Genomic DNA, 58025 nt, shown 5'->3' on the forward strand with positions numbered 1-58025 from the left:
AAAGCACAAACTCCTGGATCTGTTGCAAAATAAGCACAGTTTGACATATGATATTTTCTCTGTCAATAACAAGCAGCGACACCATGGAACCGAACTAAATTGTTGGTGTCACCCACCATTAAATTTTTAGCTTTAGTGCCATGAAGCAAAATGATAGCTAAAGTAGACAGGCAGCTCAAAATGTACATTTTCAGCTCATGAGGCTGTTGGCCTCCACAGGGTTAATTACTCATAAAATAATGCATTACAGTCAGTTAACACTTACTAAAACAGCCTTACAGCATTAAAGTGGCAACATTATTGGAGCCAGGTGCTGCAGTTGCTCTTCATTAACTGTAAAAGTGTGACACCTGATGGGAAAATCCCTGATCTGCTCTGCTTTATGACATACCATCAATCACTTTGCTAGATGTTTATTTTCTGGTAATAACAAGTCAATTACTCAAAGTTTGCACTGTAAGACATTCTTTAAACTGAGTGGCCACTGCACTGTTGATACAAACTGTTATTCCCACAGACATGATGAATGTACCTAATGCTTCTAATTTCTTTAGTTTCAATAGTGCTGAAATGCGGAGATGACAAAATAATAAAAAAGACACAGTAGAGTAATATAAAGTTTGACAGGAATTAGTTGGAAGTTTCCTGGAAATGTTTCTAATACAATTACAAGGTATTCATTACATACGTATTGGAAAACTAACAGTGGATTATTCCAACCAAGTCTAAAGTAAATATTTGTGGTAATTTGGGGGTTATCACTCAAAATCCCACGCTTTCCCACACAAATACAATGAAACTTCAGGAACCTGTAGACTGAAGTGATTCCATAATTAAAAAGTGCTTGAATAAATCTTAAAGCATAAACTCTGCCGTCACTTTGACAATATGTAAAAATGTATAGGACTTATATATAGTCTCCGTGCCTGACAAGGTTTTTTTTTGTGCGAGCCCTGGAGCATTTACTCAAGCATCATTAGAAAAACGGAATTTATACGTTTAAAATGATGGAGGTGAAACTCAACCGTGAAACAACAGATTATAGCGAATGTTAATTTTCACATTTAATTGATTGATCGGTCAGGTAAGATTCAGAATATGGTCTCAGATATTTATTTTCCACACTGTTACAGAAATAATTTCTTATTTACAGTCATTCATCCAAGCGTTTAAGCTACGATTATACATAAAATTTAAGAATTCATCACACAAGAATCAAACAATATTCAACAAGATCTTTCTCAAGTTCAAATAGTTATTCTACTACTTAAATAGGAACATTTACACCATTATCAAACCACTAGAAAGCTGGCAACGCCGCAGAGAATCTGTCCTCCAGGTGAAGAGGCTCTAAACGCATTCGCAGGCTCCATGATCTACGTACGTGACCTTTTAATGACGTGAACTCTGCGACACAAAATAAAACGGACGACAGTACGGTAGGGCAAAAGAAACAATAAAATTAAATAAAACAGGTAATTCATTCATGCTTCCTGCTTTAAACAATGTCGCGCGGCCATCTTTCTCCCAGGGAGTCGCTCAAAAACTGCGCAGCTACTATAGTGCACGCAAAGGATGCTGGGAAATGTAGTGTCACACGACATGGAAATTTCCAAGATATCTGTCTAAAAGAACGAGTGGAAATTTACTCTGCCCCCCCCCCCCACACACACACACACACCCCACTTTGAGATACGCAGAGCTGTGTCTAGCTTTCAGGATGTTTTGTTGGAGTTCAACCAATTCAACAATATTCTCTTCTGATTTATGAGGTCAATGGAGGTTATTATTGTCAATGCAATTCAACAGATTATGGCAGAAATGTTCATTACTGCTTTCGCCTTGATGTGCTTTTGTATGTTATGTTTTATTATTATTATTGACATTAAAACCAATAGTAGTAGTGGTGATAGTAGTAGTAGCATCAGTAGTAGTAATAGCAGAACTGGTAGTAGTTAGGCAATAGTATATAACCCTTATCATTGCCATTGCAAACATTTTGCTGCCTGCATGTTTTAGCCAGCAAACCTTACATGGATTAACCCTGCATACCTGTAATATGGTGCAATACAATGATGGCACAGTGGATACTATAAAATGAAGTGCTGGTGGTGGCAGACTATGCTTGTTGGGCTGTCTACTGCTGCTCTAAAACTGCAGCTATTCCCTCTTGATCATGAGCCAGATGCCTTTCAACGAATCGCTTCAACCGTACCAAAGACATGCTGCAAAAGCTAAGCGTTAAACTTTAAATGGGCATTATCACTGGCATGAGGGATGGAATTCCTTTCTGGGAAAACTTGAGAGAAAATGAAAGTGTATCTCTTTAAAAGTCAAAGTAAGAAAGAGGGACTTCAAAAAGCCTAACCTGGTATTAAAACTAGATTTCTCCATGTTACGTCAGGCCAAATCTGCTTAAGTGTTACACTTCTGTAATCAGTCGGATCAAGAGTTTCTAGTAGTTTCTCTCACTCGCAACAGTCAGAGATACATCTTTTCTTACTGTGTCATTCTAGGATAAGATAAGCTATCCAATTGTGTGGCTGCATAATTTAAAAATATTTTGCAGGCTTTAGTATAGATTCTTTCCAGGTCAAAAAAAAATTTAAACTCCCTCCAGGAACGCAAACGACATTATATGGATCTATCCTTGAATACGTGTCATCCTGATTTCTATCAGTTTAATTTAGGGTGTGGATGGAATGATGTTTTCTCTTTCAGGTGAAAGGGGCCTCAAATAAGATGAATGCTCTCCTCAACCAAAAAACTAAAACAAAAAAACAAAACAAAAACGTGTTAGAGGTGGGCGGGTTTGACTTACCCTTATGCCTGTCAGTTAATTGTACCTATTAAAAAATATGCACCTGTCCTTGTATGGCTCATATAAGCATGCGCCTTTATGCAGGTATTCGGCATAATTAGCTGGAGAAATTTCTAGTAGGCGTTTGTTGCGTCTCAACACGTCACGGGTGGACTACACGTGTGGGGCGTGGAATTGAACTGGTGCCTATAAGAAGAGGAGGAAGAAAACAAGCATCGTCGTTTTGCCAGCATCACTGAACTTGCTGCTCTGGTGAAATCTACCAACGCAAAGGGGCGTGCGGTGGCATCTCGAGGGAGTCTTCCGTGAAGTGTTGGTGTCGAGACGATAGACCGGGTGAGTCTGTGCGTAAAAAAAATATCTTTCATTTAGGTAGGCTATAAAGTGGGATCTTAAATGTTAGAATATCCGCCTTAAACCTGTGAAGCTATATTTTCCGCTCTCTACCATTCATTCTTGTCAAACGTCTCATCGGACTAAATCCTACAACCGACGTAAATCGGGAAGAAAAACCGTATATTTTAGAGCGAAAACGTTTTTAACTTTAAATTTCTGTCTACTCTAACACATCTGATGGATTGTGGGTCTAATAATGAGGACAACAAGCTCCTTAAAGATGCGCAGCTTTTGCTACCGGATGAATGAGTGACTGTGCTGGAAATTTCCTACTTCCTGATTGGTGCATCAGTGCCTACTCGTGGACTGACGTTGCCACCTCTTTGTATTCACAACGACAGTGTCGGAGAGTAATCCACATCTGGCCGTTAATTAAAGCGACAGTGTCCTGTCAGTTGGCCTTACCTGCTCCGATGTCAAACAGCTAAAAAAAATAGAGATTAATCTCGCGCAAAGTAAGCCGGTCAACAAAGATTTTGGTTTGAGTTTATTAGTGCTATATGATCACCAACTCATATCTCATTGACATATCTCTACAGACGTTAAACTGCAGGTGGAAATAAGTCGTAAACCAGGCTCAAAATAATAATCAGTGACAGAAATAATCAATGACACTTGTTGTTTCTACTTCACCCTGTTATATGACTCATCCTGGTGCCACTTTAACGTTAGACAATATTTACATCAATACTCTGGAAATATTTAAAACTAATAACTTATTCCTTACTGCTACCGAAGCTGTAAATGTAATCAAAATGTTTGTGAATTCAATCAGGTTACCTCTAAATGTACTTCTTAAGGCTGAAAGTAGATGTAAAGTAGACTTTATTCTTTTGCTTTGCATTGTTTCCAAAGGGCTTGAAGGGAAGGAAGATGGACTTTTTGAGGTTCTCAAACCAAGAGAAGTCCACCTGCTAAATCCACAAGTCAAGTGTTCCCATGGCCTGGATAACTGATTATCTTCAATAGGAATGCACCGATCCGCTTTTTTCACTTCCGATATCTGAGGTTTAGTATAGGCCGATACCGATCCGATAACAAACGGTAAAACAGCGTGGAATTATGGTAACAAATGATAAGTTTCAATGTGTAGAAAAGGCTGGGATCATTCTTTTGTGCTAGGCAACATTAGACTTGACTTAAACATTTCTTTCCTATTTAAAAACAAAAACAAATATAAATGTACTGAATTACTTATTTATTTAATAATTGTGCACCAGTAAAACAATCCTAACCATAAAAATATAACAAGTGTAAATGGTTCAATCAGTGCAATTAGGGATTCAAAATCCAATGTAAAACAACATATTAAATAATAAAGGAGCTGATATTGAGAAAAAAAAACAATAGCTTCACTTGCTTGGTTGGTAGACTTAAAAAAAAAAAAGGCAATCAGCTCTTTATATAGTTTAGTGAAAATGGTAATTAAACATCCATTACAAAAACAACTGAACAAAACAATAGCTTCTCTAGCTTGGTAAAAAAAAACAAAAAAACAGAGGTAGTCCCAATTTAACAAGTTTTTTCACCACTAGAGGGGGCAGAATGCCCTTGAATGAATGCCAATGCTGGACAGGACAAGGGGGAAAAAAAGAAACAAACAAAAAAAGAAATTGGCCGATATGGATCAGCCCATTGTCACGATACCCGATCTCGACTTTTTTTCGATATTGGTACCGATATCTGATCCAAATATCGGATCGGTGCATCCCTTATCTTCAACATCATTTAGCATCTTTTCGCCCAGCAGAAATGCCATCGTTTGGCTTCATTGCAGACAGTGCACTTGGCAAAGCCAAAAATTTTCGGTATGATGGCTTGTAAGGACTTGTCACAACATCCAAACAGGCTCCATTAATCTGGAAGCTAGTACTCAAATATTGAGGCATTTTTTTGATTGGTTGTCCTGTCCTAATTTGCCTTCCAGTCTGCCATAGTGCTAGAGATTATAATACTTATAATCTGAAATCATAAAAAGGCTCAAACTTTACTGTGAAGTTTAAAAGCTTTTTCACTCTTGTAAAAATGCTGTCAACAAGGACTTGCTCAATGTCAAATCTTAGGCAACATCTGAAGCCTGTAAAGGACTTTTCTGTTCCATTACCCAGTTTAGATGATTTAGTAGAATAGTAATCTAATGAAATAAGCTACATCACATTGAGATAATTAAAACTGTTATGTAATGTATTACATCTTAAACAGAAAAACTGGTATGCTGAAAGCTATTATATTTAAAAAGCAGTCCTCCCGACACTGGTTATTTGCCTGAATAATGGCTATATAAGTAGGTCCTGGCCGACTAAAGTTATTAAGTACTACAGTTATCAAGTCTGAATGCTGTGTTATTTAACTTGGCAGATGAAAACACATTTATCTATTGAATGACACTGCAGTATTTCAGGGCCAGAGTCTCATGGGCAGTTTATGGTGAACACACGGAGAGAAGGCTTGATGATGAGATGGTAACATGAAAACAAAGGCTTCTTTTATCGAGAGGGGTCTTCCTGCATAAAGCATGGTTGTGAAGAAGAAGAAGAAGAAGAAGGCGTGGAGCTATTTTCTAACATGCATGGCAGGCTGAAACCTCAAGACAGAGCAGACATCCAAAAGTGTGTGTGAGATGGAGAAAAAAAATGGACGTGTTCACACATACCCATGCTGCTTCCTGCAGTGCACAGTGGAATTTGATATGATCTCTCTGATTATCTCAAGTATCTTGATTAAGATAAAGTATTACATTTTTAAGGACAGTTTAATGATCTAAAGCACTAAAGTTTATATAAAAGACATAAGTAAAATTTTTGACAACACAGCGTTGTTTTTTTCTTGACTCGTCTAACATAGTATTTCTTTGAAGTTTCTGCACTGCACTGCCATGGCTTGAGTCTTTTTGTATTTAAACAGATGAGGAGGAAAGTCATAGGCAGGCTAAATCCAAATCTGCTTTCCACTGCAGTTGCTAAACCAAATCAATTAAATCGTATTTAACTTAATATGCTATAATTCACAGTTTCTTATGTTTTGTGAGGTGATGTTGATTTCTTTTTTTATGACTTTTATGTACGACTTTGCATTTCTGTCCTGTTTTCAGAGAAATGTAACATGCTCCGTAATCTTTCTCTTTGAAGTCAAAATTCTAATGAGGTGTTTATTTTTTCTGTTTTGCAGGAATATTCACTCTAGACTTTTCTAAACTAGAAGCCCCCAACTTCATCCTCCTTATCTAGAATGACCACAGTCCTGGTGGATTACCTCATCAAGTGTATTTGATCTGGCACTGGATACCCCCCCCCAGCTTCTCTCTTGATGGCAAAATAAAGCTAAAAATTCCCATTGCTCCTTTTTTTAATAAATAACACCAATAACTTTGAATACATTCACACTGTTTTTTTTTTGTTGGAGGCTTTGAGCTCTATAACAAGTAATAAAAATGCCTCAAATCATGGAAGCAGCTGACATAGCTGTGGTAGCACTGTATTTTGTCCTGGTGCTGACAATTGGGTTTTTTGCCATGTGGAAAGCCAATCGCAGCACTGTGAGCGGCTACTTCCTGGCTGGACGCTCCATGACCTGGATAGTGATAGGTGCATCACTCTTTGTCAGTAACATTGGCAGTGAACATTTCATTGGCCTGGCAGGGTCAGGAGCAGCGAGCGGCTTTGCTGTCGGAGCATGGGAATTCAATGCTCTTCTACTTTTGCAACTGCTAGGCTGGGTGTTTATTCCTGTTTATATCCACACGGGAGTCTACACCATGCCTGCGTACTTGTCAAAGCGCTTTGGTGGCGACAGGCTAAAGGTTTACTTTGCTTGCTTGTCTGTGCTGGTTTACATTTTTACCAAACTGTCTGTGGACTTGTATGCTGGTGCTCTCTTTATTCAGGAGTCCCTGGGGTGGAACATTTATTTGTCCATCATTCTGCTCATCAGTATGACTGCCCTGCTCACCGTCACTGGTGGATTGGTAGCTGTGCTGTACACAGATGCCCTTCAGGCAGTGTTGATGATAGGTGGAGCCCTAACCTTAACCATCATTAGCTTAGTCAAAGTTGGTGGACTAGAGGGTGTCAGAATGAAGTACATGCAGGCAGTTCCTAATGTTTCTGCCATAATCGCAACTGAAAACTACACTTATTTCCCTTCCTGCCGCATTGAGCCTAAACCAAACTCACTAAGCATCCTCCGCGGTCCGCTGGATGAAGACATCCCTTGGCCAGGCTTCATTCTAGGACAGACCCCTGCATCTATTTGGTACTGGTGTGCAGATCAGGTTATTGTTCAGAGAGTACTAGCAGCAAAGAACATTGTTCACGCAAAGTGCGCAACACTCATGGCTGGGTTGCTCAAGATCCTGCCCATGTTTGTGATAGTCATTCCAGGAATGATTTCCCGCATCTTGTTTGCAGATGACATTGCCTGCATCGGGCCAGAGCACTGCATGTCTGTGTGTGGTTCTCAGGCTGGCTGCTCAAACATCGCCTACCCCCGTCTGGTCATGGCAGTGATGCCTGTGGGACTCAGAGGTCTTATGATGGCGGTCATGATCGCTGCTCTGATGAGCGATCTCGACTCAATCTTCAACAGTGCAAGCACCATCTTCACCCTGGATATCTACCAAACCTTTCGAAAGAAGGCATCTCAGCGTGAGCTGCTGACTGTGGGGCGCCTGTTTGTTCTGGTCATGGTGGCAATCAGTATTGCCTGGGTCCCTGTCATTATTGAGATGCAAGGTGGACAGACCTATCTGTACATCCAGGAAGTCGCTGGCTACCTCACTCCACCAATCGCTGCCCTTTTCCTGCTCGGTGTGTTCTGGAAACGGTGTAACGAGAAAGGTGCCTTTTGGGGAGGCATGACAGGTTTCACATTCGGTTCCCTGCGACTGATCCTTGCTTTTATCTACCGTAAGCCTCGCTGTGACCTGCCAGATGATAGGCCTGCTTTCATTGTTCATATTCACTACATGTATTTTGCAGCAGGGCTGTTTTGGATTTCAGGGCTGGTGGCGGTGGTGGTCAGTCTCTGCACCTCACCACCAGATGAAGAGCAGGTCAACAATACCACATTCTGGGGGCTCCGCAACATTAAAATGGTTCCCTCAAAGGGCCGAGAGGAAATGTACCGGCTGACTGAGAAGAACCATTATAATGGCACTGGAAGTCTTCATAAAGCGATGCCCCTAGATGTCAAAAAGGAGAGGTGCTTAGATGGAGCTGACGTCAAACTTCTTGTTCCATCCACAGACCATGACCCAGCAACCCCCAGCACAGAAACTTCCCCCGCCACCACCCCCGCTGAACACCTTGGTCATGGAAAGATGGAGATGATCAGAGCAGAGGAACGCTGCCACGTAAAAGGGGAGAGAAGTAGGTGCATGCGTTTTATTGACTGTTTTTGTGGATATAGAGAGGAAGAACAGAGCGCTCAGCAAAAGGTGGTGCAGGAAGATCCGAGAGTCATTGCAGAGATGCTGTACGAGCCGCCAAGAGTTAAATTTCTCCTGAACTTGGGTCTGATGTGCGTGTGCTCTTTGGGCATCTTCATGTTTGTTTATTTCTCACTGTAGTTGAACCCTGCACTGAACCAACTGGAACTGTGGGAGCTGTTACGAAGGTGGAAGGTCTGTGGGGTGTTTTAGGCTGTTCAAAAATTTTCAATAATTTAAGAACTATTGACTGTAATATTTACAGTTGTCTTTTGTAGCTCTCTAACAGGGATCCAAGTGTATTTTAATCATATTTTTAAATGATTAAAGCTTCTCCACATGAAAAAAGAAAAAAAAATCTTTATGACTGAATCACAATGTTGTTAATCTTTCATTCATAACCTACTGGGATTTTTAGAGTTGATGTTCTATGAGTGAATTTAATAGTTGCCTTATTTGACATATGCACTTGTCTTTTGTTTTGTTTAGTAACAATATCCTGTGATTTAAGCTTTGTTTTTCATCTTGTTGACAGTGACTGTAGGTTTAGTTGCTGGTATAGGGATGTTTTAGTTGATTTTTTTTTTTTATGAATGGGTTCGAAGTAAAATCCAGCTCCCTTTTTTTTTTTTGTCTAATAAGAGTTCAAAAATTAAAAAAACAAGAATTGCTTAACTGCCGGTGTTGCATTTACCAATGTGTTTTCAGTGATTATTACTCGCAGTTTCTATTTTCTATTAAGAATTGTGTGAGTGTTCAGCGGCTCAGCAAGCAGAGAGAAAGAAGCCCAATATTAGAAATGATCCTTTCATTAGGCAAGGCAAGTTTATTTTTATAGCACAATTCAACAACGACGTGCTTTATAGATACATTAAAACAGTAGAAATAAAAAGCATGATTTAAATTTTAAACAAAAAAAGAAAGAAATAAGAACAATAGATAAAATCAGTAGTTAAAAAATGATTAAGTTTTGAAACTCAAGCTTCAGATTTGGAGCTTTATTCAAATGCAACTGAAAATAGGTGTGTCTTCAACCTGGACTTAAATACACTGAGTGTTTCAGCTGATTTGAGGCTTTCTGGGAGTTTGTTCCAGACATGTGGAGCATAGAAGCTGAATGCAGCTTCTCCATGTATGGGAACTGATAGAGGACCAGATCCAGATGACCTGAGGGGTCTGGAAGGTTCATACTGGGTCAAGAGGTCACTGATGTATTTTGGTCCTAGACCATTCAGAGCTTTATAGACCAGCATAAGAACTTTAAGATTTTTTTTCATCTTACATGAAAATATAGATGGTACATTTGGACTGGGTGTTCAGCGAGTTGTCACTGACGACCAAATTGTTTATGAGCTGTGTTTTCTAGTGCTACATTTTTGTTTGTGATTCTTATTTTTTTCTTTTTTGTGTTTGTATTTCTGTGCTATTGTTCATAACCAACAAACAACTGTTCATGCACTACGATGTCATAACAAAAAGCTACAAGCACCAATGCTCATGATTCTGTATCAGTTTGTATTTTATCTTATTTTATGTGTCGCATCATTGAAAAAGTCTGTTGCATTACATTAACATTGTGTACAAATATTTTAAGGCTCGTTGCATCAGCCATGGTATACATTTCCTCTAAAGTAGGCTATTTCTTGTATATCTACTGTGTGCCATTGTACATGTTGTACAATGCAGTGCTGAAATGTCATTTATTCTTCGAAGTACATTTTCTATAAACCTCCCACCAAATGTGTCGTAGTGTACCATGCTTAAGCGGAAAAAAGAAAAAAGTCAGACAAATAACACAGAAATGAAGTTGTTTTATCTCTTAAAAGTTTTGTTAAATCAATACCACATTTGTTGAAAGCCATGTCGTAAATTAGCTTTGTCATGGAGTATGTTTTCTTATCGCTGGACATGGTGAATGGTAATTCTAATGTATGAGGCTGCTGGTTTTCTGGATTGTGTAATGGGCCCAAACATGAACACTTCACCACTATAACACAAAAAAACTAAAGTAAAAATGCTGTGCTTGTATTCATTTTGGAATACGACACCATTGTTGACTGACCTCAGTCCAAAATATCAGTGTCAGAATGCGATAAGCCTGTCCTCATCCACGTCAGGCATAAATGATGCACAACATGAAGAATTGACAAGAGACGATTGCTATGGGAAAGAGCTTTAAAACCTTTCTTTCTTTCTGAGAGAGTATACATTGTTATTTTTATGGATCTCATTTTTAGAGACTAAAAATAAAATTTCTGTGGAGACCAAAAGGCAAATGTGTTTGTATAGTTTGTGTCTTGGGACAAGTAAAAAAAAAAAAAAAAAAAAAAGTGTTGACAGAAAGCTAGAGCAAAGTCAGTTTTTTTTCAGTATTTCTATGGTAATTTAGTAATAAATAAAAAAAACAGATCACAAGCTTCCTGTTAAGTAACAGAAGTGGGTTTTTTTCATCTTCCAAGTGCTATTCTAATTTCAGATCAGATCAGTTGTTCCTTTCTTGTGGTCCCAATCAGTACTAGTACTTTCATACAACCTCTGAATAATCACATTGTTAGATGTTATTATTGATTGGCACCAATTTCAAGTGTTGAACGAGTTGTTCTATTCAAAGCTCCATAGAGATTAAAGACAGGAACAAAACTGTCACTCATCGTACCATCTCTCTGTGTTTCCTTTACATGGGGCTGCCTATTATTATTCACCAGGATTATATAAACCCCAGCAAGGCCCTATTAATCTGCTTTGAGCCAGATGTGGATTGGGTAACCCTAGTATTCTTTTTTCAATATTTAACCAATCAAAAAGCCAGCATCAGTAACTTATGAGCCATGCCTTCCTCCAGTATAGCTTCATACATCCTTTTTTCCTCCATCACCCAAACCCAACATGTGTACCCTCTCATAACTAGGTGTTGATTAAAAACTACCATGTGAAAATAGATGTTCAGTGTTTGATTCTGCTTTATATGAATAATAGAATCCAAGATACAAAATGTAAAATTAAGCATAAAATCTGTTGTGGTAAGTTAATCTGTTTACTATTATTACACTGTGTTCTTTAGAGCGACATAATCAACGCTCCTACATTATTCTCTTTGAGTCAGATGTGACATTTAGAGTTAGGGTTATGAACTATTTTCCTATTTAGACAGGGTTAGGGTTAGGGGTGATTGATATCGCTGATGTCCTCTGACTCCCCATAGCAACAATCTTGGAATAAGGCATGTGGATTTCAAATGGACGTGTGTGGGGTAGAAGTCAGGAATAAATTAAGAAAGTCTCTCACTTTCCCTGGCAGGTTTTCAGCAGGTGTCTCTACTAAAGCTGGTGTGATGAGTAACTTTTGAAGCAGTAGAAGAAATTAAAATCTTATTTTTGGGTCACTAGAAAGTCAGCTCTTGTTTTCTAGTTTCAAATTTGAGAATATTTATGTGATATTGTTGATGTGTGTAAGAAGTTGTGTTTAAAACTTGTGCATTATTCACAAAACCATGAAAATAAATGAACAACAAAGCTATGAACAATTTGCCTCCATGCAAGGTAGACGCTCATCCCGCTCATACCCTGCTGTCAAAATAATTGATCAATTGTTGAATCAATTCCAAATAATGTTGCAACTCTTCTGATCAGACAAGGCCTTCTTTATGAGCGCTGTAATCAGTTCAGCTGTCTTTGGTAGTCTTAAATAACCAAAAATATTCCACATGTTTGTGGTTATTTACTTTGCAGTCATAAAACTGGCAAAAAATTCAAAAAATTATATCTGACATATCGTTTCTGACTTGAAGACGAGGCCTCTTTCTTTGGCCTCCAGTCTGTCAGCTGATAAAATGTGATATTTCTATTACTCTGCCTCATTTACTAAATGCTGTGATCAGTGGCCTCTTTACAGAATATGTTATTAATGTCTTTATATGTCTATATATGCCATCTTATAACAAAAACTTCACTACTGCCAATAAAGTAAATATATTTAGGTCAGCGGCAGCAGAAAAACACAAATAAAAAGGTGTCACATGTATATCAGTTGATCTGTAATGATAATAAAAGGCTGTTCTTTCGTGTTTTTTTCAGTGATCTGAATGCTTTTTTGATCACTTTTCACTAAGGCTGTGCAGATGGGAGCTTCATTAAATGTATTCTTAGACAATGTAGAATAACCTGTGCTGCTCCTGTGCTTCAACAAGGAAGCTGCGGACCATGACTTTACCTCGAAAGTGTTGCTGTTCGTTCACATCACGGCTGAGAGATCCAACAGATGCTTGGAGTTCAGCATCCTTGTTTTTTTATGCCGGTTATATTTCCCATTGGCAAATATCACTGAAGCCCTCCAACATGTTTTGTTGATTCCATCACCAACCCCCACTAGACTCGTGCCCTGCCTTTTTCCCAAGAGGAGACTAATGATATTGTGGAAAAGTACTGGCAATCAGGCCATGCTTTGTTCATTGTCTTATTTGGACAGAGAAAATCTGAACAATAGAGACAAATGCTTTAAATGGATGGATTGGACAGAAGGAATCAGGCAATATGCATCACAGTCTATCAGCAACTATAAAGGTCAACATTTGTAGAACTTCCCCACAGAAATAGCATATTGATGGTTAAGATGAGGCTTTGAGCTGTAGGTGAGGTGATGGCATTGCACCCCTGACACGCACCAGCACAGTTGCCAGCAAATCAAGAGACTTGAACTATCTCATCACTAATGGTTGCAACAATTCAAAATGTCAAAGGCACAAAGTCATGCTTTTCCACATCATATCTGTGTAAATCCAGATACACAACGCCTTGACCCAGAGTCCTTTTTTAGGCAATTTGCATTTTGTTAAGTTTTGAGGAGGTGGCAATTTTCAAAAATACACATCGTCATCGACACACAATTCCTTTAAAGTTGCATGTTAGTGACAACAGGCAGAAACAAAGTAACATTCGTCCTTCAGTTGGGTTCGACAGAAAAAAGTCGCAGTTAGGCAAAATTGTGGGTCCGCCCTCAGTCGTTCAGAGATACAAATTTATTTGTCCCTAGGAACACAGTTAGAGGCTGTGTCTGGATTATTCCCTTCAAAGATGATATTCTCTCTTGCCATTTAACAAAATCATCATTCAAGTAAATTAAAGACAAAGCCTGTGAAGTGAATTAAGCTGAACTTCCATGTACAATGATCTCCCAAAGCGAAAGTTTGAAGCGACAGAATGACTTTAACATCCTCTCGCACAGTCCAGAGCATTGCAGTGATGGGCATACTTGATGGTTGTATCACAGGTGAACATGTCACAGTCTTTGTATCTATTGCATGTCGGTGTTCCTATTGTAGTGTGGTCATAATTTATATAATTTATAAAAGAAAACTAGGTAAGCAGATGTAAAAACCAACAAAAACAAAGCCAGTCAGACCGCATAATCCAGTAGGATTTGTCCACCCTTTTGGAATTAATTTGACATATTTGGTGCTTATATTAAATTTTTTTGAGGGGGGGGAATTACGCTTAAACAAACTCCTCTTAAAGTTCTTATCTAAAAAACAAGGTATGTTAAAAGTCTAGACACTCATTGCTACATAACAAAGCTTTTTATCTTTCATTGCAATTTATTTATTTCAATGTTCAAAGAATCTTTTAAAAGTTTGAAAGACGGACACAAAGGAAAGGCAAAGGTTAGGCAGCGGGCAGTAACATGATTGGTTTTTGCAGCAGTAAAAACGAGGAGAGGTTTTATATATATATACACAAGTCAGAAATGTTCTTGTAAATCAGGGACACCACACATCCTCAGCCAAATGAGGAGCAGGAACATCCACTTAGTTATTGGCATATAGATAAAAACCCAGCATCGATGGTGGTCTTAGAGTACATTTACGCAAATAGCATTGGTAACTTGTACATTTGTAATAGTACCATTAATGCTGAATGATATGTTCAGGTTTCCAAACCACAAACTGAATGTTGCAAAAATCAGCATTGCTTTGTCTTAAATTGAGCTGCTTGCAGTCCTCCGCTGAAAACATGACGCTACCACAGAAATTCAGCCAGTTCAGTTTCAAAACATTTAGAGAGTGTTGTTAAAAGAAGAGGTGAGGCAAAACAGACATAAATTTGCCAGCTTTTTTTTGTATTGCGTTGCTTGGATCAAATCAAATATAAATAAATAGATAAGAAAAAATAAATAGAATCATAAAATGTAAAAACATTTCTCAGTTTCAACAGTTGGTGTATTATTCAATGAAATAATGTGGTTTGTAAACATAATTATTTATACATTAGATGTACCATGATAAGTTTTGCAATTAAAGTACAAATTCAAAAGAAAAAAGAAAGCTCAATATATAGTGTTCTGTTTATTTTTCTGCCTCTGTGTTTGTTCGGCTATCACATTTTCAAACACTTTGAAGGTTTGAAAATGCCCCTGCTGGTCATTATCATTGGGGTAACAACGGAAGCAGCCATGTAGGGAATGTGGTGTGACCTTTCAAATATACAGCAAAGACATAGTCAATGCATTCCTAGCGTTCCCATGCACAGCCCAGACCAAACTATGGTGGCATGCCTGGGATTCTGGCTTAAATCCATGGAACAGGGCTTCAATAGCAAAAGGAAACATTTACCTCCTTTTAAAATAGCAGCAGGAAGAAACAAGGTCTAAGGTCGAAAACATAATGGCTATGAATCAATGAAACTAACGCCAGGGAGGCTTTTTCCTGTCTGTCTGTGTCAAACTGACCACTGAGCTAAATTATTGATTAGTGACTAATCAAAAACACTGTCACTGGGGTGTGAAGTGTCAGCTGTTGATAAGGAGATTGCTAAAGTGTGAGTTGTTTTTATGACATACAGGCAAATACAGTGCCTTGCGAAAGTATTCGGTCCCCTTGAACTTTTCAACCTTTTGCCACATTTCAGGCTTCAAACATAAAGATATAAAATTTAAATTTTTTGTGAAGAATCAACAACAAGTGGGACACAATCGTGAAGTGGAATGAAATTTATTGGATGTGTCAAACTTTTTTAACAAGTAAAAAACTGAAAAGTGGGGCGTGCAATATTATTCAGCCCCCTTGCGTTAATACTTTGTAGCGCCGCCTTTTGCTGTAATTACAGCTGCAAGTCGCTTGGGGTATGTCTCTATCAGTGTTGCACATCGAGACACTGAAATTCTTGCCCATTCTTCCTTACAAAACAGCTCGAGCTCAGTAAGGTTGGATGGAGAGCGTTTGTGAACAGCAGTCTTCAGCTCTTTCCACAGATTCTCGATTGGATTCAGGTCTGGACTTTGACTTGGCCATTCCAACACCTGGATACGTTTATTTGTGAACCATTCCATTGTAGATTTGGCTTTATGTTTTGGATCATTGTCTTGTTGGAAGATAAATCTCTGTCCCAGTCTCAAGTCTCTTGCAGACTCCAACAGGTTTTCTTCCAGAATGGTCCTGTATTTGGCCCCATCCATCTTCCCATCAATTTTGACCATCTTCCCTGTCCCTGCTAAAGAAAAGCAGGCCCAAATCATGATGCTGCCACCACCATGTTTGACAGTGGGGATGGTGTTTTCAGGGTGATGAGCTGTGTTGCTTTTACGCCAAACATATCGTTTTGCATTGTGGCCAAACAGTTTGATTTTGGTTTGATCAGTCTTCTCCTTGTTCGAGATGAAAGTTTAGAGGGATGGCCGGGTCTTGTTAGATTTGCAGTGGTCTGATACTCCTTCCATTTCAATATGATTGCTTGCACTGTGCTCATTGGGATGTTTAAAGCTTGGGAAATCTTTTTGTATCCAAATCTGGCTTTAAACTTCTCCACAACAGTATCTCGGACCTGCCTGGTGTGTTCCTCGGTCTTCATGATGCTCTCTGTGCTTTGAACAGAACCCTGAGACTATCACAGAGCAGCTGCATTTATACGGAGACTTGATTACACACAGGTGGATTCTATTTATCATCAGTCATTTGGGACAACATTGGATGATTCAGAGATCCTCACTGAACTTCTGGAGTGAGTTTGCTGCACTGAAAGTAAAGGGGCCGAATAATATTGCACGCCCCACTTTTCAGTTTTTTATTTGTTAAAAAAAGTTTGACACATCCAATAAATTTCATTCCACTTCACGATTGTGTCCCACTTGTTGATTCTTTACAAAAAAATTAAATTTCATATCTTTATGTTTGAAGCATGAAATGTGGCAAAAGGTTGAAAAGTTCAAGGGGGCCGAATACTTTCGCAAGGCACTGTAAAAGCAGCTGAGTTTAAATGTAACGAAGCAAACCTTATCACTGCCTCTCATTCTTATATGTAACAGTGTGTGGTGAAAAACTGTCTTTATCACTCATCTCACATGAGACCTCATGGCCACAGCTTTCAGAAAGTGGGTGAGGTTTTATGGAAATAGTGAAGACTGCAATGTTTCCCTAAATGCCTGAATTTAATTATCTTATCTTGTTTTGCATCTTGAGGGAAACATTTCACTGGAAACAACACACTTTACCTGCAAAGATCTGCTGCTGAAACATTCAAATGTGACACCAACTGACAAAGAACAAGTTTATTGATGGATGGTGTGGGGAGTTTGGGCTCTGGTCCAAGGGGGTATGGGCTGGAGAGGGGGTCCAGGGGAAAATACAGTGAACCCTCGTTTTTCGCGGGGGTTACGTTCCAAAAAGAACCCGTGATAGGCGAAATCCGTGAAGTAGTTACCTTTATTTTTTTTTACAATTATTATACAATGAAATACTCCATAATACATTGAAACCAAAGAACAAAACCTTTTTACAGGCCCAAGCATATGTTTAACAAACAAAAGTACTGTATAAACGTTTTTTTTTTTTTTTTTTTTAAATAACTACTGTAGCCTACTGTAAAATAATCATTTTCATCATCAATACGAACTGAAGGCTTCAAATTGTGGAGATCAGCACCGCCCCACCGCGACCCGAGTCATTGGATTAGAACGGGAGAAAATGAAAAATGATTATGAAAAAAAATACAAAGTACAGTTGGACAAATAGTGACTCACGTGTATTTCACTGCTCTTCTGACTGAGCCGCTGCATCCTGACTCCGCTCTGTAGCTTTTTTTTTTTCTAAAGCCTGCGGAGCAGGTGTGTTTTTTCGAGAGAAGAACATATCGGTAGTTGTTGTCGCTCTTTTTTCTTGTGGGCAAAAAGATTTTTATATACCGACATGCCACCATCGATTATGTTTGAGAACTGTAATGAACGTGTACGTGTACATATTAAACCGCAACGTTATTGACACACAGGTAGAAAAGAAGCGAGAGACTGTTTAGCCAATCAGAATGCAGAACACAATGCACGATGCAAATCCGTGAAGCAGCGAGACCGTGAAAGGTGAACCGCGTTACAGCGAGGATTCACTGTAGCTGCAGGTTAGTTTGAGGGAATGGCTGGGCTGGCAGGCAAGCTGGCAGGCTGACAGGCAGCCAGGACCACAGGTAGATCCGGAAACTGAACGAAACAGATTTCTATTAGCAACGGATATAGTACTAGACTGTGCTTGGCTAGAAGTCACTTCGACAAACCGTGAGACAGAATGACGATCCGGCAGAGACTGAAGGTAGGACAGGAACTAAATACAGACTGGGTGATGAGCTGATGGGAACCAGGTGGCTTGATTGAAGCAGCAGGGCAGGTGTGGAGTGGCAGGTAAGCAGATCCAGAGGTGACCGTGCAAGGGGAAGGAAAAAGTAACAAACATACAAACAAGAGACAAAAACAAAACAGTACAAAAAAGCACAAAAACTGTCACGATGCTGGCCTTGTGACAAAATGCCTTTAAAAACTCAAAACACTCTCCATGACATTTGTTATTCAATTGACTTGTTTCTTTTCATTTAAGTATTCTAAGATGATACTATTAATTTCAAAAGACCTCTACTTACTATAAATGTGATTTAAGATGATTTGCAGAAGATTTAGCAAGCCTAGCAGCCTCGTTGCTAATGCTAGCCGCCGTATTAACGTTACCAACCATACCCGACGTCAAGGAGTTGGCTGAGCAGGTTATGGAGGGGTTGGCAGGGTTAACTTCATAATGGGTGAGTGCAGGTTTCATTCACTTGTTTCCATTCTTTCACAGGATTGATTCACTTCATTGGTTTATCCGACTGCTGGCCGCCGAGCCATTATGTGTCTGGGTTTGTGTAGGTTACTGATCATGGTTGTTAGCAGTCGATAGTCAGGTTGTGTGATGTGTGTGTATTTTTTCTATGGGTACATGCCATTGACTGAGCGGTCTGTGCTCGTTTTTTTATTTTTATTTAATTAGATTGGAGATACTAATTAATACTGGGGGGATTGTCATATCGGCTATTCTTTGGCTCAAAATGATGTGGCATGGCATGTCATGGCGTCTCTGTGTGTGGAGACATCAGCTGCTGCAAGTTAATATCTCCTGAACGATTTTGATATCACTTTTTAAGCGCAAATAAATTGGCAAGTTATCATGAAAACGTGTCTCACGCACACGTACTTGCGTGCGTACTTGCGTGCCTTCGTCTGGAAAAGTCATGGAAACAGAACGGAACGCGTTCGATTACCTATAAAAGGCCGCTGCGTTCTTTACTTCCTTCCTTTTTACCTGAACTTGGACTGAACATCCATAAAGCTTTGGTAAAAAACCTGCTCGGCCTTTTATTGCTGAAAAAGTTGGAAAATCACCGAAGGAAGAAGAAAAACTCAACCAGAAATGATGCAAGAACTCGGAGAGGAACACCTGGTCGGAACACTGAGTCCAACCGGTGAGCAAAATTAAATGAATGTTTTTCCTTCATATGAATGATTTATTTCATTAGAAATAACTAATTCCCCCAACATAGGAATATTGTCTGTTATGGCACTTATAGGAGCCATCACTTTGGTGGATATAAAGGTCGTTGAGACAGAAATTCCCAGTTTGGCAACATCATTGGTTTACACTAAAGTTTCTGGATGTAGCATAAAGTTGGTCCGCGTTTATTTGAATTCCCGGGAAAAGTGACGAATGTTATAGCCTAATGGCGGTTTAGTGATTTAAAAAGAATGTTATTTTTTGGTCGAGAGCATCTGTTTTGTCCAATTTTGTCTCGAAAGTTTAGAAAACAAAATGGCGACTTAGGTTTTTTTGTAAAATGCTCTAAATGCATTTTTTTGTTGTCGTTGGTCACTATGGAAACTATGGAACTATTAAAATAAGCTTTCTGAACAGACTCAGAACGTCCCGGCGTCAACCAGCTGAGTTTACTTGATATATGAAATTTCACTTTGTGGTCTGTTTTTTATCAAAATACACCATAATTGGATCTGTTATAAGTGAGCAAGCAGCTTTGTGTGCCTCCTCTACTCATTTTTGTACTGATGAAAGTCATTTTATTTTTGTACATTCACCCCGTTGCCGTGTTTAGTTTTTTTTAACTTCTGCCTTCCTTTGAACTTGTTTCATCTGGGCGTTGTGTTGTTTTTCCCTCTAAAAAAAAAAATGCTTTGGGTTTTTCAAAATGAGGTCCCCTATATTTATGCACTATGTATACTGTTTGTGTTGAACCAAATAAGTGTTATTTTTATGGTAAGGCAAATTTAAGTGTTGAGTTTTAAGTGTTTTAAGTGTTGATGGTGCATGCTGCATGTCTGGTACTGGCGTTCTCGCGTGTGTGTGTGTGTATGTGTGTGTGTGTGTGTGTGTTTATCAAACCGGTTGCAAAGTCGAGTCTTATGTGAGCTTCCTGCATGAATTGTTGCCTGTCAGAATGTGAAGGTCACTGGCTGGTGTACTTGTTTATGTGTGGGTTTTTTTCTTCGCTGTTCTCCATGTTTCGTGGTTGTGCTAGAAAAACGTTTAAAATCCTAAGAATCTGCGTTGTTGGTGTTTTTTTTTTTTTTTTTTTTTTTTTTTTTTTTTTTTTTTTTTTTTCTTTTAAGCATATATATCCTAGAGATGCAGTTCTCAATTTAATCTGCTTCAACACATAAACATACGCATATGCACACTTCTGATAAACCACTATTTACATGTGGTGTTTCAGCACATCCTTTAAAGAAAGTACTAAAATGTTTGCAATTCAACTTTCTTTCTCACAGGTCTTGGCTACATCGGAGAGCGTCCTGCAGCTGAGGGATTCCCCGAGCTGCCCCGCATCATCGACGAAGATGACGGTAACAGTCTCGTTATCTATGTCTCCTCAGATGATGAGAACGTGCTGAGAGGTCCTGTTGGTGTAGTTTATAATGATGGTGACGTCCCTGACTTTCCTTTTGTTGACGTCCCTGACTTCCCTTTTGTTGACGTCCCTGACTTCCCTTCTTGTGACGTCCCTGACTTCCCTTTTGTTGACGTCCCTGACTTCCCTTTTGTTGACGTCCCTGACTTCCCTTTTTGTGACGTCCCTGACTTCCCTTTTTGTGACGTCCCTGACTTCCCTTTTTGTGACGTCCCTGACTTCCCTTTTTGTGACGTCCCTGACTTCCCTTTTGTTGACGTCCCTGACTTCCCTTCTTGTGACGTCCCTGACTTCCCTTTTGTTGACGTCCCTGACTTCCCTTTTGTTGACGTCCCTGACTTCCCTTTTTGTGACGTCCCTGACTTCCCTTTTGTTGACGTCCCTGACTTCCCTTTTTGTGACGTCCCTGACTTCCCTTTTTGTGACGTCCCTGACTTCCCTTTTGTTGACGTCCCTGACTTCCCTTTTTGTGACGTCCCTGACTTCCCTTTTGTTGACGTCCCTGACTTCCCTTTTTGTGACGTCCCTGACTTCCCTTTTGTTGACGTCCCTGACTTCCCTTTTGTTGACGTCCCTGACTTCCCTTTTGTTGACGTCCCTGACTTCCCTTTTGTTGACGTCCCTGACTTCCCTTTTGTTGACGTCCCTGACTTCCCTTTTGTTGACGTCCCTGACTTCCCTTCTTGTGACGTCCCTGACTTCCCTTTTGTTGACGTCTCTGACTTCCCTTCTTGTGACGTCCCTGACTTCCCTTTTTGTGACGTCCCTGACTTCCCTTTTGTTGACGTCCCTGACTTCCCTTTTTGTGACGTCCCTGACTTCCCTTTTTGTGACGTCCCTGACTTCCCTTTTTGTGACGTCCCTGACTTCCCTTTTGTTGACGTCCCTGACTTCCCTTTTGTTGACGTCCCTGACTTCCCTTTTTGTGACGTCCCTGACTTCCCTTTTGTTGACGTCTCTGACTTCCCTTCTTGTGACGTCCCTGACTTCCCTTTTGTTGACGTCCCTGACTTCCCTTTTTGTGACGTCCCTGACTTCCCTTTTTGTGACGTCCCTGACTTCCCTTTTTGTGACGTCCCTGACTTCCCTTCTTGTGACGTCCCTGACTTCCCTTTTGTTGACGTCCCTGACTTCCCTTTTTGTGACGTCCCTGACTTCCCTTTTGTTGACGTCCCTGACTTCCCTTCTTGTGACGTCCCTGACTTCCCTTTTGTTGACGTCCCTGACTTCCCTTCTTGTGACGTCCCTGACTTCCCTTTTGTTGACGTCCCTGACTTCCCTTTTTGTGACGTCCCTGACTTCCCTTTTGTTGACGTACCTGACTTCCCTTCTTGTGACGTCCCTGACTTCCCTTTTGTTGACGTCCCTGACTTCCCTTTTTGTGACGTCCCTGACTTCCCTTTTGTTGACGTCCCTGACTTCCCTTCTTGTGACGTCCCTGACTTTCCTTTTGTTGACGTCTCTGACTTCCCTTCTTGTGACGTCCCTGACTTCCCTGACGTTCCTTCTTGGTTGGTAGCCGATTATTTCGAGACTTGGGGTATTGTTCATGATGCAGAGGACTCTGTTACAGATAGCTGTTCTAGTGAGGGCTCAGTGTACTCGCCCTCTGAGGGAGAAGTTTGTTGGTCTGATCTGGAGGAAAGCGATGCAGAGGACTCCGATTGTTCCGCTTCTGGCCCTGGCACCTCCAGAAAGAGGAGCAGGGAGGAAAGCGAAGAATCGCAGCCCGATGCCAAGAGGCCGAGGAAGAGTTGTGAGTAGAGCTTTGGGGAGGAGCAGTTCTCTCCAAAGCCACCTCCCTCAACCTCTGGCCTCAGCTTCCCACAGAGTCTAGGCTGGGATGTTAAGAGGGCGAGATGGGATGACAGCAGCGACTAAGACTAAAGTTGTCATCCGACGCCTTTCTTTACCGGTCGCTAAATTTTGTTTTCTTAAACTTTAGGAGGTAACATTTGAGTCTAGCTGGACTGGTAATGCCTTAGGTAGCGTATTGCACCAGGGTCTTTCTTTATCCGGTCGCTAGATTTTGTTCTTTTAAACTTTAGGAGGTAACATTTGAGTCTAGCTGGACTGGTAATGCCTTAGGTAGCGTCTTGCACCAGGGTCTTTCTTTATCCGGTTGCTAGATTTTTGTTCTTTTAAACTTTAGGAGGTAACTGGAGTCTAGCTGGACTGGTAATGCCTTAGGTAGCGTATTGCACCGGGGTCTTTCTTTATCCGGTTGCTAGATTTTGTTCTTTTAAACTTTAGGAGGTAACTGGAGTCTAGCTGGACTGGTAATGCCTTAGGTAGCGTCTTGCACCAGGGTCTTTCTTTATCCGGTCGCTAGATTTTGGAATACAATATTTTAGAGCGGTGTTTTACATTGGGCAGGGCTGGCACAGCCTGCGGTAGCGTCTTGCACCAGGCCAATGTAATGCTTTAATACTAAATGTTATGAGAATGTCGTGTGTGTAGTAGGAAGAGGACTCAAATGCAGGGCACAGAAGGCAGGCATGGCAAATAAAGTGAGCTTTAACTATAACTGGTCTGAGCTAATGAAGAACAGGAATATATAAAATCACAGGAGAGAGTCAAAGAGTGGCGTTCCAAATAAGTAACATGGCAGGAAGATGAATGGACAGAGTAGCAAAGCACAGGTGCAGACAAAAGAAGAAGACCCAAAACTAATATGAAATATCATGTGTAGGTTGTTATTCAGGGGGAAACCTAATGTGTATTTATTCAAAAATGTAGAATTTCTGATACATATTGACCATTTACTGGTAACATTAGATTTATTTGACCCGTGGATTGGTTATCAAATGTTCCGTTCACCTGTCGGTGAGACCTCAAAGAGATAAATGACAGCTTGCCAGAGAGAGTGAGAGACGGGGTGGCAGTGTGTCAGGAGAAAGAGCGGGTCATCCACTAATCAAAGGGTTGGTAGTTTGATCCCCACATCCTCAAGTTCAGATGTCGAAGTGTCCTTGGGCAAGGCACCCAAACTCTGGTGTTGATGTTGGGTTAGAGTCAGACAACACTTCGGGGGCCGAGTGGAAATATTGAGGGATGTAAAAGATTACGTATGGTTTATAAAACTTGTGTTCTGTTCTAAGGTGGAATCATCATAGTGCGTTACGGTGTCGTGGTCACCTGGTAGTTATCGCTTTGACTGAGTGGTTGCTGCATGTCAGAGAGAAAGAGGGGGACGCACTGAACTCACCTTTGGAATTTTTTAGGCAAAAGATAGCACTGTGAGCGAGTGTTACAAACCGGTTTATCTGCAGGACTCGGCTTTGTAATTAATTTGCAAACTAGATATAATAGTAAGCATTCTCTTCACTGCTACCTGTGTAATGTCACAGTCATATAAGTACAGGAAGGTGGAACTGTCTTCACAGGCTAAGTGTCAGGAGGGGGTCCCTCCTTCTGATCCAGGCCTGATTCAAATCAAAGTACTTTATTAATCCTGCGAGGGGAAGTTAAAGGATTTCCCCTCGCAGGATTAATAAAGTGTCCACCTCTGATGTTCCTCTTTTGTGTGAACACATGTCACGCTGGCCTGAGCCTCTGTGGCTTCCTGCGGATGGAAAAGAAACAACAACTCTGACACCAACGGAGGACAAACTGGAACACCTGAGCTACCGCAGGTAACGTATTGTGCAAAACAGGTGAGTGCATGATTCCGTCTGACTAATGAACAAAATCTACAGAAATCACTGTGTGCTGGCTCACACATGTTGAGTACTTGTGCAGTTTTTCCTTAATTTTTCCTGCTGTGTTTTACCGAGGTGATCATGGATGAGAGAAGACTCCAGCGCAGGTCCGAAGGAGAGAGACTGTAGACCCGACATTGCCGTTATGCACCCAGGGTTTCCGTGACGACGAGGAGCTCCCAGCCGGATGAGAGAAGCTGATGTTAAAAAAAAAAAGCAATAAAGGAGGACTTGGGGTAGGTCCTTTTTAGTGTCACAAAGTCGTGATCAGTTAAAAGGCACATTATATACTGCAGTTAGATGATATTAGCTGATATTATACAACCCCCTCTGACATGTTTGATCCGTTAACCTTTCATCTTTCACACTACAGCTTTTTCAATGACCTGCTTGTTTCTTTAAGAAAAGAAACAAGCTGCTATTTTAAAAACAAAAGATGAGAAATTGTCACAAAGTTATGCTTAAGCTTAAATCAGGACTTTCTTTCTGTCTCCCTTGTAGCACCACAGTGGACATGGACCAGTCCCAGGAAGCTCCAGCAGCACAGCCGTCCCCTGAACACACTCCAGCACCAAATCTGCTCCCAGACACCGGACTATGGATCGGCCCCAGCTGAAACGATGAAAAGCATCCCACACCGAGCCGTACAGATGAAGCCGTCTCCGTGTGTGAAGCTCCTCACAGACACACAGAGAAGAAGATCTGCTCACCTACACCTGCAGAAATAACACAGTCCAGACGAGACGCAGACAATTGGGACTGAAAGACAACCAGTGGGACAGTGTTGTTCTTTACAGACATTATTCGTAAATGATGTGTTTAAAAAAATGTTTGCATTTACATTTTACATGCTGCTTTGGTGCTGGAGTAAATAAAAATGAACAGTTTTTACAGTTACCCTCTCTTCTGTTGAATGAAACACCAAACAATAACTTTGCCTCAGAACGACCATCTTCTGATGCAACACTCTTAAAAGCAGACCCTACAAAGCTTTCTGCAGTCTGTCAGACACATAAGGAATATTTTACTAATCTGAATTCTAAATGATCAGCTATAACATTTGATTTAGTCTGTCTTTGACTAATAGCCTCATTCCACAGATATGACAGAACAAACATGGGAGGCAGTTTACAGCAGATATCATCCTGTTGGTAGAATGCCTATAAAACTCAGAAGAAGCTTTTTTTCTACTAAAGTGCATCAAATTAAATTGTATCATCCAAGAGCCTGTAATTTAACAGGTTTTTCTTCAGGTTTCCTTAACAATGACATGACATCACAGCTCTTTCAGCTGCATCATGTGGAAATATTTCAGGTTTTTTTGCCAGAGGGCTGGCTGAGTCTAATGAATTTATCTGGAAAAATGCAAAGTACTGAGGAGGATGTTGTTTAAAACTCCTTAAACCAGCCATCTTCATTTCTGGATATTTGTTATAATAATAGTAATAATAAAAAAAACATTTAAAAAGAAAGAAAAAATATCTGAAAGGGTCTTAAAGGTTTTCCTGATTTACCTGGATGTTTATACTCATTGTTCCAGTGCAGAAGCAACTGAATAATAGTGGTCCCCTCTAAAACGCAATGGGTCTCTGGAAGTTAGAGATATGGACTGAAAAATGCGCTTCTCATCACTGCCGAAGCTGCCGCGAGCTTTTAGTAACTTAAGACAAAGTTACTCATCATTTACACATCATTTCTGCTACCACTGCAGACACATCTGAAACTTCCAACAGAATACTCAATTTGTCACAGTTGTGACAGTAAGTCACAGTATCTCTGGTCAGGTGTGATTTCCTTTCCAGCAGGTCAGTAAGATTACAGGAGTGACCCATGCCGGGGAGTGCGAGAGTGAGAGCATAAGGCAGAAATCTTATGAGAATATGGAAAAATACTGCGGCATCGCAGTCATGACTTCACTCACTGACTTAAACATTGTCGTCACACTTTTAATTTACTCAAATAAGTACATTATATGGGCTTTTTAAAACATTTTTCTTTCAGTCACTGACTGGTATTCTACTCTTCATAGTAAAAGAGGGGCAGAATAATTACTCAAAGAGCCATATCTGAATGTAGCAAATACTGTTGCAAATACTAAGAGGCTGTGTTGCTGTTTTCGTCAAAACCATGCTGGCATTCATGCGAATGTAACTTTGACACACACCACCCTCCTAAAAATTGTTTTAGACTGAGCTCACATGCTACCCAATGGCAGCAGCCCTGAATCCAGCAGGACAATGTTCCAAAAAACTGTTGATGAGGAACACAACAATTGATTACAATGAATTGAATTCCAATTGGCTTGAATTGGACTTTATTATTTAAGTGCCTTGAGATGAAATTTGTTGTATTTGGCGCTATATAAATAAAAAAAGAATTGAATTGAACAAAGATTTTAGAATGTTTCCTCGGTCTCCCAACTCCCCATCACTGAGAATCTGGTGGATGTGACGGAGCAAGTCTAAGCCACAAATTGTCAGAGCAGGTTTTGCCATGAGGGGAACCTTCACAATATTGGGCAAGTGCTTTAATTGAAGGTTTGAGGTGTGTTTCTTCTTGAACGTGACTCTTTTAACATTGAACAGGAAAAACAGGGTTGTGAGTACACTACTTGTTTGAATCATCTTTTTTCATTTTGTTTTATTATCGTATCCTGATTAAATGCGGTGCAAATGTAAATGCTTAAAGTCTTGGGAAAATTCTCAAGTGTGAAAAGATCTCTGATCATCCCTAGATTCTCAAACGTCAGGCACGTTCTCAAAGATGTGATCCAGCCTTTCTGCCAACTGTAGATGAGTAAAACCTTCAGCTCAGTTTGATTCCTCACTTTTACTGAAATGAAGATATTCACCCAGTTCTGACGCTAGAAGTCTCCACGCTAACGTCTTAAAGAGCTACAATGCTGATTCTTGTCCCTCCCAAAACCTTCCAGTCACTGGCAGAGTAGAGCGCTGCATGGTCCAAACCACTGTACCCTGACCACAAGCTTGCAGCTTGAAGCCTGGCACTATAGATTCATCTTGATCGCATAAATCTCACAAGAATCCAGTTGCTTTGCAAGTTACAAGACACAACAAGACGCTCTTTATGGAAATTTTGCCAGGTCGTGAAAACCATTTTTCTCTTATTGGACTTATATTGTATTATAAAACGATAAAGAATAATATTTAGGCACAGACTGCTTTATTGAGTGTTAAATACCTTAAAAGACTTCTTTTGTCTGATAAACTTTGCTAATCTGTCATTCAATTTCAGACCTGAAGTAGGAAAGATACTGGTACTCTTGAAAGTTATGCAGTATCTGGGTAATTTTTTGCAAAAAGCATCCCTGCTGTCAGTTTTATTCCACACAGATTGTGTTGGAATGAGCTTTCGCCAGACTGAGTCTGCTGAAGACTGACCAGGGATTAAGACAAACACAGGAAAATTCCAGGGTCATTGTGTAGATTGGCGGAAGGTTTGAACATTTGACTGTGGAAAATCACATTTTCATGAAATTGGTCCATGGGAATTATCCAGTTTTTATACAAGGATCGCACTACATCTGCACTGTAGATACTATTCCTTCTACCTTTTTTATATCTTTTGTGTCATATGAGGACAGAATAGACACTTTATAGGATGTATTCCTCTAAAGTTATCTCCGGTTAGGGTCTTACTGTCAATGTTTTTGCTTTTTCTCCTTCTGTAGTCTTTTTCTCTTTTAGGCTGTGAAATTTTGCACCCATTTTCAGTTTTACTTCGCTGTATGTATGTGTGTTTTTACTCACACGGTTCCATCTTTCGCGTATTTTACGTAACAGTGAAAGAAATCAGCCTCCACCCACTGGCACTACATATGAAGGCTTACGTGATATGGGTATGATCAGAGGTGGAGGTTGTCAACCCCCCCTCAGAAATCAGAATATGAAATACGAAACAGATACAAGGCTAAGATGTCCTTGGAGACAAGTTATCTCTATGGCTGCTGACACTGTTACCTCATAAATCACCTTTTTTAAAAAAAAACAAAAGACAGAGGACTCCATGTGAGTTTGTTACTATAAAAACATGTAGCAGGCCTCTGTTTTGTTGCAGAACAGGGGGGTAAGCAATGTTTTCTTGATTATGTGGAAATCACTGACGTTTCACATGAAAAAATGTAAGTCTGTGTGACTATGGCTCTCAAATGGGTTGCATTATACTGCCACCTAGAGTAAGTAGCCGTACAATTTCTATAGAGAGACGATCAGAAATGACTCGTGCTCCCTCTGCATGGACAGATCAGAAATTACAAATGATTCAAACATAATTCGCAAACAAGTCATGTCAGTCTTAAAAAAACAAATTTCCTTCCATTATAATGACATCGAAAGTTTGTGAATGTGTGTGTGTGCCAGTTTGAATGACTTTGCATCCCTCCCTTTCCTTTATCAGCCAAAGGAAAAATCAGCATTTTGTTTTTTTCTAACAATTTCAAGCTTATGCCCCCTCTATTAAAACCAGCAACCCAGGCTTTTCATATTTACTATGAGTATATATTTATGTTAGTATATATTTATATATGTTTTCCATTCTTCCACCAAGATGACGATTTCTAACCGTGGTCAAATAGTTATGTTGAAGCAAATAGGTGCTTGGATGTGACCCTGCACAAGACACCACTATACTAATACAAATATACATTTTATTTACAAAAAGATAAAATGCTTTAAAAGGTTGAATTGTCAGTGTAAATGCTGGTTATCACAAAGTGGAGGGGAACAATATTTCCATTAAGATATGTTCAGCAGACCAACAAAGACATGGACCACACAAAAACAAACAGCCAAAATATCTCAAACAAAGAAAGGTCCATTCAATTGGTCAGCAAAGAAAACTCCAGAAACTAAAAGTGGGGAAAACAGTGGTTAGCACCTCTGATGCTATACTGGTAAAAATAACAACAAATAAATAAAATAAAAACATTGTCCGAACAAGTTTAGGTAAAAAGAAGAAGTATACCTGATAGGCTGGAGCACCAGGGACATCAGAGACATGCAGGTGACTGAAAGCTGTATAAAGCACACTGTTAACCATCCAAGAAATGCATATGAATTTAAATAACTTCTCCTGTTTAGACATTATATCTTGTCTGTTTTTCTTGAGCAACCACTCCCAGTTTTGTGATCCTCACCAAACATGACTCAAATAAACAGACAAAGGCTTCTGAAACACTGCTCTCAGGCATGTCAAGTCAAGAAGAGGGACCCAAATAAACTCTCCGTGCCCTTTTATAGCCTCTGCCCCTTCACTCAACACTACTGCCATGCATACTAGTGACTAGACATAAGAAAAAAACAAGGCCGCAATTAGCGTTCTGTCAAAGCAAGGCTGTTGGGGTCTTAGAAGATGAGTTTTTGTCTTTAAACCAGATGGAGGAACAAGACCAAGTCTTGCCAGCATTTAATAAAAGATTGAAAAAATAACCTTGTTGTTGAGGAATCTAAGATTGAGATAAGTGGCAGAAAAAGAGGCTTGTGTTTAAGCAGACTTGATGACTTATTAACTCTTTTGAATTCTTTTCAAATAAACTTCATTGAAAGAATTTCAACAATTTCCTTGTAATAAAGTAGTCATTCAACTCTTTGTTTAGATTTTTTTAGGGTAACTTTACTTGATTATAATAACAGTTCAAACTCTCATATTGTACCAAGCCTATTCTGGAGTTGGACACCAGGCCTGCATTAATTCCACCCTGACGATTTCCCCGTTTTTCAGAGACATGATGCACCGTTTGGTTTATGTTTCTGTGGAAAAAAAGAAATTAAAAATCCATACCGCAGCCGTACAATGAGCTCAATCACACCTCACATTTTCTGTAACTTTGACACCAAAGAATTTGAGCGAGTGCTTACTGTGTGGAAATTCTCTCTGCGTGGAGTTCCCTGACCTCAACCCCACTGAACATTTATGGAGCACACTTGAAGACAGGGAAAGTCAGATGCTTCTCATGTCACAAGACGTTCTTTGCCTGACCAAACTGGATAAATAAATCATGCTACAGACAGGTTAGTTCCATTGGCCAAGCCTGTGAGTCAGCTTGCACGTTGTTTTTTCCCTGCAATAACACATGTGCCCTAATTTGCAGGGGTTTTGTGACTCTGGCTCCACATAGTCAGCAGCTTGTGTGTTTCTACCTGCAGAGGGCAGCAGAACCCCTCACCCCGTGCACGTTGACAGATGTGCTTGAGATGAGAGCAAAGATCAAAAAACACCAAAATAGAGGTGCAGCTGCCTCTGTTTTGTCAGTTGTATAGACAGAAGCAGTTTAGGTTGGATATAAGAGTGAACTTGAAAAGGAAAGTCTTAGAGTTAGGGGCAATTGTAGGTTTTCAAAGGGTGAAATAAAGGGAAAATAAGGTACAATAAGTTATGAGTGACTAATCAGACATGGCAACCCACACCTATGATAGCATAAGTTGCTATAGAGATAGCAGTGGTAAACAGGGTTAGATAGTACACTGAATATATCAGACTCATAGTACCAGATGGGTGACCAAACATAATACATGCAGAATGTTAAACCAACTCCTCAAAGTTCTTATCTAAAAAACAAGGTATGTAAAAAGTCTAGACACTCATTGCTACATAACAAAGCTTTTTATCTTTCATTGCAATTTATTTATTTCAATGTTCAAAGAATCTTTTAAAAGTTTGAAAGACGGACACAAAGGAAAGGCAAAGGTTAGGCAGCGGGCAGTAACATGATTGGTTTTTGCAGCAGTAAAAACGAGGAGAGGTTTTATATATATACACAAGTCAGAAATGTTCTTGTAAATCAGGGACACCACACATCCTCAGCCAAATGAGGAGCAGGAACATCCACTTAGTTATTGGCATATAGATAAAAACCCAGCATCGATGGTGGTCTTAGAGTACATTTACGCAAGTAGCATTGGTAACTTGTACATTTGTAATAGTACCATTAATGCTGAATGATATGTTCAGGTTTCCAAACAACAAACTGAATGTTGCAAAAATCAGCATTGCTTTGTCTTAAATTGAGCTGCTTGCAGTCCTCCGCTGAAAACATGACGCTACCACAGAAATTCAGCCAGTTCAGTTTCAAAACATTTAGAGAGTGTTGTTAAAAGAAGAGGTGAGGCAAAACAGACATAAATTTGCCAGCTTTTTTTTGTATTGCGTTGCTTGGATCAAATCAAATATAAATAAATAGATAAGAAAAAATAAATAGAATCATAAAATGTAAAAACATTTCTCAGTTTCAACAGTTGGTGTATTATTCAATGAAATAATGTGGTTTGTAAACATAATTATTTATATATTAGATGTACCATGATAAGTTTTGCAATTAAAGTACAAAATCAAAAGAAAAAAGAAAGCTCAATATATAGAGTTCTGTTTATTTTTCTGCCTCTGTGTTTGTTGGCTATCACATTTTCAAACACTTTGAAGGTTTGAAAATGCCCCTGCTGGTCATTATCATTGGGGTAACAACGGAAGCAGCCATGTAGGGAATGTGGTGTGACCTTTCAAATATACAGCAAAGACATAGTCAATGCATTCCTAGCGTTCCCATGCACAGCCCAGACCAAACTATGGTGGCATGCCTGGGATTCTGGCTTAAATCCATGGAACAGGGCTTCAATAGCAAAAGGAAACATTTACCTCCTTTTAAAATAGCAGCAGGAAGAAACAAGGTCTAAGGTCGAACACATAATGGCTATGGATCAATGAAACTAACGCCAGGGAGGCTTTTTCCTGTCTGTCTGTGTCAAACTGACCACTGAGCTAAATTATTGATTAGTGACTAATCAAAAACACTGTCACTGGGGTGTGAAGTGTCAGCTGTTGATAAGGAGATTGCTAAAGTGTGAGTTGTTTTTATGACATACAGGGAAATACAGTGCCTTGCGAAAGTATTCGGTCCCCTTGAACTTTTCAACCTTTTGCCACATTTCAGGCTTCAAACATAAAGATATAAAATTTAAATTTTTTGTGAAGAATCAACAAGTGGGACACAATCGTGAAGTGGAATGAAATTTATTGGATGTGTCAAACTTTTTTAACAAGTAAAAAACTGAAAAGTGGGGCGTGCAATATTATTCAGCCCCCTTGCGTTAATACTTTGTAGCGCCGCCTTTTGCTGTAATTACAGCTGCAAGTCGCTTGGGGTATGTCTCTATCAGTGTTGCACATCGAGACACTGAAATTCTTGCCCATTCTTCCTTACAAAACAGCTCGAGCTCAGTAAGGTTGGATGGAGAGCGTTTGTGAACAGCAGTCTTCAGCTCTTTCCACAGATTCTCGATTGGATTCAGGTCTGGACTTTGACTTGGCCATTCCAACACCTGGATACGTTTATTTGTGAACCATTCCATTGTAGATTTGGCTTTATGTTTTGGATCATTGTCTTGTTGGAAGATAAATCTCTGTCCCAGTCTCAAGTCTCTTGCAGACTCCAACAGGTTTTCTTCCAGAATGGTCCTGTATTTGGCCCCATCCATCTTCCCATCAATTTTGACCATCTTCCCTGTCCCTGCTAAAGAAAAGCAGGCCCAAATCATGATGCTGCCACCACCATGTTTGACAGTGGGGATGGTGTTTTCAGGGTGATGAGCTGTGTTGCTTTTACGCCAAACATATCGTTTTGCATTGTGGCCAAACAGTTTGATTTTGGTTTGATCAGTCTTCTCCTTGTTCGAGATGAAAGTTTAGAGGGATGGCCGGGTCTTGTTAGATTTGCAGTGGTCTGATACTCCTTCCATTTCAATATGATTGCTTGCACTGTGCTCATTGGGATGTTTAAAGCTTGGGAAATCTTTTTGTATCCAAATCTGGCTTTAAACTTCTCCACAACAGTATCTCGGACCTGCCTGGTGTGTTCCTCGGTCTTCATGATGCTCTCTGTGCTTTGAACAGAACCCTGAGACTATCACAGAGCAGCTGCATTTATACGGAGACTTGATTACACACAGGTGGATTCTATTTATCAGTCATTTGGGACAACATTGGATGATTCAGAGATCCTCACTGAACTTCTGGAGTGAGTTTGCTGCACTGAAAGTAAAGGGGCCGAATAATATTGCACGCCCCACTTTTCAGTTTTTTATTTGTTAAAAAAAGTTTGACACATCCAATAAATTTCATTCCACTTCACGATTGTGTCCCACTTGTTGATTCTTTACAAAAAAATTAAATTTCATATCTTTATGTTTGAAGCATGAAATGTGGCAAAAGGTTGAAAAGTTCAAGGGGGCCGAATACTTTCGCAAGGCACTGTAAAAGCAGCTGAGTTTAAATGTAACGAAGCAAACCTTATCACTGCCTCTCATTCTTATATGTAACAGTGTGTGGTGAAAAACTGTCTTTATCACTCATCTCACATGAGACCTCATGGCCACAGCTTTCAGAAAGTGGGTGAGGTTTTATGGAAATAGTGAAGACTGCAATGTTTCCCTAAATGCCTGAATTTAATTATCTTATCTTGTTTTGCATCTTGAGGGAAACATTTCACTGGAAACAACACACTTTACCTGCAAAGATCTGCTGCTGAAACATTCAAATGTGACACCAACTGACAAAGAACAAGTTTATTGATGGATGGTGTGGGGAGTTTGGGCTCTGGTCCAAGGGGGTATGGGCTGGAGAGGGGGTCCAGGGGAAAATACAGTGAACCCTCGTTTTTCGCGGGGGTTACGTTCCAAAAAGAACCCGTGATAGGCGAAATCCGTGAAGTAGTTACCTTTATTTTTTTTTACAATTATTATACAATGAAATACTCCATAATACATTGAAACCAAAGAACAAAACCTTTTTACAGGCCCAAGCATATGTTTAACAAACAAAAGTACTGTATAAACGTTTTTTTTTTTTTTTTTTTTAAATAACTACTGTAGCCTACTGTAAAATAATCATTTTCATCATCAATACGAACTGAAGGCTTCAAATTGTGGAGATCAGCACCGCCCCACCGCGACCCGAGTCATTGGATTAGAACGGGAGAAAATGAAAAATGATTATGAAAAAAAATACAAAGTACAGTTGGACAAATAGTGACTCACGTGTATTTCACTGCTCTTCTGACTGAGCCGCTGCATCCTGACTCCGCTCTGTAGCTTTTTTTTTTTCTAAAGCCTGCGGAGCAGGTGTGTTTTTTCGAGAGAAGAACATATCGGTAGTTGTTGTCGCTCTTTTTTCTTGTGGGCAAAAAGATTTTTATATACCGACATGCCACCATCGATTATGTTTGAGAACTGTAATGAACGTGTACGTGTACATATTAAACCGCAACGTTATTGACACACAGGTAGAAAAGAAGCGAGAGACTGTTTAGCCAATCAGAATGCAGAACACAATGCACGATGCAAATCCGTGAAGCAGCGAGACCGTGAAAGGTGAACCGCGTTACAGCGAGGATTCACTGTAGCTGCAGGTTAGTTTGAGGGAATGGCTGGGCTGGCAGGCAAGCTGGCAGGCTGACAGGCAGCCAGGACCACAGGTAGATCCGGAAACTGAACGAAACAGATTTCTATTAGCAACGGATATAGTACTAGACTGTGCTTGGCTAGAAGTCACTTCGACAAACCGTGAGACAGAATGACGATCCGGCAGAGGCTGAAGGTAGGACAGGAACTAAATACAGACTGGGTGATGAGCTGATGGGAACCAGGTGGCTTGATTGAAGCAGCAGGGCAGGTGTGGAGTGGCAGGTAAGCAGATCCAGAGGTGACCGTGCAAGGGGAAGGAAAAAGTAACAAACATACAAACAAGAGACAAAAACAAAACAGTACAAAAAAGCACAAAAACTGTCACGATGCTGGCCTTGTGACAAAATGCCTTTAAAAACTCAAAACACTCTCCATGACATTTGTTATTCAATTGACTTGTTTCTTTTCATTTAAGTATTCTAAGATGATACTATTAATTTCAAAAGACCTCTACTTACTATAAATGTGATTTAAGATGATTTGCAGAAGATTTAGCAAGCCTAGCAGCCTCGTTGCTAATGCTAGCCGCCGTATTAACGTTACCAACCATACCCGACGTCAAGGAGTTGGCTGAGCAGGTTATGGAGGGGTTGGCAGGGTTAACTTCATAATGGGTGAGTGCAGGTTTCATTCACTTGTTTCCATTCTTTCACAGGATTGATTCACTTCATTGGTTTATCCGACTGCTGGCCGCCGAGCCATTATGTGTCTGGGTTTGTGTAGGTTACTGATCATGGTTGTTAGCAGTCGATAGTCAGGTTGTGTGATGTGTGTGTATTTTTTCTATGGGTACATGCCATTGACTGAGCGGTCTGTGCTCGTTTTTTTATTTTTATTTAATTAGATTGGAGATACTAATTAATACTGGGGGGATTGTCATATCGGCTATTCTTTGGCTCAAAATGATGTGGCATGGCATGTCATGGCGTCTCTGTGTGTGGAGACATCAGCTGCTGCAAGTTAATATCTCCTGAACGATTTTGATATCACTTTTTAAGCGCAAATAAATTGGCAAGTTATCATGAAAACGTGTCTCACGCACACGTACTTGCGTGCGTACTTGCGTGCCTTCGTCTGGAAAAGTCATGGAAACAGAACGGAACGCGTTCGATTACCTATAAAAGGCCGCTGCGTTCTTTACTTCCTTCCTTTTTACCTGAACTTGGACTGAACATCCATAAAGCTTTGGTAAAAAACCTGCTCGGCCTTTTATTGCTGAAAAAGTTGGAAAATCACCGAAGGAAGAAGAAAAACTCAACCAGAAATGATGCAAGAACTGGAGAGGAACACCTGGTCGGAACACTGAGTCCAACCGGTGAGCAAAATTAAATGAATGTTTTTCCTTCATATGAATGATTTATTTCATTAGAAATAACTAATTCCCCCAACATAGGAATATTGTCTGTTATGGCACTTATAGGAGCCATCACTTTGGTGGATATAAAGGTCGTTGAGACAGAAATTCCCAGTTTGGCAACATCATTGGTTTACACTAAAGTTTCTGGATGTAGCATAAAGTTGGTCCGCGTTTATTTGAATTCCCGGGAAAAGTGACGAATGTTATAGCCTAATGGCGGTTTAGTGATTTAAAAAGAATGTTATTTTTTGGTCGAGAGCATCTGTTTTGTCCAATTTTGTCTCGAAAGTTTAGAAAACAAAATGGCGACTTAGGTTTTTTTGTAAAATGCTCTAAATGCATTTTTTTGTTGTCGTTGGTCACTATGGAAACTATGGAACTATTAAAATAAGCTTTCTGAACAGACTCAGAACGTCCCGGCGTCAACCAGCTGAGTTTACTTGATATATGAAATTTCACTTTGTGGTCTGTTTTTTATCAAAATACACCATAATTGGATCTGTTATAAGTGAGCAAGCAGCTTTGTGTGCCTCCTCTACTCATTTTTGTACTGATGAAAGTCATTTTATTTTTGTACATTCACCCCGTTGCCGTGTTTAGTTTTTTTTAACTTCTGCCTTCCTTTGAACTTGTTTCATCTGGGCGTTGTGTTGTTTTTCCCTCTAAAAAAAAAATGCTTTGGGTTTTTCAAAATGAGGTCCCCTATATTTATGCACTATGTATACTGTTTGTGTTGAACCAAATAAGTGTTATTTTTATGGTAAGGCAAATTTAAGTGTTGAGTTTTAAGTGTTTTAAGTGTTGATGGTGCATGCTGCATGTCTGGTACTGGCGTTCTCGCGTGTGTGTGTGTGTGTGTGTGTGTGTTTATCAAACCGGTTGCAAAGTCGAGTCTTATGTGAGCTTCCTGCATGAATTGTTGCCTGTCAGAATGTGAAGGTCACTGGCTGGTGTACATGTTTATGTGTGGGTTTTTTTCTTCGCTGTTCTCCATGTTTCGTGGTTGTGCTAGAAAAACGTTTAAAATCCTAAGAATCTGCGTTGTTGGTGTTTTTTTTTTTTTTTTTTTTTTCTTTTAAGCATATATATCCTAGAGATGCAGTTCTCAATTTAATCTGCTTCAACACATAAACATACGCATATGCACACTTCTGATAAACCACTATTTACATGTGGTGTTTCAGCACATCCTTTAAAGAAAGTACTAAAATGTTTGCAATTCAACTTTCTTTCTCACAGGTCTTGGCTACATCGGAGAGCGTCCTGCAGCTGAGGGATTCCCCGAGCTGCCCCGCATCATCGATGAAGATGACGGTAACAGTCTCGTTATCTATGTCTCCTCAGATGATGAGAACGTGCTGAGAGGTCCTGTTGGTGTAGTTTATAATGATGGTGACGTCCCTGACTTTCCTTTTGTTGACGTCCCTGACTTCCCTTTTGTTGACGTCCCTGACTTTCCTTTTGTTGACGTCCCTGACTTCCCTTTTGTTGACGTCCCTGACTTCCCTTTTGTTGACGTCCCTGACTTCCCTTCTTGTGACGTCCCTGACTTCCCTTTTGTTGACGTCCCTGACTTCCCTTTTGTTGACGTCCCTGACTTCCCTTTTTGTGACGTCCCTGACTTCCCTTTTGTTGACGTCCCTGACTTCCCTTTTTGTGACGTCCCTGACTTCCCTTTTTGTGACGTCCCTGACTTCCCTTTTGTTGACGTCCCTGACTTCCCTTTTTGTGACGTCCCTGACTTCCCTTTTTGTGACGTCCCTGACTTCCCTTTTTGTGACGTCCCTGACTTCCCTTTTGTTGACGTCCCTGACTTCCCTTTTGTTGACGTCCCTGACTTCCCTTTTGTTGACGTCCCTGACTTCCCTTTTGTTGACGTCCCTGACTTCCCTTTTGTTGACGTCCCTGACTTCCCTTCTTGTGACGTCCCTGACTTCCCTTTTGTTGACGTCTCTGACTTCCCTTCTTGTGACGTCCCTGACTTCCCTTTTTGTGACGTCCCTGACTTCCCTTTTTGTGACGTCCCTGACTTCCCTTTTTGTGACGTCCCTGACTTCCCTTTTGTTGACGTCCCTGACTTCCCTTTTGTTGACGTCCCTGACTTCCCTTTTTGTGACGTCCCTGACTTCCCTTTTTGTGACGTCCCTGACTTCCCTTTTTGTGACGTCCCTGACTTCCCTTTTGTTGACGTCCCTGACTTCCCTTTTGTTGACGTCCCTGACTTCCCTTTTTGTGACGTCCCTGACTTCCCTTTTGTTGACGTCTCTGACTTCCCTTCTTGTGACGTCCCTGACTTCCCTTTTGTTGACGTCCCTGACTTCCCTTTTTGTGACGTCCCTGACTTCCCTTTTTGTGACGTCCCTGACTTCCCTTTTTGTGACGTCCCTGACTTCCCTTTTTGTGACGTCCCTGACTTCCCTTTTTGTGACGTCCCTGACTTCCCTTTTGTTGACGTCCCTGACTTCCCTTTTTGTGACGTCCCTGACTTCCCTTTTGTTGACGTCCCTGACTTCCCTTCTTGTGACGTCCCTGACTTCCCTTTTGTTGACGTCCCTGACTTCCCTTCTTGTGACGTCCCTGACTTCCCTTTTGTTGACGTCCCTGACTTCCCTTTTTGTGACGTCCCTGACTTCCCTTTTGTTGACGTCCCTGACTTCCCTTCTTGTGACGTCCCTGACTTTCCTTTTGTTGACGTCTCTGACTTCCCTTCTTGTGACGTCCCTGACTTCCCTGACGTTCCTTCTTGGTTGGTAGCCGATTATTTCGAGACTTGGGGTATTGTTCATGATGCAGAGGACTCTGTTACAGAAAGCTGTTCTAGTGAGGGCTCAGTGTACTCGCCCTCTGAGGGAGAAGTTTGTTGGTCTGATCTGGATGAAAGCGCTACAGAGGACTCTGTTACAGATAGCTGTTCTAGTGAGGGCTCAGTGTACTCGCCCTCTGAGGGAGAAGTTTGTTGGTCTGATCTGGAGGAAAGCGATGCAGAGGACTCCGATTGTTCCGCTTCTGGCCCTGGCACCTCCAGAAAGAGGAGCAGGGAGGAAAGCGAAGAATCGCAGCCCGATGCCAAGAGGCCGAGGAAGAGTTGTGAGTAGAGCTTTGGGGAGGAGCAGTTCTCTCCAAAGCCACCTCCCTCAACCTCTGGCCTCAGCTTCCCACAGAGTCTAGGCTGGGATGTTAAGAGGGCGAGATGGGATGACAGCAGCGACTAAGACTAAAGTTGTCATCCGACGCCTTTCTTTACCGGTCGCTAAATTTTGTTTTCTTAAACTTTAGGAGGTAACATTTGAGTCTAGCTGGACTGGTAATGCCTTAGGTAGCGTCTTGCACCGGGGTCTTTCTTTATCTGGTCGCTAGATTTTGTTCTTTTAAACTTTAGGAGGTAACATTTGAGTCTAGCTGGACTGGTAATGCCTTAGGTAGCGTATTGCACCGGGGTCTTTCTTTATCCGGTCGCTAGATTTTGTTCTTTTAAACTTTAGGAGGTAACATTTGAGTCTAGCTGGACTGGTAATGCCTTAGGTAGCGTCTTGCACCGGGGTCTTTCTTTATCCGGTCGCTAGATTTTGTTCTTTTAAACTTTAGGAGGTAACATTTGAGTCTAGCTGGACTGGTAATGCCTTAGGTAGCGTCTTGCACCAGGGTCTTTCTTTATCCGGTTGCTAGATTTTTGTTCTTTTAAACTTTAGGAGGTAACTGGAGTCTAGCTGGACTGGTAATGCCTTAGGTAGCGTATTGCACCAGGGTCTTTCTTTATCCGGTCGCTAGATTTTGTTCTTTTAAACTTTAGGAGGTAACTGGAGTCTAGCTGGACTGGTAATGCCTTAGGTAGCGTATTGCACCAGGGTCTTTCTTTATCCGGTCGCTAGATTTTGGAATACAATATTTTAGAGCGGTGTTTTACATTGGGCAGGGCTGGCACAGCCTGCGGTAGCGTCTTGCACCAGGCCAATGTAATGCTTTAATACTAAATGTTATGAGAATGTCGTGTGTGTAGTAGGAAGAGGACTCAAATGCAGGGCACAGAAGGCAGGCATGGCAAATAAAGTGAGCTTTAACTATAACTGGTCTGAGCTAATGAAGAACAGGAATATATAAAATCACAGGAGAGAGTCAAAGAGTGGCGTTCCAAATAAGTAACATGGCAGGAAGATGAATGGACAGAGTAGCAAAGCACAGGTGCAGACAAAAGAAGAAGACCCAAAACTAATATGAAATATCATGTGTAGGTTGTTATTCAGGGGGAAACCTAATGTGTATTTATTCAAAAATGTAGAATTTCTGATACATATTGACCATTTACTGGTAACATTAGATTTATTTGACCCGTGGATTGGTTATCAAATGTTCCGTTCACCTGTCGGTGAGACCTCAAAGAGATAAATGACAGCTTGCCAGAGAGAGTGAGAGACGGGGTGGCAGTGTGTCAGGAGAAAGAGCAGGTCATCCACTAATCAAAGGGTTGGTAGTTTGATCCCCACATCCTCAAGTTCAGATGTCGAAGTGTCCTTGGGCAAGGCACCCAAACTCTGGTGTTGATGTTGGGTTAGAGTCAGACAACACTTCGGGGGCCGAGTGGAAATATTGAGGGATGTAAAAGATTACGTATGGTTTATAAAACTTGTGTTCTGTTCTAAGGTGGAATCATCATAGTGCGTTACGGTGTCGTGGTCACCTGGTAGTTATCGCTTTGACTGAGTGGTTGCTGCATGTCAGAGAGAAAGAGGGGGACGCACTGAACTCACCTTTGGAATTTTTTAGGCAAAAGATAGCACTGTGAGCGAGTGTTACAAACCGGTTTATCTGCAGGACTCGGCTTTGTAATTAATTTGCAAACTAGATATAATAGTAAGCATTCTCTTCACTGCTACCTGTGTAATGTCACAGTCATATAAGTACAGGAAGGTGGAACTGTCTTCACAGGCTAAGTGTCAGGAGGGGGTCCCTCCTTCTGATCCAGGCCTGATTCAAATCAAAGTACTTTATTAATCCTGCGAGGGGAAGTTAAAGGATTTCCCCTCGCAGGATTAATAAAGTGTCCACCTCTGATGTTCCTCTTTTGTGTGAACACATGTCACGCTGGCCTGAGCCTCTGTGGCTTCCTGCGGATGGAAAAGAAACAACAACTCTGACACCAACGGAGGACAAACTGGAACACCTGAGCTACCGCAGGTAACGTATTGTGCAAAACAGGTGAGTGCATGATTCCGTCTGACTAATGAACAAAATCTACAGAAATCACTGTGTGCTGGCTCACACATGTTGAGTACTTGTGCAGTTTTTCCTTAATTTTTCCTGCTGTGTTTTACCGAGGTGATCATGGATGAGAGAAGACTCCAGCGCAGGTCCGAAGGAGAGAGACTGTAGACCCGACATTGCCGTTATGCACCCAGGGTTTCCGTGACGACGAGGAGCTCCCAGCCGGATGAGAGAAGCTGATGTTAAAAAAAAAAAGCAATAAAGGAGGACTTGGGGTAGGTCCTTTTTAGTGTCACAAAGTCGTGATCAGTTAAAAGGCACATTATATACTGCATTTAGATGATATTAGCTGATATTATACAACCCCCTCTGACATGTTTGATCCGTTAACCTTTCATCTTTCACACTACAGCTTTTTCAATGACCTGCTTGTTTCTTTAAGAAAAGAAACAAGCTGCTATTTTAAAAACAAAAGATGAGAAATTGTCACAAAGTTATGCTTAAGCTTAAATCAGGACTTTCTTTCTGTCTCCCTTGTAGCACCACAGTGGACATGGACCAGTCCCAGGAAGCTCCAGCAGCACAGCCGTCCCCTGAACACACTCCAGCACCAAATCTGCTCCCAGACACCGGACTATGGATCGGCCCCAGCTGAAACGATGAAAAGCATCCCACACCGAGCCGTACAGATGAAGCCGTCTCCGTGTGTGAAGCTCCTCACAGACACACAGAGAAGAAGATCTGCTCACCTACACCTGCAGAAATAACACAGTCCAGACGAGACGCAGACAATTGGGACTGAAAGACAACCAGTGGGACAGTGTTGTTCTTTACAGACATTATTCGTAAATGATGTGTTTAAAAAAATGTTTGCATTTACATTTTACATGCTGCTTTGGTGCTGGAGTAAATAAAAATGAACAGTTTTTACAGTTACCCTCTCTTCTGTTGAATGAAACACCAAACAATAACTGTGCCTCAGAACGACCACCTTCTGATGCAACACTCTTAAAAGCAGACCCTACAAAGCTTTCTGCAGTCTGTCAGACACATAAGGAATATTTTACTAATCTGAATTCTAAATGATCAGCTATAACATTTGATTTAGTCTGTCTTTGACTAATAGCCTCATTCCACAGATATGACAGAACAAACATGGGAGGCAGTTTACAGCAGATATCATCCTGTTGGTAGAATGCCTATAAAACTCAGAAGAAGCTTTTTTTCTACTAAAGTGCATCAAATTAAATTGTATCATCCAAGAGCCTGTAATTTAACAGGTTTTTCTTCAGGTTTCCTTAACAATGACATGACATCACAGCTCTTTCAGCTGCATCATGTGGAAATATTTCAGGTTTTTTTGCCAGAGGGCTGGCTCAGTCTAATGAATTTATCTGGAAAAATGCAAAGTACTGAGGAGGATGTTGTTTAAAACTCCTTAAACCAGCCATCTTCATTTCTGGATATTTGTTATAATAATAGTAATAATAAAAAAAACATTTAAAAAGAAAGAAAAAATATCTGAAAGAGTCTTAAAGGTTTTCCTGATTTACCTGGATGTTTATACTCATTGTTCCAGTGCAGAAGCAACTGAATAATAGTGGTCCCCTCTAAAACGCAATGGGTCTCTGGAAGTTAGAGATATGGACTGAAAAATGCGCTTCTCATCACTGCCGAAGCTGCCGCGAGCTTTTAGTAACTTAAGACAAAGTTACTCATCATTTACACATCATTTCTGCTACCACTGCAGACACATCTGAAACTTCCAACAGAATACTCAATTTGTCACAGTTGTGACAGTAAGTCACAGTATCTCTGGTCAGGTGTGATTTCCTTTCCAGCAGGTCAGTAAGATTACAGGAGTGACCCATGCCGGGGAGTGCGAGAGTGAGAGCATAAGGCAGAAATCTTATGAGAATATGGAAAAATACTGCGGCATCGCAGTCATGACTTCACTCACTGACTTAAACATTGTCGTCACACTTTTAATTTACTCAAATAAGTACATTATATGGGCTTTTTAAAACATTTTTCTTTCAGTCACTGACTGGTATTCTACTCTTCATAGTAAAAGAGGGGCAGAATAATTACTCAAAGAGCCATATCTGAATGTAGCAAATACTGTTGCAAATACTAAGAGGCTGTGTTGCTGTTTTCGTCAAAACCATGCTGGCATTCATGCGAATGTAACTTTGACACACACCACCCTCCTAAAAATTGTTTTAGACTGAGCTCACATGCTACCCAATGGCAGCAGCCCTGAATCCAGCAGGACAATGTTCCAAAAAACTGTTGATGAGGAACACAACAATTGATTACAATGAAATGAATTCCAATTGGCTTGAATTGGACTTTATTATTTAAGTGCCTTGAGATGAAATTTGTTGTATTTGGCGCTATATAAATAAAAAAAGAATTGAATTGAACACAGATTTTAGAATGTTTCCTCGGTCTCCCAACTCCCCATCACTGAGAATCTGGTGGATGTGACGGAGCAAGTCTAAGCCACAAATTGTCAGAGCAGGTTTTGCCATGAGGGGAACCTTCACAATATTGGGCAAGTGCTTTAATTGAAGGTTTGAGGTGTGTTTCTTCTTGAACGTGACTCTTTTAACATTGAACAGGAAAAACAGGGTTGTGAGTACACTACTTGTTTGAATCATCTTTTTTCATTTTGTTTTATTATCGTATCCTGATTAAATGCGGTGCAAATGTAAATGCTTAAAGTCTTGGGAAAATTCTCAAGTGTGAAAAGATCTCTGATCATCCCTAGATTCTCAAACGTCAGGCACGTTCTCAAAGATGTGATCCAGCCTTTCTGCCAACTGTAGATGAGTAAAACCTTCAGCTTAGTTTGATTCCTCACTTTTACTGAAATGAAGATATTCACCCAGTTCTGATGCTAGAAGTCTCCACGCTAACGTCTTAAAGAGCTACAATGCTGATTCTTGTCCCTCCCAAAACCTTCCAGTCACTGGCAGAGTAGAGCGCTGCATGGTCCAAACCACTGTACCCTGACCACAAGCTTGCAGCTTGAAGCCTGGCACTATAGATTCATCTTGATCGCATAAATCTCACAAGAATCCAGCTGCTTTGCAAGTTACAAGACACAACAAGACGCTCTTTATGGAAATTTTGCCAGGTCGTGAAAACCATTTTTCTCTTATTGGACTTATATTGTATTATAAAACGATAAAGAATAATATTTGGGCACAGACTGCTTTATTGAGTGTTAAATACCTTAAAAGACTTCTTTTGTCTGATAAACTTTGCTAATCTGTCATTCAATTTCAGACCTGAAGTAGGAAAGATACTGGTACTCTTGAAAGTTATGCAGTATCTGGATAATTTTTTGCAAAAAGCATCCCTGCTGTCAGTTTTATTCCACACAGATTGTGTTGGAATGAGCTTTCGCCAGACTGAGTCTGCTGAAGACTGACCAGGGATTAAGACAAACACAGGAAAATTCCAGGGTCATTGTGTAGATTGGCGGAAGGTTTGAACATTTGACTGTGGAAAATCACATTTTCATGAAATTGGTCCATGGGAATTATCCAGTTTTTATACAAGGATCGCACTACATCTGCACTGTAGATACTATTCCTTCTACCTTTTTTATATCTTTTGTGTCATATGAGGACAGAATAGACACTTTATAGGATGTATTCCTCTAAAGTTATCTCCGGTTAGGGTCTTACTGTCAATGTTTTTGCTTTTTCTCCTTCTGTAGTCTTTTTCTCTTTTAGGCTGTGAAATTTTGCACCCATTTTCAGTTTTACTTCGCTGTATGTATGTGTGTTTTTACTCACACGGTTCCATCTTTCGCGTATTTTACGTAACAGTGAAAGAAATCAGCCTCCACCCACTGGCACTACATATGAAGGCTTACGTGATATGGGTATGATCAGAGGTGGAGGTTGTCAACCTCCCCTCAGAAATCAGAATATGAAATGAAACAGATACAAGGCTAAGATGTCCTTGGAGACAAGTTATCTCTATGGCTGCTGACACTGTTACCTTATAAATCACCTTTTTTTAAAAAAAAAAAAAAAACAGAGGACTCCATGTGAGTTTGTTACTATAAAAACATGTAGCAGGCCTCTGTTTTGTTGCAGAACAGGGGGGTAAGCAATGTTTTCTTGATTATGTGGAAATCACTGACGTTTCACATGAAAAAATGTAAGTCTGTGTGACTATGGCTCTCAAATGGGTTGCATTATACTGCCACCTAGAGTAAGTAGCCGTACAATTTCTATAGAGAGATGATCAGAAATGACTCGTGCTCCCTCTGCAGGACAGATCAGAAATTACAAATGATTCAAACACAATTCTCAAACAAGTCATGTCAGTCTTAAAAAAACAAATTTCCTTCCATTATAATGACATCGAAAGTTTGCGAATGTGTGTGTGTGCCAGTTTGAATGACTTTGCATCCCTCCCTTTCCTTTATCAGCCAAAGGAAAAATCAGCATTTTGTTTTTTTCTAACAATTTCAAGCTTATGCCCCCTCTATTAAAACCAGCAACCCAAGCTTTTCATATTTACTATGAGTATATATTTATGTAAGTATATATTTATATATGTTTTCCATTCTTCCACCAAGATGACGGTTTCTAACCGTGGTCAAATAGTTATGTTTAAGCAAAGAGGTGCTTGGATGTGACCCTGCACAAGACACCACTATACTAATACAATATACATTTCCTTTTCAGTAAGATAAAATGCTTTAAAAGGTTGAATTGTCAGTGTAAATGCTGGTTATCACAAAGTGGAGGGGAACAATATTTCCATTAAGATATGTTTAGCAGACCAACAAAGACATGGACCACACAAAAACAAACAGCCAAAATATCTCAAACAAACAAAGGTCCATTCAATTGGTCAGCAAAGAAAACTCCAGAAACTAAAAGTGGGGAAAACAGTGGTTAGCACCTCTGATGCTATACTGGTAAAAATAACAACAAATAAATAAAATAAAACATTGTCCGAACAAGTTTAGGTAAAAAGAAGAAGTATACCTGGTAGGCTGGAGCACCAGGGACATCAGAGACATGCAGGTGACTGAAAGCTGTATAAAGCACACTGTTAACCATCCAAGAAATGCATATGAATTTAAATAACTTCTCCTGTTTAGACATTATATCTTGTCTGTTTTTCTTGAGCAACCACTCCCAGTTTTGTGATCCTCACCAAACATGACTCAAATAAACAGACAAAGGCTTCTGAAACACTGCTCTCAGGCATGTCAAGTCAAGAAGAGGGACCCAAATAAACTCTCCGTGCCCTTTTATAGCCTCTGCCCCTTCACTCAACACTACTGCCATGCATACTAGTGACTAGACATAAGAAAAAAACAAGGCCGCAATTAGCGTTCTGTCAAAGCAAGGCTGTTGGGGTCTTAGAAGATGAGTTTTTGTCTTTAAACCAGATGGAGGAACAAGACCAAGTCTTGCCAGCATTTAATAAAAGATTGAAAAAATAACCTTGTTGTTGAGGAATCTAAGATTGAGATAAGTGGCAGAAAAAGAGGCTTGTGTTTAAGCAGACTTGATGACTTATTAACTCTTTTGAATTCTTTTCAAATAAACTTCATTGAAAGAATTTCAACAATTTCCTTGTAATAAAGTAGTCATTCAACTCTTTGTTTAGATTTTTTTAGGGTAACTTTACTTGATTATAATAACAGTTCAAACTCTCATATTGTACCAAGCCTATTCTGGAGTTGGACACCAGGCCTGCATTAATTCCACCCTGACGATTTCCCCGTTTTTCAGAGACATGATTCACCGTTTGGTTTATGTTTCTGTGGAAAAAAAGAAATTAAAAATCCATACCGCAGCCGTACAATGAGCTCAATCACACCTCACATTTTCTGTAACTTTGACACCAAAGAATTTGAGCGAGTGCTTACTGTGTGGAAATTCTCTCTGCGTGGAGTTCCCTGACCTCAACCCCACTGAACATTTATGGAGCACACTTGAAGACAGGGAAAGTCAGATGCTTCTCATGTCACAAGACGTTCTTTGCCTGACCAAACTGGATAAATAAATCATGCTACAGACAGGTTAGTTCCATTGGCCAAGCCTGTGAGTCAGCTTGCACGTTGTTTTTTCCCTGCAATAACACATGTGCCCTAATTTGCAGGGGTTTTGTGACTCTGGCTCCACATAGTCAGCAGCTTGTGTGTTTCTACCTGCAGAGGGCAGCAGAACCCCTCACCCCGTGCACGTTGACAGATGTGCTTGAGATGAGAGCAAAGATCAAAAAACACCAAAATAGAGGTGCAGCTGCCTCTGTTTTGTCAGTTGTATAGACAGAAGCAGTTTAGGTTGGATATAAGAGTGAACTTGAAAAGGAAAGTCTTAGAGTTAGGGGCAATTGTAGGTTTTCAAAGGGTGAAATAAAGGGAAAATAAGGTACAATAAGTTATGAGTGACTAATCAGACATGGCAACCCACACCTATGATATTATAAGTTGCTATAGAGATAGCAGTGGTAAACAGGGTTAGATAGTACACTGAATATATCAGACTCATAGTACCAGATGGGTGACCAAACATAATACATGCAGAATGTTAAACCAACTCCTCAAAGTTCTTATCTAAAAAACAAGGTATGTAAAAAGTCTAGACACTCATTGCTACATAACAAAGCTTTTTATCTTTCATTGCAATTTATTTATTTCAATGTTCAAAGAATCTTTTAAAAGTTTGAAAGACGGACACAAAGGAAAGGCAAAGGTTAGGCAGCGGGCAGTAACATGATTGGTTTTTGCAGCAGTAAAAACGAGGAGAGGTTTTATATATATACACAAGTCAGAAATGTTCTTGTAAATCAGGGACACCACACATCCTCAGCCAAATGAGGAGCAGGAACATCCACTTAGTTATTGGCATATAGATAAAAACCCAGCATCGATGGTGGTCTTAGAGTACATTTACGCAAGTAGCATTGGTAACTTGTACATTTGTAATAGTACCATTAATGCTGAATGATATGTTCAGGTTTCCAAACAACAAACTGAATGTTGCAAAAATCAGCATTGCTTTGTCTTAAATTGAGCTGCTTGCAGTCCTCCGCTGAAAACATGACGCTACCACAGAAATTCAGCCAGTTCAGTTTCAAAACATTTAGAGAGTGTTGTTAAAAGAAGAGGTGAGGCAAAACAGACATAAATTTGCCAGCTTTTTTTTGTATTGCATTGCTTGGATCAAATCAAATATAAATAAATAGATAAGAAAAAATAAATAGAATCATAAAATGTAAAAACATTTCTCAGTTTCAACAGTTGGTGTATTATTCAATGAAATAATGTGGTTTGTAAACATAATTATTTATACATTAGATGTACCATGATAAGTTTTGCAATTAAAGTACAAAATCAAAAGAAAAAAGAAAGCTCAATATATAGAGTTCTGTTTATTTTTCTGCCTCTGTGTTTGTTGGCTATCACATTTTCAAACACTTTGAAGGTTTGAAAATGCCCCTGCTGGTCATTATCATTGGGGTAACAACGGAAGCAGCCATGTAGGGAATGTGGTGTGACCTTTCAAATATACAGCAAAGACATAGTCAGTGCATTCCTAGCGTTCCCATGCACAGCCCAGACCAAACTATGGTGGCATGCCTGGGATTCTGGCTTAAATCCATGGAACAGGGCTTCAATAGCAAAAGGAAACATTTACCTCCTTTTAAAATAGCAGCAGGAAGAAACAAGGTCTAAGGTCGAACACATAATGGCTATGAATCAATGAAACTAACGCCAGGGAGGCTTTTTCCTGTCTGTCTGTGTCAAACTGACCACTGAGCTAAATTATTGATTAGTGACTAATCAAAAACACTGTCACTGGGGTGTGAAGTGTCAGCTGTTGATAAGGAGATTGCTAAAGTGTGAGTTGTTTTTATGACATACAGGCAAATACAGTGCCTTGCGAAAGTATTCGGTCCCCTTGAACTTTTCAACCTTTTGCCGCATTTCAGGCTTCAAACATAAAGATATAAAATTTAAATTTTTTGTGAAGAATCAACAACAAGTGGGACACAATTGTGAAGTGGAATGAAATTTATTGGATGTGTCAAACTTTTTTAACAAGTAAAAAACTGAAAAGTGGGGCGTGCAATATTATTCAGCCCCCTTGCGTTAATACTTTGTAGCGCCGCCTTTTGCTGCAATTACAGCTGCAAGTTGCTTGGGGTATGTCTCTATCAGTGTTGCACATCGAGACACTGAAATTCTTGCCCATTCTTCCTTACAAAACAGCTCGAGCTCAGTAAGGTTGGATGGAGAGCGTTTGTGAACAGCAGTCTTCAGCTCTTTCCACAGATTCTCGATTGGATTCAGGTCTGGACTTTGACTTGGCCATTCCAACACCTGGATACGTTTATTTGTGAACCATTCCATTGTAGATTTGGCTTTATGTTTTGGATCAGTCTTGTTGGAAGATAAATCTCTGTCCCAGTCTCAAGTCTCTTGCAGACTCCAACAGGTTTTCTTCCAGAATGGTCCTGTATTTGGCCCCATCCATCTTCCCATCAATTTTGACCATCTTCCCTGTCCCTGCTAAAGAAAAGCAGGCCCAAATCATGATGCTGCCACCACCATGTTTGACAGTGGGGATGGTGTTTTCAGGGTGATGAGCTGTGTTGCTTTTACGCCAAACATATCGTTTTGCATTGTGGCCAAACAGTTTGATTTTGGTTTGATCAGTCTTCTCCTTGTTCGAGATGAAAGTTTAGAGGGACGGCCGGGTCTTGTTAGATTTGCAGTGGTCTGATACTCCTTCCATTTCAATATGATTGCTTTCACTGTGCTCCTTGGGATGTTTAAAGCTTGGGAAATCTTTTTGTATCCAAATCCGGCTTTAAACTTTTCCACAACAGTATCTCTGACCTGCCTGGTGTGTTCCTTGGTCTTCATGATGCTCTCTGCGCTTTGAACAGAACCCTGAGACTATCACAGAGCAGCTGCATTTATACGGAGACTTAATTACACACAGGTGGATTCTATTTATCAGTCATTTGGGACAACATTGGATGATTCAGAGATCCTCACTGAACTTCTGGAGTGAGTTTGCTGCACTGAAAGTAAAGGGGCCGAATAATATTGCACGCCCCATTTTTCAGTTTTTTATTTGTTAAAAAAAGTTTGACACATCCAACAAATTTCATTCCACTTCACGATTGTGTCCCACTTGTTGATTCTTTACAAAAAAATTAAATTTCATATCTTTATGTTTGAAGCCTGAAATGTGGCAAAAGGTTGAAAAGTTCAAGGGGGCCGAATACTTTCGCAAGGCACTGTAAAAGCAGCTGAGTTTAAATGTAACGAAGCAAACCTTATCAATGCCTCTCATTCTTATATGTAACAGTGTGTGGTGAAAAACTGTCTTTATCACTCATCTCACATGAGACCTCATGGCCACAGCTTTCAGAAAGTGGGTGAGGTTTTATGGAAATAGTGAAGACTGCAATGTTTCCCTAAATGCCTGAATTTAATTATCTTATCTTGCATCTTGAGGGAAACATTTCACTGGAAACAACACACTTTACCTGCAAAGATCTGCTGCTGAAACATTCAAATGTGACACCAACTGACAAAGAACAAGTTTATTGATGGATGGTGTGGGGAGGTTGGGCTCTGGTCCAAGGGGGTATGGGCTGGAGAGGGGGTCCAGGGGAAAATACAGTGAACCCTCGTTTTTCGCGGGGGTTACGTTCCAAAAAGAACCCGTGATAGGCGAAATCCGTGAAGTAGTTACCTTTATTTTTTTTTACAATTATTATACAATGAAATACTCCATAATACATTGAAACCAAAGAACAAAACCTTTTTACAGGCCCAAGCATATGTTTAACAAACAAAAGTACTGTATAAACGTTTTTTATTTTTTTAAATAACTACTGTAGCCTACTGTAAAATAATCATTTTCATCATCAATACGAACTGAAGGCTTCAAATTGTGGAGATCAGCACCGCCCCACCGCGACCCGAGTCATTGGATTAGAACGGGAGAAAATGAAAAATGATTATGAAAAAAAATACAAAGTACAGTTGGACAAATAGTGACTCACGTGTATTTCACTGCTCTTCTGACTGAGCCGCTGCATCCTGACTCCGCTCTGTAGTTTTTTTTTTTCTAAAGCCTGCGGAGCAGGTGTGTTTTTTCGAGAGAAGAACATATCGGTAGTTGTTGTCACTCTTTTTTCTTGTGGGCAAAAAGATTTTTATATACCGACATGCCACCATCGATTATGTTTGAGAACTGTAATGAACGTGTACGTGTACATATTAAACCGCAACGTTATTGACACACAGGTAGAAAAGAAGCGAGAGACTGTTTAGCCAATCAGAATGCAGAACACAATGCACGATGCAAATCCGTGAAGCAGCGAGACCGTGAAAGGTGAACCGCGTTACAGCGAGGATTCACTGTAGCTGCAGGTTAGTTTGAGGGAATGGCTGGGCTGGCAGGCAAGCTGGCAGGCTGACAGGCAGCCAGGACCACAGGTAGATCCGGAAACTGAACGAAACAGATTTCTATTAGCAACGGCTATAGTACTAGACTGTGCTTGGCTAGAAGTCACTTCGACAAACCGTGAGACAGAATGACGATCCGGCAGAGGCTGAAGGTAGGACAGTAACTAAATACAGACTGGGTGATGAGCTGATGGGAACCAGGTGGCTTGATTGAAGCAGCAGGGCAGGTGTGGAGTGGCAGGTAAGCAGATCCAGAGGTGACCGTGCAAGGGGAAGGAAAAAGTAACAAACATACAAACAAGAGACAAAAACAAAACAGTACAAACAAGCACAAAAACTGTCTCGATGCTGGCCTTGTGACAAAATGCCTTTAAAAACTCAAAACACTCTCCATGACATTTGTTATTCAATTGGCTTGTTTCTTTTCATTTAAGTATTCTAAGATGATACTATTAATTTCAAAAGACCTCTACTTACTATAAATGTGATTTAAGATGATTTGCAGAAGATTTAGCAAGCCTAGCAGCCTCGTTGCTAATGCTAGCCGCCGTATTAACGTTACCAACCATACCCGACGTCAAGGAGTTGGCTGAGCAGGTTATGGAGGGGTTGGCAGGGTTAACTTCATAATGGGTGAGTGCAGGTTTCATTCACTTGTTTCCATTCTTTCACAGGATTGATTCACTTCATTGGTTTATCCGACTGCTGGCCGCCGAGCCATTATGTGTCTGGGTTTGTGTAGGTTACTGATCATGGTTGTTAGCAGTCGATAGTCAGGTTGTGTGATGTGTGTGTATTTTTTCTATGGGTACATGCCATTGACTGAGCGGTCTGTGCTCGTTTTTTATTTTTATTTAATTAGATTGGAGATACTAATTAATACTGGGGGGATTATCATATCGGCTATTCTTTGGCTCAAAATGATGTGGCATGGCATGTCATGGCGTCTATGTGTGTGGAGACATCAGCTGCTGCAAGTTAATATCTCCTGAACGATTTTGATATCACTTTTTAAGCGCAAATAAATTGGCAAGTTATCATGAAAACGTGTCTCACGCACACGTACTTGCGTGCGTACTTGCGTGCCTTCGTCTGGAAAAGTCATGGAAACAGAACGGAACGCGTTCGATTACCTATAAAAGGCCGCTGCGTTCTTTACTTCCTTCCTTTTTACCTGAACTTGGACTGAACATCCATAAAGCTTTGGTAAAAAACCTGCTCGGCCTTTTATTGCTGAAAAAGTTGGAAAATCACCGAAGGAAGAAGAAAAACTCAACCAGAAATGATGCAAGAACTCGGAGAGGAACACCTGGTCGGAACACTGAGTCCAACCGGTGAGCAAAATTAAATGAATGTTTTTCCTTCATATGAATGATTTATTTCATTAGAAATAACTAATTCCCCCAACATAGGAATATTGTCTGTTATGGCACTTATAGGAGCCATCACTTTGGTGGATATAAAGGTCGTTGAGACAGAAATTCCCAGTTTGGCAACATCATTGGTTTACACTAAAGTTTCTGGATGTAGCATAAAGTTGGTCCGCGTTTATTTGAATTCCCGGGAAAAGTGACGAATGTTATAGCCTAATGGCGGTTTAGTGATTTAAAAAGAATGTTATTTTTTGGTCGAGAGCATCTGTTTTGTCCAATTTTGTCTCGAAAGTTTAGAAAACAAAATGGCGACTTAGGTTTTTTTGTAAAATGCTCTAAATGCATTTTTTTGTTGTCGTTGGTCACTATGGAAACTATGGAACTATTAAAATAAGCTTTCTGAACAGACTCAGAACGTCCAGGCGTCAACCAGCTGAGTTTACTTGATATATGAAATTTCACTTTGTGGTCTGTTTTTTATCAAAATACACCATAATTGGATCTGTTATAAGTGAGCAAGCAGCTTTGTGTGCCTCCTCTACTCATTTTTGTACTGATGAAAGTCATTTTATTTTTGTACATTCACCCCGTTGCCGTGTTTAGTTTTTTTTTTAACTTCTGCCTTCCTTTGAACTTGTTTCATCTGGGCGTTGTGTTGTTTTTCCCTCTAAAAAAAAAATGCTTTGGGTTTTTCAAAATGAGGTCCCCTATATTTATGCACTATGTATACTGTTTGTGTTGAACCAAATAAGTGTTATTTCTATGGTAAGGCAAATTTAAGTGTTGAGTTTTAAGTGTTTTAAGTGTTGATGGTGCATGCTGCATGTCTGGTACTGGCGTTCTCGCGTGTGTGTGTGTGTATGTGTGTGTGTGTGTGTGTGTTTATCAAACCGGTTGCAAAGTCGAGTCTTATGTGAGCTTCCTGCATGAATTGTTGCCTGTCAGAATGTGAAGGTCACTGGCTGGTGTACATGTTTATGTGTGGGTTTTTTTCTTCGCTGTTCTCCATGTTTCGTGGTTGTGCTAGAAAAACGTTTAAAATCCTAAGAATCTGCGTTGTTGGTGTTTTTTCTTTTAAGCATATATATCCTAGAGATGCAGTTCTCAATTTAATCTGCTTCAACACATAAACATACGCATATGCACACTTCTGATAAACCACTATTTACATGTGGTGTTTCAGCACATCCTTTAAAGAAAGTACTAAAATGTTTGCAATTCAACTTTCTTTCTCACAGGTCTTGGCTACATCGGAGAGCGTCCTGCAGCTGAGGGATTCCCCGAGCTGCCCCGCATCATCGACGAAGATGACGGTAACAGTCTCGTTATCTATGTCTCCTCAGATGATGAGAACGTGCTGAGAGGTCCTGTTGGTGTAGTTTATAATGATGGTGACGTCCCTGACTTTCCTTTTGTTGACGTCCCTGACTTCCCTTTTGTTGACGTCCCTGACTTTCCTTTTGTTGACGTCCCTGACTTCCCTTTTGTTGACGTCCCTGACTTCCCTTTTGTTGACGTCCCTGACTTCCCTTCTTGTGACGTCCCTGACTTCCCTTTTGTTGACGTCCCTGACTTCCCTTTTGTTGACGTCCCTGACTTCCCTTTTTGTGACGTCCCTGACTTCCCTTTTGTTGACGTCCCTGACTTCCCTTCTTGTGACGTCCCTGACTTCCCTTTTGTTGACGTCCCTGACTTCCCTTTTTGTGACGTCCCTGACTTCCCTTTTTGTGACGTCCCTGACTTCCCTTTTGTTGACGTCCCTGACTTCCCTTTTTGTGACGTCCCTGACTTCCCTTTTGTTGACGTCCCTGACTTCCCTTTTTGTGACGTCCCTGACTTCCCTTTTGTTGACGTCCCTGACTTCCCTTTTGTTGACGTCCCTGACTTCCCTTTTGTTGACGTCCCTGACTTCCCTTTTGTTGACGTCCCTGACTTCCCTTCTTGTGACGTCCCTGACTTCCCTTTTGTTGACGTCTCTGACTTCCCTTCTTGTGACGTCCCTGACTTCCCTTTTTGTGACGTCCCTGACTTCCCTTTTGTTGACGTCCCTGACTTCCCTTTTTGTGACGTCCCTGACTTCCCTTTTTGTGACGTCCCTGACTTCCCTTTTTGTGACGTCCCTGACTTCCCTTCTTGTGACGTCCCTGACTTCCCTTTTGTTGACGTCCCTGACTTCCCTTTTTGTGACGTCCCTGACTTCCCTTTTGTTGACGTCCCTGACTTCCCTTCTTGTGACGTCCCTGACTTCCCTTTTGTTGACGTCCCTGACTTCCCTTCTTGTGACGTCCCTGACTTCCCTTTTGTTGACGTCCCTGACTTCCCTTTTTGTGACGTCCCTGACTTCCCTTTTGTTGACGTACCTGACTTCCCTTCTTGTGACGTCCCTGACTTCCCTTTTGTTGACGTCCCTGACTTCCCTTTTTGTGACGTCCCTGACTTCCCTTTTGTTGACGTCCCTGACTTCCCTTCTTGTGACGTCCCTGACTTCCCTTCTTGTGACGTCCCTGACTTTCCTTTTGTTGACGTCTCTGACTTCCCTTCTTGTGACGTCCCTGACTTCCCTGACGTTCCTTCTTGGTTGGTAGCCGATTATTTCGAGACTTGGGGTATTGTTCATGATGCAGAGGACTCTGTTACAGATAGCTGTTCTAGTGAGGGCTCAGTGTACTCGCCCTCTGAGGGAGAAGTTTGTTGGTCTGATCTGGATGAAAGCGCTACAGAGGACTCTGTTACAGATAGCTGTTCTAGTGAGGGCTCAGTGTACTCGCCCTCTGAGGGAGAAGTTTGTTGGTCTGATCTGGATGAAAGCGCTACAGAGGACTCTGTTACAGATAGCTGTTCTAGTGAGGGCTCAGTGTACTCGCCCTCTGAGGGAGAAGTTTGTTGGTCTGATCTGGAGGAAAGCGATGCAGAGGACTCCGATTGTTCCGCTTCTGGCCCTGGCACCTCCAGAAAGAGGAGCAGGGAGGAAAGCGAAGAATCGCAGCCCGATGCCAAGAGGCCGAGGAAGAGTTGTGAGTAGAGCTTTGGGGAGGAGCAGTTCTCTCCAAAGCCACCTCCCTCAACCTCTGGCCTCAGCTTCCCACAGAGTCTAGGCTGGGATGTTAAGAGGGCGAGATGGGATGACAGCAGCGACTAAGACTAAAGTTGTCATCCGACGCCTTTCTTTACCGGTCGCTAAATTTTGTTTTCTTAAACTTTAGGAGGTAACATTTGAGTCTAGCTGGACTGGTAATGCCTTAGGTAGCGTCTTGCACCGGGGTCTTTCTTTATCTGGTCGCTAGATTTTGTTCTTTTAAACTTTAGGAGGTAACATTTGAGTCTAGCTGGACTGGTAATGCCTTAGGTAGCGTATTGCACCAGGGTCTTTCTTTATCCGGTCGCTAGATTTTGTTCTTTTAAACTTTAGGAGGTAACATTTGAGTCTAGCTGGACTGGTAATGCCTTAGGTAGCGTCTTGCACCAGGGTCTTTCTTTATCCGGTCGCTAGATTTTTGTTCTTTTAAACTTTAGGAGGTAACTGGAGTCTAGCTGGACTGGTAATGCCTTAGGTAGCGTATTGCACCAGGGTCTTTCTTTATCCGGTCGCTAGATTTTGTTCTTTTAAACTTTAGGAGGTAACTGGAGTCTAGCTGGACTGGTAATGCCTTAGGTAGCGTATTGCACCGGGGTCTTTCTTTATCCGGTCGCTAGATTTTGTTCTTTTAAACTTTAGGAGGTAACTGGAGTCTAGCTGGACTGGTAATGCCTTAGGTAGCGTCTTGCACCAGGGTCTTTCTTTATCCGGTCGCTAGATTTTGGAATACAATATTTTAGAGCGGTGTTTTACATTGGGCAGGGCTGGCACAGCCTGCGGTAGCGTCTTGCACCAGGCCAATGTAATGCTTTAATACTAAATGTTATGAGAATGTCGTGTGTGTAGTAGGAAGAGGACTCAAATGCAGGGCACAGAAGGCAGGCATGGCAAATAAAGTGAGCTTTAACTATAACTGGTCTGAGCTAATGAAGAACAGGAATATATAAAATCACAGGAGAGAGTCAAAGAGTGGCGTTCCAAATAAGTAACATGGCAGGAAGATGAATGGACAGAGTAGCAAAGCACAGGTGCAGACAAAAGAAGAAGACCCAAAACTAATATGAAATATCATGTGTAGGTTGTTATTCAGGGGGAAACCTAATGTGTATTTATTCAAAAATGTAGAATTTCTGATACATATTGACCATTTACTGGTAACATTAGATTTATTTGACCCGTGGATTGGTTATCAAATGTTCCGTTCACCTGTCGGTGAGACCTCAAAGAGATAAATGACAGCTTGCCAGAGAGAGTGAGAGACGGGGTGGCAGTGTGTCAGGAGAAAGAGCGGGTCATCCACTAATCAAAGGGTTGGTAGTTTGATCCCCACATCCTCAAGTTCAGATGTCGAAGTGTCCTTGGGCAAGGCACCCAAACTCTGGTGTTGATGTTGGGTTAGAGTCAGACAACACTTCGGGGGCCGAGTGGAAATATTGAGGGATGTAAAAGATTACGTATGGTTTATAAAACTTGTGTTCTGTTCTAAGGTGGAATCATCATAGTGCGTTACGGTGTCGTGGTCACC

The 58025-nt window shown here is 40.7% G+C and overlaps 1 protein-coding gene across 2 annotated transcripts; it reads left to right on the forward strand.

Moving 5' to 3' along the window:
- Positions 1–2979: 2979 nt before the first annotated feature.
- Positions 2980–14841, forward strand: slc5a3b (solute carrier family 5 member 3b). 2 transcript variants are annotated; one of them, XM_075479508.1, is made up of 3 exons: positions 2980–3157; positions 6386–8583; positions 8784–14841. In XM_075479508.1, exons 2-3 carry the CDS (start codon positions 6648–6650, stop codon positions 8918–8920), a joined length of 2073 nt encoding a protein of 690 aa, XP_075335623.1. In that variant the 5' UTR covers positions 2980–3157; positions 6386–6647; the 3' UTR covers positions 8921–14841. The 2 variants fall into 2 exon arrangements, with proteins under 2 accessions (XP_075335623.1, XP_075335622.1); XM_075479507.1 differs by having other exon boundaries at positions 2985–3157; positions 6386–8875.
- The last annotated feature ends 43184 nt before the right edge of the window (positions 14842–58025 follow it).

The sequence above is a fragment of the Odontesthes bonariensis genome, chromosome 12 (genome assembly GCF_027942865.1).
Source record: "Odontesthes bonariensis isolate fOdoBon6 chromosome 12, fOdoBon6.hap1, whole genome shotgun sequence".
Taxonomy (NCBI): domain Eukaryota; kingdom Metazoa; phylum Chordata; class Actinopteri; order Atheriniformes; family Atherinopsidae; genus Odontesthes; species Odontesthes bonariensis.

What these genes read in the sequence shown, in the direction of transcription:
- slc5a3b (XM_075479507.1), top strand. Translation starts at nt 6,648, where the DNA reads ATGCCTCAAATCATGGAAGCAGCTGACATAGCTGTGGTAGCACTGTAT.